Genomic DNA, 72,089 nt, shown 5'->3' with positions numbered 1-72,089 from the left:
GAGTTCCTTGATTGAGTGTATAAGGTGTTGAGTTCTATGGGAGTTACATCTAGGGAAAAGGTAGAGTTAACTTCGTATATAGTACACTCAATGGAAGGAAAATAGGCCGAAGGAATCGGGTCCTATTGAGTTGGAAGAATTGAAAGAAGATTTTCTAGGCATGTAATTCCCCGATAGAGGAGAGAAGTTAAGGTTGATGAGTTTATTAATCTCAAACAAGGCAATATAAATGTTGAGGAGTACTCTTTGAAATTCTCAAGTTTGTATAGGTATGCCCCTTCTCTTGTGTCTAATCCAAGAGATAAAATGAGTTGTTTTGTGACGAATGAAGCCGACTTAGTGATGGAAGAAAGCTGTACTGCTATGCTACATGATGATATGACCCTAGCTAGACTCATGATGTATGCAAAATAAATTTAAGAGTCTAAACTTAGGAGTATGGATAGAAGTTGCTAGTGATCAAGAGCAAACTACGTTTATGAAGAGGGCTCAAACTGAAGAAGAACCTAAGAGTGCCAAGGTGCAATGGGAGAAAGGAGGTAGTTCTCAAAAGGTCAAACCTACTTGTGCCACATTTGGAAAGAAACATTATGGTGAGTCTCTATTGGGTACCTGAAGTTGCTCTTGTATTTGTAAGGAAGGAATCAAGGTGAGAGATTGTCCTATGATTGATTCTAGAGGAAGAGAGGGTAAGCAAACTGCCCTTAGTGATCCAAAACAAAATGCTTCAATAAATAGGCATTTGTATGCACTCCAGTTTAGAGGGGAGAAGGCGGATGAGTGTGATGATGATGTTGGTAAGTTATATTTCTCCTGTTTTAATATGAGTTCCTTCAAAGTGGGGGGTTATGGTTAGAAGATGGGATAGGAAATCCTAGAAGTTGTTGCATGTTCATGATGTTTAGGAGTTTGGTTGAAATTGAATTCCATTAACTTCTTGCATTGTGTGTTATATGAAGCCACTATTATGTTGTAAGATGTCTTTATATGATGATACTTTGCATATCAACATGTTAATATCAGTAATTTCCAAAAGTAGCATTTTTGAATTTTTTTTTGTAAAATCACTATAGCATAGGGTAATTATTCACTATTAAATTTTTGAGAAATTGACTAAGTGATTATTTGGTCTAAAATTTGTAATTAGGTTAGAACTGATCTATATAAGTATGATATTTATTATAAAATGAGTTTTTACTATTTGGAATGTAGCATGTGAGTTTTGTAGCATAATGAATTATACAAATGTTTTCTAGTTTCTTGTTGTGTTGTTAATCTATAGACTATGTGAAATTGATGCTTTCTTCTTGGTTATATGTTGTATAGTATAGTTGTTAGCTGCTATTGAATCTCTACTCTTTGAAGTGTTCAGAGAGTGGCAAGTGTCATCCGAGGACGAATGTTGTCCAAGTGGGGGAGATTGTAAGACCCGGAATATGACTTAGGTTAACTAGAACCTAATATGTTAGTCTTTATGGTCTAAGGTCCTAAATATATCTAATATATGGTGTTGAGGCAGTGTATAGATTATTAGGTCCATTTGATGTCAAACGAAAAAGGGACGACCTAAAGCGCTCCCGCACTATACGGACGGCTTTTGGGCGGTAGGGTTGGGGTGCTTGAGGCAGATTAAAAAAAAAGCGGTTGATTACTCGGATTAGTTCTCGCATCCCTTCCCTAACCTTTCTCTTTTTTAAGAATAATTTTTTTTTGAATCAGGTAAGCTTTGAAGCTGGCTGCTCTGTTCGACGACTAAGTCACCTATGTGCCTAATATGTGATTTTATCCGTTTATGTGTGATTCATGAGGTTTTAAAGTCTATAAATGAGTTATTATATCATGTATAGGCAGTGTGTCAAGTTTCGTGGAGTTCGGAGGTCAAATATCAAAAAATATCCATGAAATTCGAAAGATGTGCCTTAAAATGACCTTTTGTGTCTAAGTATGATTCATCGAGTTTTACGTGTCTGTTTTGGATGAAATTCATGTGATTGGTGATAAAATCATATACGATCATGTTTGGGTTGGAATCGTCAACATTTTAGGTTCCGGTCCTTGAAGGGCTTTTAGAGATGACTTTGAAAAAGACTTGGGATTCTTAATCATCGAAGTTGAGTAGGTCCTCATTTTCCTAGGGCAATGAAACTCTAAATCTTATGATTATTCTTTAGTTTCTAAGACTCTTATGTTCTTTCCTTTTCATTTGAATACTAAACATTGTATGACATATATGTGGTCTTATTTTATTGATGTATGGGCTATGCCCAAATTATTCCATATACATATACACAGACACACACACACAAACACACACACACACACACACACACACACACACACATACACCCTATTAGGAAACTTATCGAGTTCTACTAGTTCAACATATCGAGTTCTACTGGTTCAACATAAGTAACTCTATTAGGAAACTTATAGGACAATTTCTATACACCCTCTTTGCAATAACCAACTCACCCACCGAGGTAGACACGATAAAAAGTTTATTGAAAATGTTGGCTAAGATATCAAATTCATACCTTTAAGGGAGTAACAAAAGATAATTTAGCGCCCGGATCAAGTAAATCATATACATCAATGCAAAAGACTTTTAACATATCGGTCTCCACGTCGGGAGAAGTATCTTGCTCACCCCTAGAGCAGAGAGTATAAACTTGATATGTTTGATTTTGATGTCATATTGGGTATGAATTGGTTGCATTCATGCTTTGCCTCTTTATATTGTAGAACAAGGGTGTGAAGTCTATCATTCCGAATGAGCCCGTTTTAGACTGGAAGTTGGGTGATTCTATTCCTAGAAGTTGTATAATCTCTTGTTTGAAAGCTTCAAAAATGATCTCTAAAGGGTGTTTACACCATGTAGTAGGAGTCCAAGATTTAGACTTCGAAGTTACTTCTGTTGAATATGTCCTTTTAGTGCGGGAATTTTCGTAGGTCCTTTCTTAATGATCTTCCCAGTATTCCCCCCAAATGGGAAATGGATTTTTGTATCGACTTGTTCCATGATACCAATCCCATTTCAGTTCCTAATTATCAGATTTGGAAGAGTTGTAGGCTCAACTCAAAGATTTACTAGAGAAGGGCTTCATTAGACTTAATATTTCTGTATGGATGGCTCTGGTATTATTTGTTAAAAAAGGATGGTTCCCTTAGATTGTTTATCGATTATCATCAACTCAATAAAGTCACTATTAGAAACAAGTGTTATCTCCCTCGGATTGATGACTTGTTTGATAAACTCCAACGGGCAAGCTAATTTTCTAATATTAACTTGAGATCGGGGTATTACCTAGATACAATAAATATGAGTTGTTAGTAGTGTCCTTTGTTCTCACTAACGCCCGATGTCATTTATGGATCTCATGAGTAGGGTGTTTTGAAGTTACCTAGATTTATTTTTCATTGTATTCATCGATGACATCTTTGTATATTAGAAAAATTAGGGTGATCACATGGACCATTTGAGTTTGGTGTTACAAGTGCTTAAGGATAACCAATTATTTGCGAAATCTAATAAATGTAAGTTTTGGTTGAGGTCGATGGTGTTTCGTGGTCATATAATCTCTAGAGAGGGAGTTGAGATTGATCAATGAAAAACCGAAGTGGTGAAGAATTGTCCTAGACCATTGACTCCAACTGACATTAGGAGTTTCTTGGGTCCAGCGGACAAACAAGTCGTTCTAATGATGCTCTGAAAAAGAATTGCTTTTATACTCTCTGCTCTAGGGGTGAGCAAGATACTTCTCCCGACGTGGAGACCGATATGTTAAAAGTCTTTGCATTGATGTATATGATTTACTTGATTTGGGGGCTAAATTTTCTTTTGTTACTCCCTTAAAGGTATGAATTTGATATCTTAGCCGACATTTTCAATAAACCTTTTATCGTGTCTACCTCGGTGGGTGAGTTGGTTATTGCAAAGAGGGTGTATAGAAATTTTCCTATAAGTTGCCTAATAGAGTTACTTATGTTGAACTAGTAGAACTTGATATGTTTGATTTTGATGTCATATTGGGTATGAATTGGTTGCATTCATGCTTTGCCTCTATATATTGTAGAACAAGGGTGTGAAATCTATCTTTCCGAATGAGCCCGTTTTAGACTAGAAGTTGGGTGATTCTATTCCTAGATGTTGTATAATCTCTTGTTTGAAAGCTTGAAAAATGATCTCTAAAGGGTGTTTACACCATGTAGTAGGAGTCCAAGATTTAGAATCTGAAGTTACATCCGTTGAATCTGTCCTTTTAGTGTGGGAACTTTCGGAGGTCCTTTTTCAATGATCTTCCCGTTTAACCCCCCAAACGGGAAATGGATTTTTGTATCGACTTGTTCCATGATACCAATCCCATTTTAGTTCCTACTTATTAGATTTGGAAGAGTTGGAGGCTCAACTCAAAGACTTACTAGACAAGGCCTTCATTAGACTTATTATTTCTCTATGGAGTGCTCTGGTATTATTTGTTAAAAAAGGATGATTTCCTTAGAATGTTTATGGATTATCATCAACTCAATAAAGTTACTATTAGGAACAAGTGTTATCTCCCTCGGATTGATGACTTGTTTGATATACTCCAAGGGGCAAGCTACTTTTCTAATATTGACTTGAGATTGGGGTATTACCTAGATACAATAAATATGAGTTGTTAGTAGTGTCCTTTGGACTCACTAATGCCCGACGTCATTTATGGATCTCATGAGTAGGGTGTTTTGAAGTTACCTAGATTTATTTTTCATTGTATTCATCGAGGACATCTTTGTATATTAGAAAAATTAGGGTGATCACATGGACTATTTGAGTTTGGTGTTACAAGTGCTTAAGGCGAACCAATTATTTCCGAAATCTAATAAATGTGTGTTTTGGTTGCGGTCGGTGGCGTTTCTTGGTCATACAATCTCTAGAGATGGAGTTGAGGTTGATCCAAGGAAAACCTAAATGGTGAAGAATTGGCCTAGACCATTGACTCCAACTGACATTAGGAGTTTCTTGGGTCCAGCGGTTTATTATCAGAGGTTTGTGGATGGTTTTGCGTCCATTGCATCTTCCTTGACAAAACTGACCCAATTGAGTGAAATTTGAGTGGTCAGAGGCATGTGAGAGAAGTTTCAAAATCATGAAAGATAAGTTTACTTCCGCTCTGGAGTTGACTTTATCGAAGGGTACAAAGGGCTTCATTGTATATTGTGATGCATCCTGAGTGGGTTTAGAATGTGTGATTATGCAACATGGGAAAGTAATAACCTATGATTCAAGACAACTTAAGGTGTATGAGAGAAATTATCCAACCCATCATTTTAAGTTAGCGGCTGTGGTAATTTCCTTGAAAATATGGAGACATTACTTGTATGGTGTTCATGTTGATGTGTATACCGACCACAATAGTCTTCTATATGTGTTCACTCAAAAGGAGTTAAATCCTCAACAAAGAAGGTGGTTTGAATTGTTAAAAGATTACGACATGAGTGTCCTTTATAACCCCGAAAAGGCCAATTTTGTTGTGGATTCTGTAAGTCATATGACCATGGGTAGTGTGTCTCATGTATAAGAATCTAAGAAATACCTAGTGAAATATGTTCATAGGTTGGCTAGATTGAGTGTGAGGTTGGAAGATTCTCTAAATGGTGGTTTTACTGTCCATCATAACTACGAATCATCTTTGGTTGTTGAGGTAAGTCCAAGCAACACCTTGATCAACCATTGATGGAGTTGAAGAAATTGGTTCTTGTCAAGCTTAATGAGTCATTCTCCATAGAAGGGATGGTGTCATGATGTATCAACGAAGGTTGTGTGTTCCCAATGTAGATGATTTGAGGAACTAAATCCTTGAGGAAGCTAATGGGTCCCATTACTTTATTCATGTGGGTTTGACAAAAATGTACCATGACCTTAGGGAAATATTTTAGTGGGAAGGTTTGAAAAAGGACATAGCGGAATTTCTTGCTATGTACTAAAATTGTCAACAAGTGAAAGCCAAACACCAAAAGCTTAGTAGTATAGTACAAGAAATCCAAGTTCCCACTTTGAAGGGGGAAGACATCAATATAGCTTTTGTGGTAGCTTTGGCTCGGAATCTATATGGTTGGTTGTGGTTAGGTTGACAAAATCTGCTCATTTCACTCCCATCAAGTCTACTTATTCGGTGGAGGATTATGCAAGGTTTTTTATAGATGAGATTGTGTGTCACCATGGTATTTCATATTCAACATATCAGATCAGGGGTGCACAATTCTCATCTACGTTTTGGAGGTTATTCGAAGAAGGGTTGTGTACCAAGGTGAAATAAAGCATCAATTTTCATCTCCAAAGAGATGGTCTAGCGGAGTGTACTATTCAAACCCTTGAGGATATGCTTACAACTATTATAATTGATTTTAAGGGAAATTGGGATAAGCATTTTGCCTTTGTTAGAGTTTGCTTACAATAATAGCTACCATTTATCTATACATGTGGCTCCTTATGAAGTCTAGAATGGTAGGAGATGTAGATTTCCAATTGGATTTTTTGAAGTGGGTGAGCCTTAGATTCTTGATATTGATTTTATTTATAAGGCTTTGGAGAAATTTCATATCATAATGAATCACTTGCAAATGGCCTATAATCAATAAATGTATTGTGCCGATTTTAGGAGAAGGGCATTAAAGTTTGAAGAAGTTCATAAGGTGTATTTAACAACATTGCCTATGAAAGGGGTGGTTAGATTTTGCAAGAAAAGGAAGTTTATTCTTCATTATGTGGTTCCCTATGAATTCTTGCAAAGGGTTTGTAAGGTTACCTATGATCTAAAGTTGCCTAGTGAATTGGCTTCGATTAATCTGGTTTTCCATGTTTCTATGCGTAAGAAGTGTATCGGTGATCCCAATTCTATTCTTCCTATTGAGGGTCTTTGGTGTAAAGGATAAACTCTCTTATGAGGAAATTTCGGTTCACATCCTTGATAGGCAAGTAACAAAATTAAGGAACAAAGAGGTGGCTTCAGTTAATGTGTTATGGAAGAATCACCTATTTGAGGGTGCAATATAGGATGAAGTTCTGTTAACCTCATATATTTGATAACTAAGTTTCGTTGTTCCTATTAATAATGAAAATAATGACTAAAAAAGAAGTTTCTTGATTTTTTGTGTAGATTTTCAAAATTGTGCATTTTTTATGGTTTTACATTGACTTACCGTGAAGTATGCCTATTAAAATTTCAATTCTTCTTGTTTTGAGTTATTTATGCATTTATATATGGTAAGTTGATCTTAGGAATAATTAACTCATGTAGGGTACGTTGAGCTTTTGTTGTTGTGAGATGGATATTTCTCAAAATGTAATGTTGAGCCTTATATATTGAAGTTTTGAATTGTCTTGTTAAATGATATGCTTGATTTTGTTATGTATTGTTGTTTGTTGGCATGCTAGTCTTGAGTCTATTTCTTCCTTTTTAAGATTTTAGTGTCATTTAGGGACGAATATTCCTCTGGGGTGGGGGAGGGGGGGGGATAATGTAACACTTCAAAAATCAAAGACGTGCTCTAGAGCCTAACAAAAGTGTCAAGAAGTTTAAGAACTTTTTTATGGTCTATATTAATGAATATAAGTCATTTAGGAAGTATAGAAACCAAAATGTGAAAGAAAGTCCATGACGTCCGAAAACTAGTTCAAAGAGATACTAGCGTTCCTTAGCCTATTTGACTAGGTTTTAGGAGTCGAAAAAATAATGAAAATTGGTGGAAGGGTGTTTAATACGCATTAGAGTTAGTTCATCGTCGAAACGTCCGGCATGACACCCCATGTACCAACCAAGGGCCCTTGAGGAAGACCCTTGCATTTTAGGGGTCAAAGGACTACACATGGTATTGTGCACAAACGAGTGACATTGATGGGGCATGTGTCAATCAACGGAGCGTCAATGGCCACCGTTGATGGAATATTAGTCAATTTTTCCAAAGGTCATATTTTTCAACTTGCTGAACTTAGCGATAAATGTGCATCACGGAGGGAACAGTGGCCGTCGATTGACTAACGACTCGTCGATCGTGGTCTCGTCTATGAGACATGTGTCTTGATGCACATTTTCGTTTGGTTAATTGAATATGTTTGCTTAGTTATAATATTAACTAGGGTTTAAAGTAGGTATATTAACCTAGTTATCAACTGATATAAAGCCTAACCTAAAGTCTCATAATTCCCAAACCAAAATTTTTTTCCTTCTCTCTCCTTTCTCCCTAGTGAAGATCTCCATTGAAGAGCAATCTATGGGAGGGTGAGAGGGATCCAAAGGGGAAAGTTTGTCCATCTATATTCATAAATTATTAAGGTATGGGATAACTTTCACATTTGAGACCTCTTTCCTCAAATGGTTCTATCAAATTGATTTCAAAAGTTGGATTTTCAAGTGAGTTTTCATCCAATACGAAATTGATGTTTTGAATTCATTTTTTTATGATTTATTTTTTATATTATGAAACTATTAACATTTATTTTAACTCAATTATTCTATATCTTGATGGATTGGTCTAGTTTGTAGAAGATGACCCATTTCCGTTAACCCTAGGTTATGATCCTGATATGAAGTGTGTAATGTTGGTTCAATTGACGTGGTTATAGATTGAATTACTACTAGGTGATGTTATTGTATCAATCATAACTAAATTAAGGGTAAATTATAGTCCTATCATTCTATATCTAGAGAAGTTGATCTAGGTTATGAAGTATGTAGTGAATTTAACCAGAGTATCATGACTTAAGATATGAACTAGTAATGAATTGCGTTGTATTTATTCAATTATCCTTATGATAATGTTGGCTAATGTTTTATTAAAACTACATCCTAATTAGAATGATTTAAGGGTTTATGGTAACACCTTGATGATGAATTATGAAGGAGATTAGGTATGTTTTGTGATCCCTATTCTATACTTCAGATGTGGTTAATTGTGATTAAGTAATTAACTTGTATTGGAATGTGTACTGTATTAGGATTGATAGTGTTGGTATGATTTTGAATTGAAATGTATTGACTATTGTTTGTGAGGTGTTTGCTAAGATGTAAATATTACAAGGATGGTGACGATTTACCAATGCGACATATTACGAAGTGCTATGTAAATGTTTTAACCTCACGTATATGAATTGTAATGAAAGGATTGTACTCATGCAATTCTTATTAAGCTATGATGATCATAATGGTTATTATACAAGGGATACACCATATCACAGACATTAAGCCCCATAGGAATACTAGCTAGTGGATCCACGTAGTTGCTACGTTCATGTTTTTGTACTACCTTGGCAAGTAGTCCCCCATCTTTCGATGTAGGATTCCATGAAACAAGATTCCACATTAGCTCATGTGGCTGATGTAAGTAAAGTAAAAATGTAGCCAAAAGATAAAATGAATTAAAAGAATGAACTCTAACTAAGATAACCTTAGGGGTTTGAGCTTAGTCTAGGTAGGGGTGTAAGACTCTACCTAAACATTGCATTAGTTAGCCTTTAGAGAAATCTTGGGAGGACGTTTTAATGTATGTATATGTTTATAATGTTACATGACATATATATTATTAACTTGCACATTGTTGATACGATATGTTTATTAGTCTCACTTATGAACTTGAGTTGGTCTACATTGTTAATGTATGGTGATATGTACTCTCAAATGCCATTCTATGTGAAGTGGGATATTGGTCATGATTCTTGTTAGGTTACATGATTCAGTAGGGTTATGGGGTTTTGCTTGGTCATTTCACTTGTTGACTTAATAAGGGTTCATGGTTAATTGTCTTTCTTTGGTTATATTAGAATGAACACTTATCTATGCTTGTTATTATTATTAGTTGATGATAGAGTTGCTTTGACAATGTGTCTATGGGATATGCATGTTGACTTGACTAGACTTAGTAGTGTTGGTCTTGTTGTGTACATGCTTTGGACATAACGAAAGTGTCTAATTGATTGGTATTGTCTTATTGAATGTTCATAAAGCTTTTCAATGTAAATTGCATACTTCTATTAAATGTCCTTTTCTTAGTATGATTTCATGATATGTGTGCATATGGTTTCATAATTAGTACAAGTGGTATACTAAACCCATTTCTTTCTTTTCCCTAACATTTTACGCTCCGATAGTTGAAGGGCTTTTTGATATAACTTTGAAGAAGACTTGGAATTCTTAATCATCCAAGTTTGGTAGGTCCTCACTACTGAGGTCAATGCCACGATTAAGCTTATGATGTTGCTTTAGTTTTGAAGACTTATGTTTTTTCCTTTCAGTTGGATACTAAACATTTTATTACCTATATGTGGTCTGATTTCATTGATGTATGTTCTAAGCCCATATTAATACACTCTTGTTAGATGGTTATGACATGTGACATGATTTTGAGACTATCTTATATTTTATATATATAACTATGTGTAATAAAATTATAAGACTAAGCAATCTTCCTATAAGAAGGGTCTATGTATTCTCAATCTATATCTATGATGAGTATGTAGATGTTTATGTAAACCTTAATGTAGAAGTAATGAAAAGTTTTAATTTTTCCATGTTTTTGATCTATGAATGTAGTGATGTAAGCTAATAAGCTTGTATTAGTTTTCAAAAGATGTGCAATTTTAAAAATCTTCAATAAACCTCCTAAAAAGGACAACATTCCCTAGAAACTTCTCACAAATTTGACAAGATGGGCGGGGAAGGTTTTTTATAACCTCAACTTTGGTCTGGTCAACCTCTATTCCGTTTTCTAAGAATCAACGGACAAAAACTATGCCTTCCTTCACCGTAAAGTGACATTTTTCCCAATTTAGCATCAAATTGCAATCTTCACATCTATTGAGAAACTCAACCAAGTTATTCAAGCACCCATGAAAGGATTCTCTAAAAACTATAAAAATATCCTTGAACACCTCAATAGTGTCCTCTACCATATAAGGGAATATGAACATCCTACAACAATGGAAGGTAGCCAATACATTACATAACCCAAATGACATCCTTTTGAATGAAAAAGTCCCATAAGGACAAGTGAAGGTGGTTTTTTCTTGATCTTCTGATGCGATAGATATCTTATTATATCCCAATAGCATCTACAATGCAATACTAATCCTTTCCTACAAGTATATCGTACATATGATCCATGAAGGTCATGGGAAAATGGTCATTTATAGTCCAAGAATTCAATCTCCGGTAGACCATGCAAATTCTCCATACAGTCACTATCCTCATCGGAGCAAGATTGTTCCTTTCAGTAGGTACAAGATTCATCCCACCCTTTATAGGCCCATATTGAAAAGGATACACCAAACTTTTTTCCGCAATAGGAAAAATGACTTCAACATCCAACCACTGATGATCTCTTTTTTCATTACTTCTTGCCCAGGTGGATTTAAACTTCTTTGGTGCACAATACTTGATTTGTTATCTGGCATAAGTTTAATTTCTTGGGAACCAATACCGAGAGGGATCACAATAATATCTGGAATTATCCAAACAATGTCTTGATTGAACCTCTTATACACCCCCACTAAGGACTTTACTTTTTTCCCATTCAACTTTGCTACAATAATCAGCGTCAATGTGTCATCTTTACGTAAGAGCATATACCTCAGATGAGGTGGTAGAGCCATAACCTCAACTTTTGGGGCCTCCAGAATAGATTGTCTCGAAGGTGGAGACTAGGCATGGTTCATATTTAACTTCAATTTGTTCAGCTTTTGCCGGTATTCATTTCGTTCATGTGTGGCAAAAGCATCATACTCTTCAACACCTTCACTGTCAAAATTCATGATAACTTATGCGAGTTCCTGAACACCACTCTCTCTTCAATTGGCACTCCAGATACACTCTCAACTATATTAGGATATAATAAATATCGTTTAGAGCTCACAACTTTACGTTTTGGACCTACAAATATTGTAAGTTGCTTTTTCATAGTTGAATTTGAATTTCATATGCCTCTTTTCCATATCGACCTGTGTACGCCTGGTGGCAAAAAATGGTCTCCCAAGAAAAATGGGAACCTAGAAGTCAACCTAAAAGTCAAGAATTACAAAATCGACTGGAAAGATAAACGACTCAATTTTCACAAGCACATTATGGCTTATAGCTATGGGCCTCTTCAAAGTTCGACAGACTATCACTAACGCATCGTAGTAGGCTTGGGTCACCCAAGCCTAACTTTCTAAAAATGGACAATGAAATAAAATTGATGCTCGCACCAAGATCACAAAAAGACTTAGCAATGTGTAGAAACCATATAGTACATGGAATAGTGAAGTCACCTGGATCCTTCTTTTTTTTCACAAGAGACCTCGTAGTCATAGCGCTACTATGTTGCATTCTGTTATCATCCTAAAACTCACCAAAATCCTCATTGTTACCTTGTCCTTCATAGACATAGCATAACCAGACATTTTCTCCTGAGCTTCTATCAACGCGACATTGATGGAAACTTGTTTTAACACATTGATAAATCACCAATATTTATCATCTTCTAGTTTCTATACTAATCTATATGGGAATGGTGGTGGATGTCTAGGGATAGGGACCACTTTCTGAGATAAATTTGCTTCCTTTGTTGTCGCAAGACCCAACTCTCCAGTAGCTCCTGCTACATCATCATATTTTCAAATGTTACCTTCTACTATAGATGACATAGGTTGATCAATCGTCTTTTACCTCCTCAAGTAGTGGTTGCCATGCGAAGCCCATCATTTTTAGGTTCTGGATAGTGTTGCTTGAGAGAGTGATAGGTTGGCATCGGTTCAAAGTTGTAGATAACTTATTAATATTTAGCTCAAGATGCTTTATCGAGACCGCATGTGCTTCAACCTTTTATCCAATGCCAGATCAGTCACTTCTCATCACCTAGGCATTTTCATTAGTCGCCTCAAACCTACTCCTCATCTTCTGCATCATATCCTCAACCCGTACCACTATCCCTATGGGTAGCTTCCCAACTTTTGGGTGGAATATATGGCCCACCCTGTTCATTCTTGTCACCATAGTTGTTTCAATTGAAGTTGTTGCTATTGTAGTTCCCATATCGGATATATAGACACTCTTGAATGTAATTACCAAAGTTCCGTCCTTAATTTCCTTGACGTTGGCGCCAATTATCCTAATTGGGACCTTGGGTGTTTGGTAAGAATACCCTCTTCTTATCATTAACTCTATAAGTATCCTGCCTACAGTAATACTCATCTTCATGTGGAGGTGGTATCGCCAAATAGTTCAGCGCATTCACCTTTACGGTGTCTCTACTCACATGCTTCAAGATCGACCCTAATTCAGTTCTAATTTGCGCTTTCTCTTCATCAATCTCATATCCGGTTTAGTTGTTTGTAGCCTGTACCGTGAAGGTGTTTCATCTAGAGTCTTAATTCTACTGCTCCAAGATTTATTGTTGTGAGAAATTTTTTCTAAGTTCTCTGAAATTTCAACATATGTGCATCCCGTAAGAGCACCCACAATTAGTATAAAACACCAGTTTGTTGTTGTCATATTGACCTATATAAAAGTACTCTTTCAATGACTTATCATCAATTCGATAATCATGACACCCCTCATGAGCGTAGAAAATCTGTACCAAGAGCAACCTATTAACTCTACTAGTAATGCCACCAAATAATTCACCTTATCCTTGTAGTTGAGATCTTTGAACATTGGATAATTCTTTGCTAAGAACACAACTCTAAATTGGTCCAAAGTATAGATAGAGTCATAGGGAAACTCAGTGAACCGTACAACAACATCTCTTGTCGTGTCAGTGATAAAGGAAACACTTACAGCCCGATGACATTCATATCCAAGTCTAATCTACCCACACAGGTTTTGAACGCCGACACCAGCTTTACTATATGCACATGTGGGTCTTCCGATGGTAGTCGCAAAAACAATCCCCTCATGGTATGAATATGCATCAAGCTACTCGTCACCAAAAATGTGTTCCCAAGGGGCAAAGCGGGTAGGACAGAGGTCTATCAGAGTTTGGAATGTTCACGCTGTCCCTAAAGTAATGTTGAGGTCATGGGGTTGCTGGAGGTTGACCCTGAAGGCATCGCTTATCTTATTCTCAATTTGTGCCTTGTTGTGTGCCACAATTGTTATGGGAGGCTGGTGACTTGCTCCATCACCTACATTCCATCTATTGGTTTCTCTAGGTCCTCTTAATTGTCCATCCTTTGCAATGTTTAAATTTCAGATCATATGGAGTGAATGGTTCCCCTTGGCCCCGTATAATTGGCATACACAAGATCTAGACTTGAGATTATCAAAAAGAAAAAGAAAAAGTAAAATCAGGAAATAGTTGACTAAATTTCAATAAGGCAAGTAAAATTAACCTAAAAGCCAATTTCCCTAGAAGCGGCGTCAATATTTTATTCGCTCAAATTACACCTCCTTAAAGTATTATAAGCGATCATTATCAAGTATAACCCAATAGGTAGGTTGGCTTAAATCCGACAAGGAAAATGGATTCGAGTTAACTTTAACCCATAATTAAGTTTGTTATGTCAATGTGTTTCAGAAATAAGAATGGGGAAAAAAAGAAGGGGGGGGGGGGTTGCAAACAAATTCTTTCAATTGTGTAATTATGTAATGAACAAAAGTTAACGTTGTTTTTTATCATGATTAAATAGGGACTAGGGTGTATGTGTTCCCCACAGGTTCATAACACAATATTACTAGCAATAACAATCCTTTCCTAGTGTACTACATGCAAAGAAATAAATTAGGTATCCCTAAATTTTTAGTCTGTTATATAGAGAATTTAACCCCGCACCTTGGTCTATCTACTTGTTTATAATTTACTATCCCTTACAATTACATCATATAAGACATCATAATCGTGTATGGCTTAGTTATTACTTTGCACCAATAGATTGTAGCCTAGATTAGGTAGTATCACACTAAATCTATGTTGCTAATTTTTTCTTCCAAACTACCTCCTTGGTCCAGAAAATAGAAACAAGGTGAGTTCTAACGTTTGCCACCATTAAAAAGACTTCTAAACGAAAGAAAAATCAATGCATACAAAACACTATTCAAAAGTTACTTAATTGCTACTTATAATTTGTTAATTACCCATTGTTCCCACAACCCTAGTTGTGGATTTAGTTACCCATGCTAGCAAGATCACAATGCATAGTTTTAGATGTAGAAATCATGAACTTACATAACTAAAAGAATAGACCTAGAACTCCAACTTGAAATTTCAAGAAAAATTTGTTGAAACAAAATGGGGAAATCAATTTATTGCTGAAGTTGCAAAAATCAATCTCCAATCCGAAAAGTAGAACAAAAGTATTATTATATAACCCCAAAAACAAGGTTTTAATACGCTATATATAAAAAATAATGTATTAATGAAAAAGGAATTCAAATAAGGAGAATTTTGTTGAGGTACGCTGCTTCAATCGACTAACCAATTGACGGACCATTGATGAATTGACAGTACGTAGACTGTCTTCTTCTGTAAGGACATAGAAACATTCTTGCTCTCAAGATGACACCCTTTTTGAATCAAACGATGGACCAACAACACTGTCCATCGATCCATCTACGGGCTTTCGTTGCTTCTTCGTAGCTCCATGCTTTAAATATTCTAAAATCAAGCATTGGAACCTTCTCTTAAACCAATGATGACTCACTAGTGCGGTCTGTGGATCAATTGACGGGCTTTCGTTGCCTCTCGTTGTTCCAGACTTCCTTTATTTTTGTCAATGTCTTGAGATACCTATTTATGATCATCACATACGGTCTATCTATTGAACGAGAGACTGTCAATTGTCTCTGTAGTTCTGGTTCTTCACTATTTTCAATTTTTTTCTTTTCTTTTCACCTGAAACTTTCCGCCAAAACAATACAAAAAACTGGTTAAAATCAAAAAAAAAATCTTTAGACACACAAATCTTAAGTAAAATGCATTAGAAATGGCGTGAAATTATGGCACATCACTATACATTCCTTCCATGATATAAGCGTTACTAGAGGCGGATCTCCTAACTCTTGGCTTTATTTATGTGAGGTCATTTAACGATTTTCTGTTTCATTATGATTTTCATTATTTCTTGATTATGGATATGTCTTACGTCTTCTGTTTACTAATGCTTATATTTATGTTTTTTATGCAAGATATCATATTTAATACATTGATGTACTAACACATAATCTTGACTACATTTCTTATAAAAATGTAGGGTCCTTCGCTCTTGATTCAAACATTTGTGGCTAGGTTCTTAGTTGATCAAGGAAATGAAGATTCAGTGAGTCGTCATTGTATTCAAGAATTAGATCTCCTCTTTCTCTTTTATGTCTTACTTTTATATTTGACTATTGTATTGGACGCGTCCCAAGATTTTATCACATATGTTAGAATTTTTGAGACAATATTGATAGACTTGTGCTTTTTCCATATAAGACATTTGAGTGAAATATTTTAAATTCTCGCACCTTTTGTATTGCTTTATGTTATGATATAATAAGTGGCATGTATGAGGCCTCTTGAGGTATTATGTTCTTTGTTATATCTAGGGTTTAAGAATGGGTAATGACAAACATGGTCATCATAGCATAAGGTAAAGAAAGGTTCTAAGATTTGTAAAACCACGTTAAGTAGATTTTTAGTCATAACTGTGAAATGCACCACATTTATGAATGAGAGTATATCACATGTTTAGGAAATCTCACTTATTCCTTTATTTATGTCGGTCGTGTATAAGAGTCTCTCAGAATCCATGCACGTAGGTTTTTAGCATATGATTAATAGACAAGATGTTATAAGGATAGAGGGAGACAATGTTTATCAAAAGGTTCCTCCCTAATCTTCTCCTCAAACTCTGATTGACCCATCGAATGAGACTGTAACAAATGTGTAGTCTGGGTCTTGTTCCAAGTATTTGCTCAAGATGTGACAGCACAAGATGATAAAGAGGTGGTAGTTCTTGTGAACTCATATTTGGGTTTGGAGGCATCAATAGTGAAGAATTTTACAATGATGAACCCATCAGAATTTTATGGATCCAAAATTAAGGAAGACCCTCAAAATTTTATCAACGCAGTCTTTGTTAATTGCTATGATCGGAGTAACTCTCATAAAAATGACGGAATTTTCCGCTTACAAAATCAATGGGGTTGGTAAAGTTTTCTTAATTAGTTGAAAGAGGCAAGGTCGGTTGAAGTCGGTCCCATAGAATGAGAGATCTTTAGAAGCACTTTTCTTAGTAAAATATACCCTCTAGTGATAAAAGAGGACAAGGCACATTAGTTCATCATCCTGGCAATGAAATCTGAGTACAAGTGAGTTTGCCTTGAGGTTCACTAAATTATTCAAATATGCCCCTTTTATTTTGACAGATCATAGGGAAAATATCAGTAAGTTTTTCGGGTGTCTGCATCATGCTACTCAAAAAATACCACACCACTACGTGTGATTCTGTGGTGGATGAGAGTTTTTATTAAAGATGTCCTATTTCCTTATCCAATAGAGTTAGTTTAGTGGATTTGGTAAAACATGACATGATAGATTTCGATGTCATCCTTATTATGGATTGGATAGATTCCTGTTATGCTTTAATAGATCGTAGACCTCATGTAGTCAAATTTCAATTCCAAACGGAACTATCCTTGAGCGGGAGGGGGGAAATTTTATTAGCAGAGGTCGATTTGTTCTTGACTTAAAGCTAGGAAAATGATTTTAAGGGTTGGATTTACAATATACTGAGGGTGAGGGATATAGAGTTTGAAACTCATATTCATGAGTTGATCCTTGTTGTAAAAGAGTATCCAAAAGATTTTCCCGATTATTTACCCGATATTCCTCCCGAAAGAGTAATTGTATCAAGGATTGACTTTCTTATGGACACACAATATATCTCTATTTCTCCTTATAGAATGGCTCAGGTAGAACTTAAGGAGCATAAGGATTAGTTAAAGGACTTCTTGGAGAAGGGTTTCATTCGAGCAAGTATCACTCCATGGGGTGCTTTATTTATTAGGAAGAAAGACGGGTCTATTCATATGTGAATTGATTAAGACAATTGAATAAGGTGATTATTTAGAAAATGTATCATTTTCGAAGGATAGATTATTGGTTTGACCAAATTCAAGGGGAAAATTATTTCTCCAAGAATGATCTTCATTTGGGTTATTACAAGTTGAATGTGAAAGATGAAGATATTTTGATAATGGCTTTTAAAATCCGATACGGTCATCGTGAGTTTTTTATTATGTTCTTTTGTTTGACTAATGCTTCGGAGAAATTTATGGACTTGATGAATATAGTGTATTGAAAGTAACTTTATATTTTCGTGATTGGTGTTCATTGATGATAACAAGGTTTAATAAAGGAGGAAGGATGATCACATTAATCATTTGAGGATTGTGTTGTTAATTCTTAAGAAAAAAACAACCTTTTTCTATGCTTAGAAACTGTTAGTTTTTTATAAGGTCCCCAACATTTCTACAACACATTATTTCAAGTAATGGTATTGAGGTAGATCCTATTAAGACGGATGTTGTCAAGAGTTTGCCTAGACATCTATAACCGACAGACAATATATTCTTCTTAGATTTAACCGGTTAATATAGAAGGTTTGTCGAGGAGTATTCCTTCATAGCTTCTCCTTTGACAATTTTAACTCAAAATAAGCAAAAACTCATATGGTCTAAAGATTTAGAGAAAAGTTTCCAAGAGTTGAAACATAGACTTACTTCTACTCTATTGTTGACCTTATCGCAAGGGATGAATGATTTTGTTGTTTGTTCTGATGCCTCTTGAGTTAGATTGGGATGTATGATCGCTTATGCAAAATGGGAAGATGATTTCATATTCTTCAAGCCAACTATAGTTTCATGCGAAGAACTATCCTTCCACTATCTTAAACCAGTAGAGTTTTTATTTGCCTTAAACATTAATAGGCATTATTTGTATAGTATCTATGTTGTTATTTTCACTGACCATAAGAGTGTGCAACATGTGCTTACCCAAGAAGATCAAAATCTTCACAAAAGAAGGTAGCATAAGTTATTGAAAGATTATGAAATGAATGTACTTTATAATCCAAGTTAAGAAAAAATAGTGGTGGATGCCTTTATTCTATTATACATGGGTCGTGTTTCACATGTGGATGAGAGGAATGACTTTGTTAAAGATGTTCATAGGTGTCATTAGGCAGAGGTACACCCTAGATATAACATGGAAAACTTGACCACGAAGCGCTCTAATAGCCTCCTACTCATAAATGTTGTGTGCTTCACATTTATGAACAAGACTCTACTACCTGGGGTTTGAGACAATCCTAGAATAGGGTAACTTTTGCAATATTATCACGATCCAGGAATACATTCTTGATGTACCATGTCGTACTTTATATTGAAGGGTCTCATACAAGCCTTTGTCAAATAATGAACATAAAAAATACAAAATTATAGAAAATTTATGACTTTATCCATAAAATTGAAATATTTATAAAAGCAATCGGAAGTCTTTCAAAATATTGTCTCAAACCATCTAAACTCAACATGAATTAAAAGCATAGGTACACAACCCATACAATGGTATAAAATATGAAATAAATGATGTCAAAAACCCAGATCACCCCTAGGCCGTGACACAACGTATTTGACTTCTTGAAGATCTTGTATAGGCCTCTTATCATTCACTCATCACAAAGATACGAAAAGTAGTCGTAGTTAAAATTTTTCACAATAATAGTGAAAATCTTTTATGAAATGTAAGAAAGAAACTAACTCATGTTATAAGCCATCTTAGACACAAGTCAATATACTAGGGTCACAGCCCTTTCATCAACATGAAAAGAAACTTGCAGTCTATTCCAAAGTCTTTAGAAAAGGAAAACTAGAAACATAGTCCATGTCCTCAAACATATGAGGACATACCAATCTTGAGAGAAATCTATTTCCTAAGTTTCCACTTCTAAAAAATCCTGACTATCCAGCTACACTTGTAAACATATAAAACACATAGAATTAGCACAATTAATGCACTAAGTATGGTGAACATGCAAAAAAGGGATATTTTCTTTAATATATGCTTCAATGCCATTTAGAAACATTCACCATAAGATTTTAATAGACATGATACAAGTCAACAATCACATGTAAGACATATTAAATATTTAACAAGTAAGCCTTTTCATCATTTTCGATCCTCTAACATACCCTATGAGAAACAAGGCAAAGTTTCACATGCGGGACTACCCCCTGGACGTAACCGGCGTCATCATCCTCTTTGAGGACTAAGACTAGCCTCTTAGCTTACATAATTACATTCATAGGTCAAATATAGCAGAAAATTAAAACTTTTTACTACTTCTACTTTGAGGTTTACATAGACATCTACATACACATAATAGATATATATCGATTATACATAGACCCTTCGTATAAGAGATTAGTTACTCTCTTACTTTTATTGCACATAGATTTATAGAATATAACATAAACTAAAATAGTTGTCTCATCTTATAAACATCTAATAAGAGTGTATCATATTTGATCAAGACCATACATCAACACAATAACACCACATATATGTCATACAACGTTCAGTATCCAAATGAAAATGGAAAGAAACATAAGAGTCTTAATACTAAAAACAACTTCATATCTTGATAGTGGCATTTCCTCATATAGTGAGGAACTACCCAACATGGATGATCAAGAATTTCAAGTCTTCTTCAAATTTTTCTCTAAAAGTACTTCAATGACTGAAACCTAAAATGTTGGGGAAAAGGAAGAAATGTTGTTGGTACTCTACTTCTACTAATTATGAGACCAAATGCATACATATCATGAAAACATTTTAAAAAGGGAAATTTAATGAAATCATGATATTTTACCCTTTGGAAACTTTACACACATTTAAAAAGACCATACCAATAAAAAAACATATTCCTTAATTCATAGACATGTACATCACAAGACCTACAACATCAAAAATAGTTAAGTCAACATGCACATAATTTCATTGAATACATAGTCAAGTAACTCTATTATCAAGTCATGTATTACCAGAAGCATGAATAAGAGTTTATTATAACATAACAAAAGAAAGATAATTACACATGAACCTATATCAAGTCAACAAGTGCAATGACCAAGCAAAGCCCCATAACGTTAATCAATCAAGTAACCCAAAAAAAATCATGAACAATATCCCAATTAACATACCATGAAATTTAAGAGTATATATTATAATACTTTAACAATGTAGACTCACACATATTTATAAGTGAAACTAAACAACATATGATATCAACTTTAAGATCTCCAATGTGAGTTAATGTGTCTAGATCCTCTCTTGCACCTATAAATTTGTTAAAATATTAATACAGTTCTTAAAATTTTACTTGGGTGATTTGAAAGTCAAAAGTCAAGGGACGACCAAGACGTTCGACGACTAGTCACCTAAGGGGCCTTATGTGTTTTTATGTCATTATGTGTATGTTATGATATTATGAGGTTAAAATATGATTAAAGATTTTTTTATTTGTATTTTATTTAGCTTCATGATATTTGGAGGTAAAACATCTAAGAACGTCCAAGACGTTCGAAAGTTAGCCCTTGAGACGTTCATGTGTCTCTTAAGTGTGCCTTGCATGTTTGGATGTGTTTTACGTATTCATTCTGGGTGAAACTTTAATTGAAAGTCTAAACATGTTAAGGTATAAATTCACGTTGGAAACGCCTGGGTACGACTTCCCAAGGGCCCTACAAAAGCGCCCACAAAAAGGACAAAAATTGTCGAGACACTGCATTGGTAGTATCAATTGACTGGACCAAAAGATGCCATGTTTGTTGAAAAATTGACCTTTAATGGGGGATTATTTGATTTTCACTAATAATACATTATTTTCAGTGAAATATCACCTGATGGACCCAATCGATGAAGCAAGAGATGGTCTGTTGATCGACTTACTAGTCGTCGATTATGGTCGTTAGTGAAGGTTGTTGCAAACTGCCTAGCGACTGTTTCATCAAAGGGGTGAATGTTAAATTAAATTCGCGTAATTACATGACCCAAATAGGTTTATTTGGTTATTTTAAGTGTATTTGAGTGATCAAAAACGTGATCAACCCATTCCCAATCCCTCCTTGATATATTAGACTTTCCCTCCAAAACCAAATCTCTCAAGAAACCTCCATTGTAGGTGAAGCTCAAGAAAAGCTTTGAGATTCGATTCCCATGTATTATTAATCAATTTTTAGAGTTTTTATTCTAAATTAAGGATGGTGATCCTTCATCTCTACTTAATATATCATCTAGAGAGTCCTCTTCAATATTTTCAAATAGATTTCATGATCAAATTTTCAATCTTTCAATCTAGCCATGGGTTCTTTCTCAAAACGTTTTCAAAGGATTAATCATGATGAAATGGTGATAATATGTTTGTTTAAATTTGAAATTTAATCCAATTTCAATGTGCACCCATGTCCTTTCCCAAACTAAAATTAGCCCTTGCATGGGCATTATGATCGCTGCGTATTATTGGTTGAATTGTGATTCTATTATGTTTAATTGCTTATGACTACTGTTATTTACGTGTATTTAATGATTAATTGATGATTAAGTATCCATATGAATGAATTTATGAAGATTTGAACATGCGTAGCTTAGATCTCCATATGTTCACTATAACATTAAACTTTTGATATATAAAATTGTAATTCGATTATGATGGGATGGTTGTAGCTACTTCCGTAGGTTAATATCATGTTGGAATTGTGGGTATGAAAATTGAATGATCAGGTTAAATAAGTTTTGGTATGCATTGATCTAGGTTTTTCTAGTCTATTGATTGATAATGTTATGTATGTGATGCAATCTCAATTTAGGGTAGATGAAGCATGATTTGAACTTGATTATTATGTCTTTATATACTGACATAGGTGTGTATTATTAGTATATTGTGAATATTAATCATTGTTATTAAAGTAATGAATATTATTAAGTGATCTATGACTCTCTACTTTCTAGTGTATATGTGATGCAGTTTACTATGTTATAGTACGATCCTGTAGAGACTTGTACATGTTTTATTTAATGATTAATAGTATATATATCTACTTCAATACAATGTATTGATGATGAAAAAGGTGTATTGATCAATGATGGTCAAAGGATGCTGAATTGGTAAGAATGACTCTCCCTCTCTACTTTTCTTATAGTATTATTGATAGTTGATGATACCCTGTATGGCATTGTGTGGTATGGTCCACATGTGGTGGTGGTGTTTAATTTATTGTCATTATATATCTGTTGACCATGTCCTTGAAGTCGAATTGATGAATATATGAGTGTATGGTTATGATGATCATACTATGTGAAACTTATGCCTACTTTCCTATTGTAGTTGTGATCTAGGTTGTATGGCTATTCTATAAGCATGTGTATATCTATGTTAGGATCATTTGTAGTTGCTTCCATTAATTAAATAGTAAGGAATGATTCTCCCTACCGATGTACCCCTATGTGAATGCATGAATAGCAAAAGCTAGGAGTCTTAAGTGTAACATGAAGTTGGCTTGCCTACTATGCTATTATGTGGTGTGTGGTCTATGATTGATGTATTGTGTTCCTAAGAGGGTCCTCAATTTGTTTTTTATAGACATTATGTAATCATATTGACCAATGTACACACACCCTCTCTCTACATTCATGTTTACAAGTAGTATAGGATCATAGTGTCTAATGAAAGGCTGTTCTGATATTCATTTGTGTCTACTACTATGCATGTTAAACTTACGTCTACGAAAGTACGATATATGTTTACTTTACTAGGATGACATTATAAGTGTACTAGTATGGTCAAGGGTATGGGACCTTGTCTATTTATTACACATGTGTACCTTGAAAGGATAGTTCCTAGGTTTTGTTTCTACGTATATGGATATGAATACATTAGTTTGTTATGAACATGTATTATATGCTACAATGTGAAGTATGTGGTGTGATTAAGTATGATTATACCTAGTGTCTAAATGTGTTTATATGAAAGCATGGCTCATATAGTTATACTTATACACTTATGCATCAATGAAGTATAATATGAACATGTGTGGTCTAAAGGTGTTATGTGAAAGGTTTACTAACATATAAGTACACACACACACACACACACATAAGATGATCTAGTCGATAGAGAGGCTCTTGAAAGGTATTCTCAAGAGTATCCTAAACTAGATAGGGGCTGGAATATTCTATGTCCTTGATGAAAGGACTTATCATCTATAACCTATGAGCTAAGCATATGTGGAGTGAATCCCCTAAAGCCTATTTTTTATAAACTAATGTAATAAAGATTTTTTATAAAGGGAACTTAACTTAGCACCAAGTAAACTTGAAGTGAGGGGTATCCCTTCCCATTGGAGGAAGGTAGGTCACCATAATCCTCATAAGGTGGATAACATCATAGCCCAAGGGCATAAATTCGATGTTTCCATGATGCCTCAAAGTTCCATAAATATGTTTCCCCATATGATCTAGCAAATGATATCACCTAATATTCTAGCATGATACTCGTATGTTACCTTGTCACGTAAGGTACCCTCTTTTTGTGTGAGGAAATGATACCAAATTCCATTTTAGGACCCATGGTCTTACTATCAGTTAAGGCTATGGTTTCCATAATAAAAAAATGACAATGTAAGTAAAGTAAGGAATTTAACTAGGATAACCTAAGCGTAGTTGGTTTGTTTAGGTGGGGGTATGGAACTTCACCTATGCAATGCACACATGACTCTTGTGCGAAGTCCGAGAAAGTTATTCAAATGCATGTGTCTATTGATATGTTCCTTTTGCATGACTTTGTATAAATTGTCTATTTGTTGTGATGAAGTGCATGGTATAAGTCCTGGTTAATCTATATGGGTTGGTCTAGTCTTTATATGCACTATGTTTGTCTCAATGAATATATGAGAAAGGTTGTGCTTGACATGAATAAGGTGTCTTCATTTACGATATTGATGTATGAATTGGATGTTAAGGCTTGTGGTTTTATGATAGGTTTACTAAGTATGTTTGAGGTTATGGGGTTTCAAATATACATTACACTAGTAGACTTAGAGTAGAATTATGAGTAAGATTTTATAATGCATTGATGTGAAGTGAAGTTTGTATATGTGCAAGTTGATGTAGCTTATTGTAAAGTCATTAAGTTGCTGTCTTAAATATGTCGATCATGTACTATAATTCTATGATGATATGTTATGACTTTTAAGGAATTTAATTGTGGTTTCTTATGGCCTAAAGGTGATGCAATGCATAAAGTATCACTAGAGGGTTATTTGGAAGGTTAATGAGCTAAAAGAGGGAGTTCACTGTAAAGAAGAAAATGTTCACTGTAAAGTACAACTAGCTCACTGTAAAGTGACCACAAATATGGCTTAAATTCAATGTGTTATATTATATGATATTTGGCCTTTGTATATGTCCATATGAAGTATGTAAATAATATAAATGCAATTATATAAATATATTGTGAATATGTACTCAAAAAGGCATGAAGTACGATTTAAAGAATATATCCCTTTTAAATGCAAGTGTTTGCATGGTTGCCATACATAGTATATTCTTGTACTAACTCCACTCTTCTCTACTTTTTACACAAATTGTAGGTTACGGATGCTTAAAGGATGTCTCTATGAGTGAAAATCTTGTTATGTGTTTCCCAATCTCAAGCAAAAAGGAATCCTTAAGATTCATGGATGTCCTATGTCAACTTATGGTTTATTGTAAAGTTCTTTAATATTTACGTATGTATTATGTCTTAAGGTCCGTTTCCTTAAAGTACTCTTATAATTTTGAGTCTAGGATTTTTCTATCTATCTCTATATATATATATATGTTATATGATGTAATGTTCTAGCATAAATGTGCTATGAACTTTTAAAATTTTCCGCTAAATTTACCTATGAAAATGCGATGAATCATAACTATGGGCTAGTATAAGACCTCCGAGAGGTCTAGAATGCCACGATACTTCTAGGGGTGCTCCCCGGATGTTCCATCACTAATGTGCAGGTTAACAATATACATATCATATACCATCATAAACATATTCATGAAGAAGAACATCCTCCCAAGACTTCCCTCTAGGCTAATTAGTGTAATGTTTAGGTAGAGCCCCATATCCCTACCTACACTAAGCTAAATCCTTAGATTATCCTGGTTAGAGTTCATTCCTTTAATTAATTTTACCTTTTGGAAACATCTTTCCTCAATCCACATGAGCTAATGTGGAATCCAGTGTCATGGAACCCTACACTGAAAGTAGGCGGACTTCTTGCTAACAAAGTACAAAAATATGAACATACCGACTATATGGATCCAGTAGCTAGTATTCATATGAGGACTTCATAGTTCAATAACTAGGAGATATTGTTGGGCCCTCTTTATGCTACATGCATTAAAGTCTCCAATCATAAGAGTACATTAGTGATCCTACCTTCCCTATGTAGGAAGCGACACTCCTCGCTCTAGCTCACTCGGTGCTAAGCTAGAGTCCCTTTTGAAATGTCTTTAATGTCTTTATTAGTCATCATTACTAATGTAGGTCATAGGATCTATCCCTTGTATGATCATCATCAAAAGTCAATAAGAATTGCATGAGTATAATCCTTTCGTTACATTTCATATAAGTAAGGTTAGCAAATTTACATATCTCTTCATAATAAGAAACATTTGTAGATCATCACCATCCTTATAACATTTACATAGTAGAAAACACCTCACAAATAACAAGAAAGATATCATACCAACCCTCTCAATCCTAGTAGAAGGCATACTAAAAAACAACATCATGACTAATTCACGATTAACCATATTTGATGTAAAGAATAGGGATAACAAGACTTACCAAGTCTCCTTCATAATTTATCATCAAGGTCTTACACTTAATCAACCCAATTAGAATGTATTTTAACCATAAAAAAATAGCCAAAATAATAATAATTCTAATGGAATCACTACATCGAAATCCAACACTAGTTCATAGCTTAAGATAAGATCCTCATGTAAATCTCACAACATACTTGATTAACTTGATCAAATTCTCATTAACTAGAATTATAGGACTATAATTAATCCTAATATAGTCATAATTGATACAACAACATCATCTTATAGTAATTAAACCAATAAAAAATTCAATCGAACCAATATAACATAATTCATATGAAGATCACAACCTAGGGTTAAGGGGACTGGGTCATCTTCTAGAAACTAGACAAATCCATCAAGATATAACATTATTGAGTTAAAATAAAAGTTACTGTATCCATAATATCAAAAATAAATCATAAAAAGATCAATTCACAACATCATTTTTTTATTGAATGAAAACCTAGTTGAAAGCACAACTTTTGAAATTAAATTAATGGATCTTTTTGAGGAAAAACGCTCAAAGGTAAAAGAGATACCATACATAATAATTGATGAAGATTGAGGGAGAAACTTGAAATTTTTGATCCCTTAACCTTCACCTAGATTGGTCTTCAATGGAGTTCTTCCCTAGAGAGAGAGAGAAAGAAGAGTGGAGGAGGAGAGTTTTGGGTTTCTGAATTATGAGAGTTTGGGTTAGGCTAATTAGGTTAGGGCTTTATATATGGGGTTAAAGAAGTTTATAGGATCTACCATAACCCCTAATAAACTTCCTTACCAGTCCAACTAATTAATAAACTTATGCGAAAATAAGCAATGAAAATAATTCATCACAGACGACAACACAATCGACGGATCATAGATCAATCAACGACCACTCACCCTTCCGTGCTCCACATCCGTTTGTAAGTTCAGAGACTTTGAAAAAGAGGCCCTTAATGAATATTTCTATGTTTTAATCGACTAAGGCAATCTACGCCCCGTCGATTGGACCACAAGCCGTCTGTGGCATCAGTTGGTGTCATTAAACATTGACAGCTTTTGCCCCTTTTCAAAGTTTCCTCCAAAAGGGCCCTTGGGGAATCGTTCTCATACGTTTTGACTATAAACTAACTCTAATACGTGTTATACATTGTTCCATCAATGTTCATCATTTTCCAACTCCTAAAAGCTAGTCAAATAGGCTAAGATACACTAGAACCTTCTTGAACTAGTTTTCTGACGTCATGGAGGTTTTTGGATGTGTTTGTTTCTATACTTACTAAGTGACTTATATTCATCAAAATTGACCTTAATACAGTATGTAATACTTATGAAAATCATGTTAGGCTCTAGAAAATGCCTTGGACTTTCGAAGTGTTACATTATCCCCCTCTGAGGAATATTCCTCCCCGAATGACTCTAAAAATCTTTTGAAGGAAGAAATAGACTCAAGACTAGCAGCCCAAAGAAAAACAATACATAACAACATCAATCACATGATTTGCACATGGCGATTCAAAGCTTCAATAACCACATATAATGCTCAACATTACATTATAAGGAATTTCCTTCTCACAACAACCACATGATCTCAACATATCATATATGAGTCAATTTTGCCGAAATTTAAATCATTATCACACTATATTTTATAAATACTAACCATATCAAAATACTCAAAATGGCTGAAAACAAGAAGAATTGAAATTCTTGAAGTCCAAATTCACATTTCACTGTAATAATTAATGGAATGACACAAAAGATGCACATTTTTACATAACTTCACCAAAAATTTAGGCAACTTCACTTTTAGTCATTTTTCTCATTATTAGTAAGAAAAACTTACCCTAGTTATCAAATAGATGAGGGTAACAGGATTACATGTTGGCCTCGGCCTCCCATGTTGCACTCTAAACTAGGTGATTATTCCTTAACACTTTTACGAAATCCACCTCTTTGTTCCTCAATTTTTTCACTTGCCTATCAAGGATATGAACCGTAACTTCCACATTTGAGAGTTTATTCTTTACAACAAGACACTCAATAGGAAGAATATACTCGGGATCACCGATACACTTCTTAAGCATAGAAACATAGAAAGCCGTATAAACCAAAGCCAATTCCCCTCAATTAATAGGCAACCTTACCAACAATTTGAAAGATTTCATAGGGACCCACATTACGAGGACTTAACTTCCCTTTCTTGACAAAACTAACTACCCCTTTCATAGACGATATTTTCTAATACACCTTATCACCTTTGTTAAACTCTAAGTCCCTTCTACTATGATCGACATAAGACTTTTTCCGACTATTGGCCGTTTGCAAGCGATTTATTATAATATGAACTTTCTTCAAAATCTTATAAATCAAATCAGGACAAAGAAGAGAAGGCTCACCCACATGAAACCATCCAATTGGAGACCTACACCTCCTACCATACTAGACTTCATAAGGATCCATGGATATGGATGGATGGAAATGTTTATCCCAAGTTCCCTTGAAATAAATATTACAAGCCCTAAGCATATCCTCAAGGGTTTGAATAGTTTGCCCCGCTTGACCATCCCTTTAGGGATGAAAACCAGTGCTTAGCTTCACTTTAGTACCCAAGCGTTCTTGCAATGATTTCCAAAACCTAGATTGGAATTTTGCAGCCCTATCCTATATGCTGGATAACGGAATACCATGGAGAAATTCCATCATATCTATGAAAATCCTTGTATAATCTTTCTCCGAATAGAAAGTCTTGACGGTAATGAAATGAGCAGTTTTGGAACCTATCCACAACCACCCATATTGAGTCATATTGCTTTTGTAACATAGGCAAACCTACCACAAAGACCATATTGATGTCTTCCCACTTCCAAGTAGAAACTTGGATTTCTTGGAGTAAACCTTCCATATTTTTTGTGTTCGACTTTCACTTTTTTGGCAATTTGGACACTTAGCAACAAACTCCACTATGTCCATTTTCAATCCTTCCCACCACAATACTTCGCTAAGGTTATTGTACATTTTTGTCGAACCCGGTTGAATGGAGTAACGGGACCATAAGCTTCTTTAAGGATCCGTTTCGTCAAACTATCTACATTGGGCACACACAACCTTCCTGAATACCTCAAGACACTATCCCCCGTAAGGAGAATGACTCATTAAGCTTACCTAGAAGTGATTCCTTCAACTCCATCAATGTTTGATGAAGGTGTTGTTTAGACTTCACCTTATCTACCAAAGATGACTCAAAGTTATGATGGACCATAAAACCACCATTCGGAAATCATCCAACCTCACCTCCAATCTAGGCAACCTATGAACATCTTCCACTAGGTCTTTCTGTCACGACCCAAACCGGGTTGCGACTGGCACCCACACTTACCCTCCTACGTGAGCGAACCAACCAATCTAACCTTAACATTTCAATATAATATCAACAGAAAGTAATGCGGAAGACTTAAATTAATTAAATAAAGACCAATTCATTAACTTCTAAAATTCAACATCTATTATTCCCCCAAAATCTGGAAGTCATCATCACAAGAACATCTATAATCAAATTACTAAACTAAGTGTATTCTAAGAAGCTAAAAAATACATAAGAAGCTAGTCCATGCCGAAAGTTCAAGGCATCAAGACTTGAAGAAGAAGATCCAGTCCAAGCTAAAAGCATTAGCTCACCCTGAATTTCCGATGTAGTAAGACTGGCTTGAGTTACTGTTGAGTTGAAGATGACGGCACGTTTACTGCACTCCACAAATAAACAAGAAGAAAACAATAAAAGTAGGGGTCAGTACAAAACACGGGTACTGAGTAGATATCATCGGCCAACTCAAAATAGAAAACAGTATGTATCGAGCAATATCATAAAATCAACTAATATACTTAGCATGCAGCATTTACAGTTACCATAACCCTTGGTTACAACACCAAGCACATCAATGAGGACTCATACCTCCTCATCATACTCATTTGGGAATTTAGTTCATTAGATTGGATATATTAACATCTTTCAAGATTCATTATCTTTATTCCCCTCGTGTTGGTACGTGACACTCCGCTCCTCAATATACTATCCTGGTGTCAGAACGTGACACTCCGATCCTCATTCTATCCTAGTGTCGGAACGTGACACCAGATCCATATTCTATCCTGGTACCGGAACGTGGCACCCGATCCATATACTATCCTGGTGTCGGAACATGACACTTCGATCCTCATATACTATCCTGGTACCGGAACGTGGCACCCGATCCATATTCTATCCTGGTATCGGAACGTGACACCCGATCCATATTCTATCCTGGTGTCGTAACGTGACACCCGATCCATATTCTATCCTGGTACCGGAACATGGCACCCTATCCCCTAATCTCACCACTTTCGTTCATCAAGCCTTCTTTTATACCAAGGCATCATCATTAACAAAGTAGATTAGGGTTTCTTTTCAAGATTTGGGATTCAATAGCTTCATCATGCTTATTTATTCACAATTACATAATTGCATCATTCATGCAAGTATACAATTGAACATATAGAAGGTTTTACAATACTACTAACACATATCATTCGCTATGAAGAGTTTACTACGAATAGCATGAAAACTATATCCTACCTCCACCGAAGATTCGTGATCAAGCAAGCAATTTTCCAAGCTTTGTATTTTGCCTCTCGTTCGATCCTCTCTCTCGTTCTCTTGTTCTTTCTATATTCATTATTCAAACCCTCTTTATTTTACCCTAATTAGTATATAATTAAGAATAAAAGATGGCAATAATAACCCACTAATTAAGTTAAGGTTACCTCTTTTAACCCCCAAGTAATTAGACTTAGTAACATTAACCCACTAAGTTTATAATTAAAGCAAGAATAGTAAAAAACGTCCCTTAAAACGTATAAAGAAATCAACCCAGACTGGGATTGCGCAACCTGCGACGGCCCATCGTGCCTGCGACGGTCCGTCCTACAGGTCGTCGCAAGGGTTAGAGACTCAATTTCCACTATATAATCTGTTCCGGTCTGTCACGCTTGTGACGGTCCGTCCTGCTAGTCCGTTACGAAGTTCAGAGAGTCGATTTTCAGTACCCAATTTCAGATTTTCTAAGTGTTTTGAAACGAGACCCTGCGACGGTCCGTCGTGCCCATGACGGTCCGTCGTTGGGTTCGTCGCCTCAGCCTGATTTTCTAGAAATAAAATCTGCTGCTCGAAATGACTAAACAAGTCGTTAGAATAGATACCAATTTACCCATTGTTCATCCCTGAACGATCACAAGAAGGAAAACAAGGGCGAAAAGGAGTACCTGAATCTGTAAACAGATGTGGGTATTTTTCTCGCATATCCGCCTCCTTCTCCCAAGTGGTTTATTCAACCGGTCGATTCTTCCATTGCACCTTGATGGATGCAATCTCTCTTGACCTCAACTTGCAAACTTCTCTATCTAAAATAGCAACAGGCTCCTCCTCATAATACAAGTTCTCATCAAGCAAAACTGAATCCCAATGGATAATGTAGTTTCCATCCCCATGGTATCTTTTCAACATCGACACATGGAATACCGGATGTACTCCGGACAGCCCTGGAGGCAAGGCTAACTCATAAGCCACCTCTCCTACTCGCTTAAGTACTTCAAATGAACCAATGTACCTTGGAATTAGTTTACCCCTTTTTCCGAACCGCATAACCCCTTTCATGGGCGAAACCTTCTACAAGACTTGTTTACCTTCCATGAACTCTAGGTCTCTAACCTTTCTATCTGCATATTCTTTTGGTCTACTTTGCGCCGCTAGAAGCTTTTCTTGAATAGACTTCACTTTCTCTATCGAATCCCTCAAAAGGTAAGTACCCCAAGGTCTAACCTCGAACGCATCAAACCAACCAATGGGAGACTTACATCTCCTACCATACAATGCTTCAAACGGAGCCATATCAATGCTTGAGTGATAGCTATTATTGTATGAAAACTCCACTAAGGGTAGGAAGCTATCCCAATGACCAACAAACTCTATCACACATGCACGAAACATATCCTCCTACACTTGAATCGTTCGCTCAGACTGACCATCGGTCTGAGGATGGAACGCAGTACTAAGGTCCAACCTAGTACCCAATTCCGCATGCAATGTTTTCCAAAACTTAGAAGTAAACTGCGTACCTCTATCTAATATGATGGATAGTGGAACCCCATGCAATCGCACCACTTCCGAGATGTAAAGTTTGGCTAACTTATCTGCATTGTAAGTCACCTTGACCGGAATGAAGTGAGCCGACTTAGTTAACCTATCCACAATTACCCAAATAGAATCAAACTTTCCCAATGTCTTAGGAAGACCAACCACAAAGTCCATTGAAATTCTCTCCCACATCCATTCAGGAATGGACATTCTCTGAAGTGTTCATCCGGGCCTCTAGTGTTCATACTTTACTTGTTGACAGTTTGGACACTTGGCAATAAAGTCAACAATATCACGCTTCATTTTGCTCCACCAAAAGTGTTGCTTTAGGTCACGATACATCTTGGTTGCACCCGGATGTATAGAATACCTTGAACTATGAGCCTCTGTCAAAATAGTGTTGATCAAATCATCGACGCGGGGTACGCATACCCTTCCCTTGATCCTCAAAACACCTTCCTCATCAATTTGTGCTTCCTTAGACTCTCCTCGCAATACCTTATCTTGAATTCTGCGCAGTTTCTCATCATCAGACTGTCTTCCCTTAATGTTGTCAAGAAAGGAAGATCTTGCCTCCACAGAAGCAAACAATCCTCCCTTCTCGTTTACTTCTAATCTCATCAAGTCATTAGCTAGAGTCTGAACCACTCTAGCCAGTGGGCGTCTAGAAGCTTGCAAGTGAGCTAGACTTCCCATGCTTCCCGCCTTTCTACTTAGAGCATCCGCTACAACATTCGCCTTGCCCGGATGATACAAAATAGTGATGTCGTAGTGCTTCAGTAGTTCCATCCATCTCCTCTGCCTCAAGTTCAAATCTTTCTGAGTAAAGACATACTGAAGGCTACGATGATCCGTGTAGACCTCACACTTAACCCCATATAAATAGTGTCTCCATTGCTTTAATGCAAACACCACCGCAGCCAATTCCAAATCGTGGGTCTGATAGTTACGTTCATGCACCTTTAATTGCCTTGAAGCATAAGCAATCACACTCTTCTCTTGCATTAGTACTGCACCCAAACCAGAATAGGATGCATCACAATAAACAATGAAGTTCTTACCCTCTACTGCCAAGGTAAGAATAGGTGCGGTAGTCAACAAAGTCTTGAGCTTCTGAAATCTTTCCTCACACTCATCCGACCATACAAATGGAACATTTTGCTTAGTCAAGTTCGTCAGTTGGGAAGCAATAGAAGAGAATCCCTTGACAAATCGACGGTAGTAGCTAGCTAACCCAACAAAGCTCCTTATTTCTGACACATTAGTAGGTCTTACCCAATTCTTCACTGTCTCAATCTTAGAAGGATCCACCATCACTCCATCCTTAAAAACCACGTGTCCCAAGAAGGACACTGCATCTAGCCAAAACTCACACTTAGAGAACTTGGCATAAAGCTTTTTCTCCCTCAACATTTCCAATACCATTCTCAAATGCTCTTCATGTTCCTTCTTGCTCTTTGAGTATACCAATATATCGTCAATAAATACGATCACGAAGAGATCCAAATATGTCTTAAAAATCCCGTTCATCAAGCTCATGAACGCAGCAGGGCCATTCGTAAGACCAAAGGACATCACTACAAATTCATAATGCCCATACCTCGTTCGAAAAGCATTCTTTGGCACATCCATTGCCCGTATTTTCAATTGATGATAACCGGATCTCAAATCAATCTTAGAGAAGACACAAGCACCTTGTAACTGATCAAACAAGTCATCGATGCGGGGAAGAGGATACTTGTTCTTTATGGTTACTTTGTTTAGTTGTCTGTAGTCTATACACATTCGAAAAACTCCCATCCTTCTTCTTTACACAAAAAACCAGAGCACCCCAAGGAGATGCACTTGGTCTAATAAAGCCTTTGTTTAACAACTCTTGAAGTTGTGCCTTTAACTCTCTTAACTCTGCGGGAGCCATTCTATAAGGGGGTATAGAAATGGGGCGAGTACCCGGTTCAAGATCGATACAGAAGTCAATATCCCTATCTGGTGGCATGCCAGGAAGGTTTGCAGGGAACACATCCAAAAACTCGCGGACTACCGAAACTGACTCAATCGAAGGTACTTGGGTAGTGTCATCCTTGAGATGTGCCAAGAAAGCTAAACACCCTTTACTAACCATTTTCTTTGCACGAATAAAGGAGATGATCGCAAATTGCGGAGAAAGCCAAGTCATACCCAGAATTACATCAAAATCATCCATTTCTAAGATAACCAAATCTACATAAGTGTTGCTCCCCACAAAGTTCACTAAACAAGACCTATATACCTTTTCAACTACCACAGACTCACCCGCAGGAGTAGAAACACGAATAGGAATATCGAGAAATTCACAATGTAAATTTAGACCATTAGCAAGTGAGGAAGATACATAAGAAAACGTGGATCCAGGATCAAACAATACAGAAGCCATGCAATCACAAACCAGAAGATTACCTGTGATGACAGCATCAGATGCCTCCCCTTCAGACCGCCCAGGGAAAGCGTAACAATGGGCCCTATCGTTTGTCTGTCCATTGCCCCTACCATGTTCTGATGTAGTGGCTCAAGTTTTCCCATCACCTCGGCCATTTTGGTGACCACCATTTCCTCGACCACCACGTCCTCTAGAATAACGGCCTCTGCCATGACCAGCTCTACCTCTAACATTAGGAGGTCTGTAACTCTGTTTTGGACAATATCTCTTAATATGTAAAATCTCCCCACATCCATAGCACTCTCTGGGTTCCTGCATAGGTCTCTCAGAGAAGTGTTGACCGGTCGGAGGTGGACCCCCAACTACAGTCTGTAGTGAAGAATGAATTGGTCAGACTGAGTAACTTTCCGAACCCTGTCCTCTAGTGTAAGCACCATTATACTCACCTCCCTTTCGAAACCTTTTTGATGTCGATGTCGGGGTGAAGTCGTCTGGCTTCACTCCTTCCACTTCTATCACAAAATCTACCACCTCGTGGAAGGATTTTGCCATTGCTGCTATCTGTAAGGCCGAAATCCGCAATTCTGACCTCAATCCCTTCACAAATCGGTGAAGTCGCTCTTGTGGACTGAAACACAGTTAGGTGGCATACCGGGATAACGCACGAAATGTAGCCTCATATGCATTGACCTACATCCTACCTTGCTCTAGGCTCAAGAACTCATCCCTTTTCCTATCCCTCAAAGTTCGGGGGATATACTTCTCCATAAACAAGCTAGAGAATGAGGCCCAAGTCATAGGTGGTGCCTCTGTTGGTTGACACTCAATATGTGACCGCCACCACATTTTGGCGTTCGCTTGAAACTGATAAGTCACAAACTCCACACCAAACTGTTCTACTATGCCCATCTTGTGTAGTAGCTCATGACAGTCAACCAGAAAATCATAAGCATCCTCCGATTCAGCACCCTTGAAGACCGGAGGTTTCAATTTCAAGAACTTACTGCAAAGTTCATGCTGATCATTTGTCATTATAGGCCCAATAGTAAGACGTGGAAATGTGCCTATGTCCAATGAGGCATCCATATGAGGAGCCCTAGTGGCTGCATGTTGTACTTCTGAAACCGGAGGTGTTGGCGCAGAAAACACTGGAGGTGCCAGACCTTGATCAGACAACCCACTGAGATAGGCGAGAACCTGATTGATCATCTCCGGGGTAGGTTGGGGTGGCAATCCCTCATTCTGCACTTGTTCAGTTTCCCCATCCTCCCCTTCTCTTATTACCTCCTCAGTCGGTGGAGGAGTCACTGCCCTAGTATCAGATAGGCTAGGCGCTCGTCCTCTTCCCCTAGAGGACGTCCTCCCACGACCTCTACCACGGCCCCTTGCCGATGATCTTCCTCGAGCCACAGCCCCAGTGGCTGGCTCAGTTCTTTCTTGTCTGGCCGGTGTTGGTGTTGGCGTAGTCGTTGCTCTAGTTCTAACCATCTACGAAAGAGAGTGAAGATGGTCAGATACCAATTCGTATCACCTAGATACCAATTGGACTCAAGTAGTAGCACGAAAGAAAGAATGAGAGAGTGAAATTTTCCAAAAGTCATATAGTCTCTCATGGAAAAGTAAAAGTGTCCCCCTACCGTTCCTTAAGACTCTACTAGACCTGTTCTTGTGTGATGAGACCAACGAACCTAATGCTCTGATACCAAGTTTGTCACTACCCAAACCGGGTTGCGACTGGCACCCACAATTACCCTCCTATGTGAGCGAACCAACCAATATAACTTTAACATTTCAATATAATATCAACAGAAAGCAATGCGGAAGACTTAAACTCATTAAATAAAGACCAATTCATTAACTTCTAAAATTCAACATCTATTATTCCCCCAAAATCTGGAAGTCATCATCACAAGAACATCTATAATCAAATTACTAAACTAAGAGTATTCTAAGAAGCTAAAAAATACATAAGAAGCTAGTCCATGCCGGAAGTTCAAGGCATCAAGACTTGAAGAAGAAGATCCAGTCCAAGCTAGAAGCATTAGCTCACCATGAATTTCCGATGTAGTAAAACTGGCTTGAGTTACTATTGAGTCGAAGATGACGGCACGTTTACTGCACTCCGCAAATAAACAAGTAGAAAACAATAAAAGTACGGGTCAGTACAAAACACGGGTACTGAGTAGATATCATCGACCAACTCAAAATAGAAAACAGTATGTATTAAGCAATATCATAAAATCAACTAATATACTTAGCATGCAGCATTTACAGTTACCATAACCCTTGGTTACAACACCAAGAACATCAATGAGGACTCACACCTCCTCATCATACTCATTTGGGAATTTAGTTCATTAGATATATTAACATCTTTCAAGATTCATTATCTTTATTCCCCTCGTGTCGGTACGTGACACTCCGCTCCTCAATATACTTTCTTGGTGTCGGAATGTGAGACTCCGATCCTCATTCCATCCTGGTGTCAGAACGTGACACCCGATCCATATTCTATCCATGTACCGGAACGTGGCACCCGATCCATATACTATCCTGGTGTCGGAACGTGACACTTCGATGCTCATATACTATCCTGGTACCGGAACGTGGCACCCGATCCATATTCTATCCTGGTGTCGGAACGTGACACCCGATTCATATTCTATCCTGGTGTCGGAACGTGACACCCGATCCATATTCTATCCTAGTTCCGGAACGTGGCACCCGATCTCCTAATCTCACCACTTTCGTTCATCAAGTCTTCTTTTATACCAAGGCATCATCATTAACAAAGTAGATTAGGGTTTCTTTTCAAGATTTGGGATTCAATACTTCATCATGCTTACTTATTCACAATTACATAATCGCATCATTCATGCAAGCATACAATTAAAAATATAGAAGGTTTTACAATACTACTAACACATATCATTCGCTATTAAGAGTTTACTACGAATAGCATGAAAACCATAACCTACCTCCACCGAAGATTCGTGATCAAGCAAGCAATTTCCCAATCTTTGTGTTTTTCCTCTCGTTCGATCCTCTCTCTCGTTCTCTTGTTCTTTCTATTTTCTTTATTCAAACCCTCTTTCTTTTACCCTAATTAGTATATAATTAAGAATAAAAGATGGCAATAATAACCCACTAATTAACTTAAGGTTACCTCTTTTAACCCCCAAGTAATTAGACTTAGTAACATTAACCCACTAACTTTATAATTAAGGCAAGAATAGTCAAAAACGTCCCTTAAAACGTATCAAGAAATCCGACCCAGACTGGGATTGCGCAACCTACGACGGCCCGTCGTGCCTGCGATGGTCCGTCCTGCAGGTCGTCCCAAGGGTCAGAGACTCAATTTCCACTGAATAATCTGTGACGGTCCGTCACTCCTGTGACGGTCCATCCTGCCAGTCCATTAGGAAGTTCAGATAGTCGATTTTCAGTACCCAATTTCAGATTTTCTAAGTGTTTTGAAATGAGACCCTGTGACGGTCCGTCGTGCCCATGACGGTCCGTCGTTGGGTTCGTCGCCTAAGCCTGTTTTTCTACAAATAAAATCTGCTGTTCGAAACGACTAAACAGGTCGTTACACTTTCATGGATTCCTCTATATGAGACACACTATCCATGGTCATTCGACTTAGAGTATCCGCAACAACATTGTCCTTTGCGGGATTATAGTGAACACTCATGTCATAATCTTTCAAAGATTCCAACCACTTTCCTTGTAAGAGATTCAACTCCTTTTGGGTGAACACATATTGGAGAGTCTTATGGTCGGTATACACATCAACATGGATGCCATACAAGTAATACCTCCATATTTTAAAGGAATATACCATGACTGTTAACTCAAGATCATGTGTTGGATAATTTCTGCCATGCAACTTAAGTTTCTTAGAAGCATAGGCTACTACCTTCCTATGTTGCATAATCACACGCATTACACCTACTCGGGATGCATCATAATATACAACAAAGGCTTTTGTACCCTCAGGTAAAGTAAACAATGGAGCACAAGTAAGCCTATCTATAATTATTTGGAAGCTTATCTCACATGCATCAGTCCACTCAGATTTATTAATATTTTGTGTCAAAGTAGTCACGGGAGATGCAATGGACGGAAAATAATGCATAAACCTCTGATAATAACTCGCTAAATCAAAGAAAATACTAATGTTTGTTGGAGTCACTGGTCTAGGATATTTTTTCACCACGTCGTTTTTTCTTAGATCAACCTCAAATCCCTTACTAAAGATGATATGACCAAGAAACCCCATGGACCTCAACCAAAACTCACACTTGCTATACTTTGCAAATAAGTGGTTGTCCTAAAGAACATGTAACACCACCCTCAAATGGTCAATGTCTCACCCTCATTTTTCAAATATACAAAGATATCGCCAATGTGGACAATGAAAAATTAATCTTGGTAACTTTTGAATATCCTATTCATAAGATCTGTAAATGCCGCCCGGGAATTAGTGAGACGAATGGACATTACTAAGAACTCATAGTGACCATATCTTGTCCGTAATGTCATCTTTTGTGTATTTCCACCTCTTAAACTATATAATGATACCCTGATCACAAGTCAATCATAGAAAAGTAGCGTGATCCTTGGAGGTTATCGAACAAGTCGGTCGTAAGACCTTGAAAATCCAAGATTAATTTTCAAGCCTAACATAGGTGTCAGAATATCCAAACATTGTGTCTAAGTCCATTTTTAATAAATATAGGACATTTAGGATGTTTAAGAACAAAAATGTACAAAATGTCAAAGAAGTTGGTTCCAAGGGATGTTAGTGTGTCTTAGACTTTTTAACAAAATTTTAGGAGTCAAAAATGAACTAAAATGTGTGGAAAGGTAGCTAATGGATGTTATAGTTGTTCCATGATTAAAACGTCTAGGTACAACCCCCATGGATCAACCAAGGACCTTGAAGAGGACCCCTTTAGCTTGATGCAACACTGCCTGACAGTTTGAATTGACGGTAAAGGAGACGGATCGTGTGTTGATCGATGGGATGTCTATTCCAGCTTCGTCCCACACATTGTCTATTCGAGAAGGTCCCTTGACCTACATAGTCTCTGCACTGATCCACGGTGTACGAAGGTACATGTTATAGTTCGTGTGTGATCGACTAGTTATTGATGCCACTATCATCTTACTGATAGAAAAATGAAGAAAAGCCATGCCTGCACCGGTATCTAACAAAACTTATGGATTTGCAACACGCACGATCGATGGACCTACAGTCCATCTATTGAGGTCTCATCGATGTGGTCTAGGAATTCCTATACGTTTTAAATTAAATTCATTTAATTAATTCAGTGGTTTAGGGTTAATTGGTGATCAAAGGAAGACTAATTAAGTTGATTTTGTCCCACTATAAATACCCTCAACCCTCATTAACCTAAAAGAAACTGTGAAAATAAACTCTCTTCCTTCTCTCTTATTTCTCTCTCTACATGAACTCACCATTGAAGTCGAACAAGAACTAGGGTTTGGGGGATTGAAAGAGATGAATTCACCATAAAATTATTGAAAAATCATTAAGGTATGGGTTCTATTACCTTTGAGATCCTTTCCTCAAAGAGTTCCTTCAAAATAGATTTCAAAAAGTTGAGTTTTCTTATGGGTTTCATCCAATTACGAAATTGCAGTTATGTATTGTGTTGTTAATGAATTATTATTGCTATATTGAGTATATTAACATCTAATTCAACTTTTTATGGTAATTTTTGATGGTTTTGTATAAATTGAAGAATATGATCCTCTATCTCTAACCCTAGGTAGTGATCTTGACCTATATTGTATTGTGATCATTTAATTGAGTTGGTTGTTCCTTTGATTACTGTCCTATGGTTCTATTATTATTAAATTAAGATGATTTATAGGCCTATTAGGCTAGTTTTTGAGATGTGATTTAGGTTATGAATTATAATGTTAAATTAGCATATGTACCTTGTGTAAAGTTGTGATCTAAAGATGAATTGTGTTTTATGATGCAATTGGTATTGTTATTCTATTGGTTATCATTTTGTGATGATGTTACTCACAAAGTTGGCTTGAGTTATGGGTTTATTGTAAGACCTTGATAATAGAGTATGAGGAATACTTGGTAACTCTTAGAATCTCTATCTTTACTTCCAATTGTGATTAGTTGTTGTTAAGTCATGATATTACATTTGAATATCCCTTATACTAGGATTATAGGTTGGTATGATGTTGAATTCAAATTTCTTTACTATGTTGTGAAGTTGATTAAGGTGTATGTGCTACATGGATGGTGAAAATTCTCAATGTGACTTAATATGTTGTGAAATGCTAAAGTGTTAACGTTACTTATATTAATTGTGATGAAAGGACATATACTCATACAATTCTTATTGAGCTATTAATGATGATGATAATACAAGGGGTAAACCCTATGGCCTAAATTAAGTTATGATTGATAATTAAACTATTAAGGACATTTCAAAAAGGACTCCTCTACCTTTGCAACGAGTGAACTACATAGAGAAGTGTCCCTTCCCACATAGGGAAGGTAGGAGCATTACATTACTCTTTAGATTAGAGATCACAATGTATTGCGCATAAAGAGGGTCCCAACTAAATCTCCTAGTTCCTAAATTATGTTGCCCCCATAGGAATACTAGCTAGTGGATCCACGTAATTGCTATTTTTCATATTTTGGTACTACCTTGGCAAGTAGTCCGCCTTCTATCGGTGTAGGGTTTTATGACATCGAATTCAACACTAGATGTTTTTTATGTTGGTTACGGAGAGATGTTCCCAAAAGGTAAAACTAATTGAAGCACTTGAACTCTAACTTTGATAACTTAAGGACTCTAGCTTAGTGTAGGTAGGGGTATGAGACTTTAGTTAGAAATTGCACTAGCTAGCCTTGATGGGAGTCTTAGGAGGAGGTTCTTATATATGTTTATGTTATGTTAATATATATATTTACCATGGCACATTGTTGATACTACATGTTGATTAATCTATTTATGAATATCTCTTTGATTGTGAGGATAATATATGATGAAAGGCAAGTCTAATTGCCATGATATGTAAAGTTGGAAATTAGTCATGTTTTCTTGTTAAGGGTACTTGATTGAGGAAGGTTATGGGGCTTTGCTTGGTCATTGCACTTGTTTACTTGATAAGGACTTGTTAGTAGTTGTCTTGCTTATTATGATATGTTTAACTGCTATTCATTCTTGTGATATTATTACTGATGTTAGGGTTGTAGTAAATCATGGTTGCAAGTATGTTAGGATAATTATTACTTGTATGATATCAAGCATGTCGGTTGGTTAATATGACTTACTTGACTTTGAATTAATTCCCTAAAGGGGTAAAATGGAATGTCTTTATAAAAAGTCCCTTTTAACATATTTGGCTTGTGTATGTCCATAAGATCTCATACTTAGTACATGTGGAGTACTAACCCCATTTTTTTCCCTTTTTCCCAAATATTTTAGGTTCCCATTGTTGAAGTGTTTTGGGAGGCATCATTCTCTCGAGGGCAATGCCATCTTCTAGACTCAGATATTGTTATGAGCTTATTGACTCTATCATATCTTTTTGAATATTGTATTTTTTAACAACCTATACATGGTCTTATTGAATTGATGTAAGGTCTATACCCATATTGGGTTATTTGTTTAGATGGTATGAGTTCAGATAATCATTGAGACTATTTCTATATTCTTATATATGTATGTGCAATAAAAGTAGAAGGCTATGAAACCTTGTTATATTAAGGGTCCATGTATACTAGATATGAATAAATTATGTGTATTTAGAAGTCTATATAAAATTCAAAGTAGTGATAATGAAAGTTTTAAATTTTGCCGCAGTTTCAACCTATGAATTTAATGACACGAAAAAACGGTAATCTTAGTCCTTCGAAAGGATGACGACATCGGTTACGTCTAGGGGGTAAACCTGGATATGACATCAGCAATCCTAGGGAGAGGATACTTGTTCTTAATAATAAATATATTTAATTGGCGATAATGAACACACATTCTAAGGGACCCATCCTTGTTCTTCCCAATCAATACTTGGGAAACCCATGGAGTAATAATTGCTTTAATCAAGACTTTGTCTAGAAAACCTTTGAATTGAGGCTTAAACTCTTTAAATTATGCCGGAACAATTAGATAAGGAGGAATTGAAATGGGATTTGTATCTGGTAACAAATCAATAACAAAATCAATTTCCATTTCTGTAGGAACTCCTGGAAGATAATTTTGAAAGACGTGTGGAAATTCCCTCACTATGGGGACCAACACAATTGGAGGAATTTTGGTGTCTAAATCTTGGACTCATACTATATGGTATCGACACTCTTTAGAAATTATTTTACTATCTTTCAAACAAGAGATGATACGACCTATAAGAATAAAATTTCCCCCTTCCACTCCAAAATGGGCTCGTTTGGAAAGTTAAATTTCATCACCAGTGTTCTACAATCTATATAGGCAAAGCAAGCATGCAACCAATCAGTACCCAATATGACATTAAAATCACAGATATCAAGTTCTACTATTTTAACATAATTAAAACTATTGGGAAACATTATAGTACAATTTCTATACACCCTCTTTGCAACAGCCGACTCATCCACTTGGATAGACACCACAAATGGTTCATTTAAAATGTTAGGTAAGATATCAAATTTCTTAGCTATCAAGGGAGTAACAAAATATAATTTAGTGCTCAGATCAAGTAAAGCATATACATAAACTGAAAATACTTTCAACATATCGGTCACCGCATTAGGAGAAGTTTCCAGCTCACCCCTAGAGTGGAGAAAATTAAATAAAATTTCTTCTTCGGAGCATCATTAAAATTTCTTCTTTGGAGCATCATTAAAACCATTTTGTTGTCGACTCTCCTTTTCTTACCCCTCACATTTAAGAAATCTCGAACCTTATGCCCATGTATATCACAAACAAAGAAATTATTTGTTCCCTTGAGACAATCACCATAGTGCTTCATGGCACGCTTTCAACAAGTTAGCATCTTGGTTGGTGAACTAGTATTCCGTACCTTTTCAGGATTATGGTAGAACACCCTATCATCCCTAGCCTTAGGGAACTTAAAATAAAATGGATTTTAGACCCTCTTTTTGAACCTAGGTTTTTCTTGAATCTAAAGTCTACCTTTGGATGAACCACTATCGAAAGATCTTGCTTGGCATCTCTATCTTTCTATTACACCTTACCTCTTCCAGTTGTTGAGCATGAACCATGAGATTATAAATGTTCATATCGTAAGGTAGTATAACCAAATGACATTCCTCTTCCAAGTCATTCGACATTCCAGTCAAAAAGCGGTTCATTTCATCTCTATGGTCGAAAACTAGAAGGAACATATTTTTACAATTGAGTTAATTTCAAGGAGTATTCAAGCACACTCATACCTCCTTGATGGAGGTCAATGAACTCAACCACTTTATCTTCCCGCTTCTCCCTAGGAAAGAATCTATCAAGTAAAGCCTTCTTGAACATTTCCCAAGTAACCGGTCCACCCCTTAACGACCTATTGTCCCTCGATTAGACATACCTAAATTTAAACTAAACATTTGAGTTGTTAAGTGGCTAACTTGATCTTCTCACTAGTAGTCAACCTAATGACATAGAGGATCTTGCAGATTTCACCAATGAACTCATGCAGGTCTTCTTCAACCTTGGACCTATAGAAATTAGGGGGATTCATCCTAGTGAAATCCCTTAAACAAGAGGTGTCATGGCCCGGATTCTTGAATCTGAATCACAACCGGTGTCATTGTTCTCTCGAATGTCGCAAACAAGCCTCATCTAGCATTCATCACGTTCATATGATTAATTTTAGCGGAAAATTGAAAACATTTAGACATATGAAGTATACATATAATTCATATAGTTATTTCATGACTTCATCATAAACTATGATCAACATAAATGAAACAACCATATATCATAAGAACCAATTTGAAATAGAATATAAATATATCATAAATACGTTTGCCAAAGACGACCTTATTACAAAATCTTCGAAATGAAAGTACAAAAGAAACTCTAGGGACAAGATTTACTAGATTTGCCTAAAACTAAGGCCAGACTAAAACTGTAGCATCCTCGAAATCAAGAGGACCAACCAAATGGTCTGGAGAAACGCTGATATCCAAACCGTTGCAAGAGTCCTCAATCTGTCCCTCTACCTGCATCTATAAAATATTAAATAGTAGGAGTTAGTACACAACTTGTAATAAGTATGGGTGTATTCACACATACAAATAAGGCTATGCATGATCAAATAAAACCCTTCCTAAACAACATGTTATTTCTGGAAAGCCTAGTCACTAGACTTTCCAAAGTCGTTAGTTGTTAATTGTTGTATGAATATGATGTATTTTAATGCATTCCAAGAACACAACACATTTCATATATTATTACAAGACATTGGTATCCTCGATATAATTTTAGAACAACTTAGGCACACATAAACATAAGGCTTTGTAAACATTGATTCAATATTTTTCTTCTACTTGTTATGTAGTTCAATAATTATTTTTGTCCTATGTTTTAATTAAAAGTGCAATGATTCATTGTATTCCCATACCCACAATTAATCGATGTAAGTAATCCAAGGACTAAGAAATTATTTTCCTACCTTATAGTGAGTAATTCTTTACACTATATATTCATTACCTTTCATAAGAAATTCTCTACTTATCATGCAATTGATTTCATTACTTTCATGTTTTATATATTATACATTTCATATACACGAGACTTTGGAATCATTGATGTAGCATACAAAATTTCAAGTGAGGGCTCAACATTTGGGTCCTCAACCCGAGGGCCTTCTTTAGCAAACAGTGAGTCTGCTTCATTCGTTTATTCATACTTCACATTATTCATTTCATTCCTTCATAGGCTGATGTTAACACTAGCTATACCTGTGATGAATTTTAAGAGTGCAATGACCAAGAATGACCTAATATCATTACTTGAATCTAATTTCACATCCTGATTGTCTTGCAAAAACACCTTGGGTATCGTTCATTTCATTATCTTTTAGTCTTTGAGATGGCCTCATTATTTCTTTGGGAACTTTAACCTTAAAAGACATAGATAATGTGATCGTAATGAAATCCAGTGTCTTCCCCACACCGAAAATTGGTGGAATCGCCTGCCGAAGTGACCCATACATGCTAGTGTATATAGGGATTTGAACCATGCTAGATCCCTATATTAGCAGTATAGGTTCATACATAATGGAAGCTGGATTCTGGCATGAGGGAATCATCGCTCATTAGATGATTTTTCATCTCATCATTATTATTAAGTGTGAATTGTCCTTACACTTACATAAAGAGTATGATTGAGATTTTTCTCTTGATATTCAATACTCTCTTAGGTGTGTACTTTTATTGACCTTTACATAGGCTTAGTTGAGACTTGTTTGTGTCACCATATATCTTAGCCTCTTATCATGTTGTTACCATTTTCATTAGCATCATAGATTAACATAATTACTCACCTCATTACGTAAATGCTCATTTCTTATTTATCTTTTAGTGTTGACTCAAGCATTATGGAGGCTTGCTTCTAGATTGAGATTTACTTACTCTATTGATGACTAGTCATCCTTACTTTACATTGATGAAATGTGAATTTTTATTACATATCATCCTTTGGTGTTAATGAGACCATTTAACACATTCTAACACCTTCATACATAAGTATTCTTTTAACATATAGCTTAGGTGTAAGTGAGACTTGTCTCACTTCCTTTGACTTTACATTCTTGTCACTTAATTAGATTAGACCCCTTTAATTATGTTATAACTCACGTTACTTACTTACTTTAGTGTAGTAGATTCATGTCATCGTTTATGGACGATGAGCAATTATTCAATGAGTTTCATGAGTTCATATGTCATTCTTTTAGAGCATGTTGGAACTTGTCGCAATTAGTGGCATGCCCTTAGTTGTGGATTCTTTGAATTACTTTAGATGTGCCTATTTATTTGGCATTCCTATAATATAGACAGATAAGATAGTATAGGGTATGTTTGGACTTGTCCCATTGATTGACATACCCTTAGTATGGATTCATTTTGTTCTATTAGTCATGCTTAATTTAACATTACATTATATTGGGCACATAAGATTTGTGTAAATTTAGTATTGTCCTAGAAAATTTTGAAATGACTTCATAGACAATCAATTGGCACAAGCCAAACATTCATTCAAATATAGTTTCATGAGATTTTCATTAGCCAATTTTTCCATCATTATTTAAAAGGAATAATGTAAACCAATTCCATTCAACTTTTGGGCAAGGCATTGTTCGCCATTTTACTGTCATAACCCAAACATTCATTCAACTTATGATTTCATAGAGATACTTTTAGCAAACCTTATAACATAACTTTAGGCATAACACTTTTAAATATCATGGAAAGAATCATATCAGCATCTGATTAATATATCATCTTTATAACGTCATATTAACCGAAAGTATGCACAAATGACAGTAACATATTCATACATAACATTTTCGGACAAATCTTTATCATAGTATCATTCTTTTAATTCACATAATAACACTTAGGATCAAATGAGTCCAATTAATGGTTCATTCGATCATTATTTAATCAAAAACCATACACATTAAGATCATCCAACGCCACATACCAACAACATTATTTCTAACCTATTCAAAATTGAAATCATAACAATGATACTAGGCAAAAGAAGTTCCACAAGAACGACGGGAAACAACCTTATTTTTCAAGATCTTTGAATCATTCGAAAGAAAGTTCTCTAGGAGAAATAAGTCCAGGATACAAACCCATACCTTATGTAGAACTTAATATACTATGACCACCTTGAAGAAACCTTGAAATCGCTTTACAGAAATCGATAAATTTTCTGACTTTTTCTTCCGTTCGTTGCTTATTGTTTATGCGTCCTTTTTGTCTATTATTTTCAACGTCATTTTTAGGTTGAAGAACTGATGTTGACTCATTCAACTTAGAGTTTAATAAGTTAATTAAATAAATAAATTAACTACTTACTAAAAAGACCCTCCCAGATTGAGTAGAACTAGGAAAACACAATATTTGGTTAAATCTAAAATCTTTATCAATAATTTCCTTTTGTCCCTTTAAATTAATTAATTAAATTTCTAATTTAATTAATTAAGGCACCTATTTTAACTATTAAAGTTACCCTAAATCATTAGAACAAAAATTAACCCTTTTGGATCATCCTAGGTTAAGTACTTTGTTGAGTTATACCAGGTTAATGTAAGAATTTCAGTTTGACCCCTTTTATTTAATCTTATTCAATGGATATTTTAATTAATTAAGTTACCTAGGGTAATTAATAAATTAATCTTAATTCGTTATAACCATAACTAATCCTTTGGACCGTCCTAGGTTAGGTATTAAGTGTTTTTTCTTGTTTTAATCGAAATAAGGATATTGATTGTGATTTTGATAATTCCAAATTAAAATAATTATATAATTTGATAAATTAATTAATTAAGTATCCTGAGGTTATGAATAAAGTACCCTTAAGTCGTTAGGACCATAACAAATCCTTTGAACCATCCTAGGTAAGGTACTAGGTTTTCTTTTTTCTTTTTGTAAGCAAAATATGGAAATTGTTTTGTGATTTCTGTTTTGCCCCTTTAAATTAAATATTATGTTGATAAATTAATTAATTACGTATCATTTGGTAATTACTAAATTATCCGTTTGTTATTAGGACCTCAACTAACTCTTTGAACAATCATAGATTAGCTACTAGGTTGTCTCTTTAACTAGTACTAGGTTAGTGTTAACCTGGTTTCGGTCCTAGGTTGTCCGGTGCACTAATGTGTCTATTTTGGTTAGTTCTTGGTTATTTAGATAGTTAGGACAGTTATTTAGGACCTATAGTTTGTTAGGAAGTTAGGCCCCAGATGGAGTGGTCCCTTGTGCACGTTTTCTCCCCTAACTACACTAACCGAATTCGATTAGGGTGGTCCCCTCTTTTCGAAGCTTCTTCACATTTCTTGCACATGTGTTTGTACATGGGTTGGTTGTTCTTACCTAACTAATATTATTTATGGTTTGTTTGGGAATGTTTACTTCTTGTCCCAAAGGCCTTACTATGTACTTGGTTGCAGCTAAATTTACACGATTATTTTAAATGATCATGTGATACTGTACTAGGCTAGACACTTGGATGCCTAGTACTTTGTGTGGTGGTATTGTTGAATATTAAATTTTAGCTTAGGGTTTTCCTCGCAGGTACATTTATTGAACATAATTCTTGGATTGGGGTATGGAAAACCCAAAAACTATATTTCTTATTTGTATATAGAAAATTGGCTAATATCCCTTAGCCAATTCTTCTATACTATGACCAATATTTCTCAATATTGGGCATTGGGGTGCCTGTGTACCCCTAATACGCTATCCTAAGGACATACTGGCTCTTCATTAGACATATGATTTTATGGAGTGTTACAAGAGTCCATGGTAGCAACTTGTTAGTTTGCACGAGGTACAACCTCCCTATTATCTTGGGTTGTCATGCCTTGATCTTGAGTAGTGGAATCTTGTTCTTCGGTAGTAATGGCTTGGGCCAGTTAAAAAGAGCATCCCTTATGGCACCATCTGTTAAAGGAGGATCAACCATAGCTTGGTCATATTTAACTTCTTCCTCAAGAGGAGGAACTAAATCACCACATAGAGGAATTGGCAATCTCTTCTTTAAGTCTTCGTGCCGTGCTCTTTCGAGTATTCGTTGCCTACTATCGCAATTAGAGGATGACATGCAAAAGCACAAAGATCTAACACTCTATAGGTACGATATTGGATTTTGAAGAAAATCAAAGTATCCTAAACATTATATAGATTCCAACTCATAAGTGTGGCGCGCTTCACAATTATGAATACGAACCTACATAGAGGTGGTTGAGATATATATCGAGTCAAAGATATTCAATCTCATGCTCTGATACCAAGTTTGTCACATCCAAGAATACCCCCTAGATGTAAGCAGCGTCCTCATAGTGTTTGAGGACTAAGACTAGCCTCTTATCTTACATCTAACATTCATAGGTCAAATTTAGCGGAGATTTAAAAAGAAACACATTACTACTTCTAGATTGAGTTTTACATAGACCTCTACATACACATAATAGATGTATATCGAGTATAGATAGACCCTTCGTATAAGAAATATACCAAGTCTCCTACTTTTATTGAACAGAAACACACACACACACACACACACACACACACACACACATATATATATATATATGTAAAACATAGTCTCCAATAGTCGTCTCATCTCATAACCATCTAATAAGAATATATAAAATTGGGCCTATCCCATTCATCAATAAAATAAGACAACATATAGGTCATACAACGTTTAGTATTCAAATGAAAATTGAAAGAAACATAAGAGTCTTATAACTAAAAACAACTTCATAGCTTGATAGTGGCATTGCCCATGGAAATTAATGGACCTATGCAACATGGATGATCACGAATTCCAAGTCTTCTTCAATGTTCTCTCCAAATGTCCTTCAACAACCGCAACCTAAAATGTTGGGGAAAAGGGAGAAATGTAGTTAGTATGCCAGTATGAGAACATATACATACATATCATGAAAACATCCTAAAAAAGGACCTTTCATGAAAACATGCTATTTTACCCTTTAAAAACGTTATGCACATTCAAAAAGACCATACAAATAAAAAAAGACATATTCTTTAAGTCATAGGCTTGTTTCTCACTAGACAAACAACATCAAATCTAGTCAAGCCGACATGCATATCATGTTATTGAATACAAAGTAAAGTAATTGTATTATCAAGTCATAAATAACAAAAAGCATAAATAAGAGGTTATTATAACATAACAAAAGGAAGACAATTACCCATGAATCCCTATAAAGTCAACTGGTGAAGCAAAGACCCATAACATTACTCAATCAAATAATCCAACAAGAATCATGACCAACATCCCACTTCACATTGCATGGCATTTAGGATTACATATCATCATACTTTACAATGTGGGCCAACACATATTCATAAGTGAAACTAATAAACATAATGTATCAAAAATGTGCAAGTTCACATTATACATATCATATACTAACATAAATATATTCATACATAAGAACATGCTTGTAAGTTTTCCCTCAAGGCTAACTAGTGAAATGTTTAGGTAGAGTCCCATACCCGTACCTAGACTAAGCTAAACCTCTTAGATTATCCTAGTTAAAGTTCATTCCTTTAATTCATTTTACCTGTTGGGAACATCTTTCCTTATCATACATAGACCACATGAGCTAATATGGAATCCGGTGTCATGGAACCCTATACCGAAGAAGGGGGACTACATGCCAAGGTAGTACAAAAACATGAACATAGAAACTGCGTAGATCCACTAGCTTGTATTCCTATGAAGTAAACATAGTTCCACAAGTAGGAGATATAGTTGGTACCCTCTTTATGTTATATGCATTATAGTCTCCAATCTCCAAAGTATATTAGTGATCCTACCTTTCCTATGTGGGAATGGACATTCCTTACTCTTGTTCACTAGGTGATAAGCTAGAATCCCTTTTGAAATTCCTTTAATTTCATTATTAATTGTCATAAATTAATATAGGTCATAGGGTCTATCCCATTTATAATCGTCATCATAATCATAGATCAATAATAATTGCATGAGTATAATCCATTCATTACAATTCATATAAGTGAGGTTAGCACATTTACATATCACTTCATAATAAGGCACATTGGTAAAATCATCACCATCCTTAAAACAATTACATTTTAGACAACACCTACAAAATTATAGTCAATACATTTCAATTAAACATCATACCAACCCTACAATCCTATCAAAAGGCATACTCCAATATAACATCGCGACTTAATCACAATTAACCATATTTGAAGTAAAGAATAAGGATCACAAGACTTACCAAGTCTCATTGATAATTCATCATCAAGGTCTTACATAAAACCTTAAATCAAACAAATTACGGTGTAGTTAAATCATAACACTATAAAACAACATAATAACAAGGCTAATTGAATCACTACATCACATTTAAAACTAGTTCATAGCTGAAGATAAGATCTGTAGTCAATCTCACAAAAAACTTCATAACCTAAATTAACTTCTAAAGAACTAGAATGATAGGAATATAATTCATTATAATATAGTAATGATTGATGAAACAACATAATCTAACTTGTAATTCAATCTCTAACAAATCCAATTGAACTAATATAACACAATTCATATGAAGATCACAACCTAGGGTTAAGGGTAATGGGTCATCTTCAACAAACTAGACCAATCGATCAACATATAACATAATCGAGTTAAATACATCTTAATTTATTCATAATATCCAAAATAAATCATAAAAAAATCAATTCACAAAATAAATTTCGTATTGGATTAAAACAAACTTGAAAACCCACTTTTGAAATCAATTTTAGGGAACCCTTTGAGGAAAGAGGCATCAAAAGTGAAGAGATACCATAACTTACTAATTTATGAATATTTATGGAGAAAATTTACCTTTTTCAGTCCTTAAACCCTCTCCTAGATTGGTATTCAATAGAGTTCTTCACTAGAAAGAGAAAGAAGAGAGAAGGAAGAGAGTTTTGGTTAGGCTTATTAGGTTAGGACTTTATATAGGGGGTTCACTGATATAATTAGACCTCCCCTAACCCCTAATAAACATCATATTTAATCCAAAGAATTAATTAACTTAAGTGAAAATGTGCACTGATCATTACTCATTATAGAGTACACCACGATCGATCGATCATGGGTCAATCGACGTCCACTCCCCCTTCAGTGCTGGACATCCATTTGTAAGTTTACTGACTGTGCAAAAGAGGATCTTAAATAATATTTTTAAGTGTCCATCAACTAAGTCAATCGATGACCCATTGATTGGACCATTAGCCGTTTGTGGCATGAGTTGGTGACACTGTCCATTGACAATTTTTGCCACCTTTTGGAAAGGTGCTCCTCAAGGAACCTTGGTTGGTCCTTGGGAAGTCATACTGGGAAGTTTTGAATATGAACTAACTCTAATACGTGTTAGATACCCTTCCACCAATTTTTATTATTTTCCAACTCCTAAAAGCTAGTAAAATTCGCTAAGGCACTCTAGTACCTCCTTGAACTAGTTTTCAGACGTCATGGACATTCATGGATGTTTTGGTTTTTCGAAATCTTAAATGACTTATATTAATTAAAATTGACCATAAATTATTTTCTAAACCTTGTAACACTCATGTTAAGCTCTAGAACACGACATGATTTTTTGAAGTGTTACACAAAGCACAAAGTTTCTATGCTTTTGGTAGAAGCTATACTTGAGAATGAAACAAGAGTACAAAGAATTCCTTGGTATCCACTAAACATGTGCCTACATGGGATATGTCCTACTTCTACCCTTGGCTATAACACCGTCCAAGGTGTGGGAGTCTTATGACATCGATTTCCATACCTAGCTAGGGTGGTCTATGTCGGTTTATGCCTATTCTTATCATATGGGATGTGCATTATTGTATTGGATGGATTGTTTAACAAATAATGATTAAAATGTGATGCTATCTACATATGACACGAGTAGGCTTTGAAGATACTAGAATGAGTTCTCTAGGTTATCCAAGATCATTAGTTGAAATCCCCTTGTTTTTTAGTTTTCTCTTAAATGGATAAATTCAATAATATTGACTTAGTTAAATTATGTGAACAGAAAGATTATTCTTTAAGGTAGCTTTGAAGATCACATAGGTGTACTTGAAGAGGGTTTATGGGCGATTTTTTCATGTCTTACTCAAGTGAGTCTTGGATTAAACATTATGCAGAGGATTTAAAGTAATGAAAAGGCTTAGTTTTTGAATATAAAATATGTTTTATTTGTTATTGTGGGCTTTTATTATGTATATTAAACTCTTATGATAAAGGTTTATGTAAAATACCATGAAAGCATATCCTAAAGTTAATGTTCCTTTTTGCATGTTTTTCTAACATGTTTAACATACTTAGTGCATTGGTTATGCTAATTCCATATGTTTTTCTATGTCTACAAGTGTCAGTGAAAGAAAAGGATTTTCTAGAAGTTGAAATCTTGGGAAACAAATTTCTCCCAAGATTAATATGTACTTATATGTTTGAAGACGTGATCTATATTTCAAGGTTTCATTCATTAAACGACTTTGCAATATACTACAAGTTTTTTTCAAATTAATGAAAGGATTATGACCCTACGATATGGACTTGTGTCTAAGATGACATATGAAGAGACATAGTTTGTTTCTTACATTTTATAAAAGATTTTTACTATTAATGAGTAAAGTTTTAATTCCGCACTATTTTCTATATCCATGTGATGAATGAATCCTAAGAGGCTTTTAAAGGACGTTCGAGAGGTCAAGTACGTCGTGTGATGACTTAGGGGTGCTCTCAGTTCGTTATGAACTTGGTTGAAGAGCATAAGGTTATGAAGTAGCCTTTATGATTCAATGTGTGATAAAACCACATCTAGTGGAGTCTTGTTTATTAGTGGTGAGTCGCGAAACATCTATGAGGGAGAGGCTGTAGGACGATAAAATTTTCACTTTCTTAATTACTCTTGTCTCGTTCCATAGAGTTGAGTTTATAAGTGTCCTTTCCTAATAATTTCTTGTGTTTATAATATATGGTTAAAAGAAGGACGGACGCAAAAAGGGTTGATGAGGAAGTGGTGAGTGAGGGATTTACTTCCCGAGGTGAACAAATTCCCAAAGGTGGTAAAGTTCCTCTAGGAAAACAATTCCCTTTAGCCAATCAAGGGAATGAGTTTAAGTTTTTGCCCCGGACATGACTAATGAGGAAGACACTCTTTCTTCACAAGATCGAAAACACCAGTCAAGAACCTACTCATCTTATCCCCAAGTTTAGACACTAAAGATGGAGCATACTTAGACATTAGTGTAAACTTGGAATACTCTGCCACACTCATGTCACATTCCTAACGCTTATGAACTCCTCAAACTTATCCTTCCTCTTTTCGTGGGGAAAGTACTTTCTAAGAAGGCTTACTTGAACTCTTCACTCGATAGGACACGATTCTATCGGCCTATTGTCTTTCCATTGTGTGTAATACACTTGAGAAATACCTTCCAATTGGTATGAAGCCATATTTTTTCATGTTACTTGTGCATCTTGATATGAAAGTTGTGCGTTAGTCTTTATGAGATAGTGTAAGAAGCATGCTTAATGTCAGTTTTAAGGTATGGTATTTTAGACCACAATGAGAATTTGAGTCACTTTTAAATAAAAAATGATGAATAGCTTATGAGTATTTGACTTTTCTTATTTGACAAGTGTTAATGTAGGCTAATTCTTGAGAAGTTATAATATGTTTAGCTAGTGCTCTTGATGAGTTCCTATAATTTGTATGAATTTTCCTAAATGATGCACGTTTATGAAAAGTAGTGTCATGCGAACATTAAACTATGTGTACTAGTTACTTCCTATTTTTTTGAGTTTTGTGGTGTGAATTACCATGTTGACTTCATTAGGAAGATAGTATGAGCATGCTTTGCTTAAAAGTAGAGAAGTTCTGTCAAAAGTGAATTGACATTTGTGCATTTCTTGTGTATTAACTCATGCTAACATGTAAGTATGTTAAGGAGAAGGACATTCCTTCTTCATCAAAAAAAACATGGTAATGCTTAGTATGGCCTTTATGGTACTATGACAAAATGATAAAGGTCCTTTTTGGTCTGCCTTACTCATGATCTATGTGCATCTAGTGTGCATTACTTGTTTGTTTCTTGAATGATGTTGAATATTCCATTGTGTTACATAAAGATTGGTGCATGATGAGCGCTTAATGAGATAAGATATTAAGACCCTGCTACAATTACGAGAAGGATGTTCCTCCTATGAGAAGGAAAAATAGACTATGTCTTTGATGCATTAAAGAGTGAGTGAATAAGGTTTTGATTGCATGTGTTGCCTTGAGTGCATAATTGTTTGAAGTTGGTTTGTTCCTTGTATGTTTGGTGCATTGATTACTTTGGGATGACGTGTAGAATGTTGTGAGTTTCTCTATTAGTCATTGAGTCCTTGTATGTCTTTGAAATGTTCTAAGTGTCATTCGAGGACGAATGTTCCCAAGTGGAGGATAATGTATGTTTTAATTTTGAAAATTTTTTTTTGTATGTTTTGAATATTTTAGAGTCACCACTTAAATTTTTGAAGAAAAATCAACGAACTTTATTTGTTAAAAAGATTTAAACAGTAAAACCTAGTGAAAACTTTAAAGGAGTTTCGGGGATTAATATTTTCAATTTAGAAATGTATGTAAGGCACCTAAAATATTCGCTAAATCGCGATTATCCAATAACTAACTTTGTTTGTATAAAATGTCTAAATTAATTTTTTAGATAAAAATTTATTTAAAGCTTGTTTGGAAAATGAATTATTACTTTTAATATCTAAGTGAATTTTAATTTGAAAAAAAAAATCATTTTAAGTTATTTAGTTTACTTGATTAAGTCGTTAAAACAATGTGGTACCTTGCGGGAATTTGGTATTTGTTAAACCTTAAAACTAATGACAATCAACAAAATAAGTACGATAATGTAAGAGAGATAGAAAGTTGGGTCCAAATCCGGTTTTTGTCAACCTGGGCCTGTATTTGGACCCCTTTAATTTTGGGGCCATAAGACCATTGTACCTGTCCTAAAATAATAGTAAAATAATAAGTGGTAAAAAACAAGGGATTAGCCCCAGAACAACAAAATATAAAAATTCAAAAATAAATTGGGCCTTTGTGGCCCAATCTCTTTACTTCTTTCATTTTGACTTCATTGATTTCGAGATCAGTTTGTCTATTTTATGGTCGGTTGACTTGAATAAGGTAGATTGAGCCTTTACGGCTCTCCCTTGAAATGCAAGGAAAAAGGGAGTCCATATGGACTCTGATGGATTTTTATATGCGACAAAATAATTGATAAGGATGTAGAAATGGAAAATATAGAGCAAATAAGGCATATGATAAAACTATATGGGATTTAACTCAAATGAAATCCATAAAAATAACTCAAATTTAACAAAATGACGACTCTAAAGAAAGAAAGAAAAACTATGTTTAAAATGAAAATGATATTAAACAAATCACGATAAGAAAATGTTACACAAATATATGCATACGATTCCACTTACAACCATGTTGTATTCTTGATAGGTATACAAATGTTAACAAAAAAGAAATCAAAAAACTGAAGGAAAACATGTTGGATAATTTAGCAAATAGAATCAACATTTATTTTAGTCTTAGCAACCTTATTTAAAGAACTACATTGACACCAGATAATAGACAAACAGAGATAGGCAATTGAGACAGAGCAAACATAAACGTCAGAGCAAATGAAAAAAAATGAAATGCAATTTTCCTGACAGTGAATAATCTATCAAGAATTATTTTCATAACAGATTTGAAGAAAATAATGTTAGTATTATTATAAAATTTAATATGAAATTTGTATGAACGATTGTGCGTATTAATAATAAAAAACATTTGCATGATTTATTCTATAGTGTATCTTATTGTTTAGTTTATGAAAATTTCATGTTAGAAAAAAATTTATAAATGTAAGGGGCATGGACAATATATATATATATATATATATATATATATATATATATATATATATATATATGAAAAATATAGATGTTTTTGATATTATGCTATGGTTGTAAGGCAATGGCAATTTAGTTATTTGAAATAATTTGAAACTAAACTGATGTGTTAACCATAAATGGGAAGGCATGAAACATATGTAAAAAATGAAAAGACTATATAGTAGCTTCGATAGGTGGCAAATCGGCATTCTAAGTCCAAATAACATCAAATTCCAGGTTTACGATAAGAGTAACGGAAGCTCGACCACTTTTAAATAATCAGAACGAAGCAACAAATCTCAAAAGTCGAACAAAAATATACCAAGTAAAAATTCACTAACAACTGAAGAGAACTACACTAAACAGGAAGAATAAGAAAGTATCCAAGATAGGGATTACAACAACCGTTAAAAAACATACTCAAGTGTCTCATTTTGACATACACAAAAAAGGATAAACAATCATGGAAGAGAGGAACTTTACCTTTTTAAATGCAGGAATTGGGCAGATCACAATCACAAAGTAGATGATATGCTGACATAACTTGCTAATGCAATTTCTTTTTACTAATATTCTGATAGAGAGGAGACGAGAAAAAGGAAATACAATCAATGCAAATCATATTTGGGCAGCAAAATAACCGGATCATCAAAAAAAAAGCTAGAGTCAAACTGTTAGAATAGTCATGCGAATTTATCGTATATATTAAGCATATTAATAGATTTGAGGACTTAGTATAGACCAATAGACAGAAGACAGCTAAAGATAACACCTCATACTTAAACATGGTCTAAGAAGAGCTACACAAACCTATTGAAATGACACAATAGAGTCGAAGAAGGAAAGTGAAACAGAAAAAAAAAGGTAGCCAAGATAAAACATGTGATATGGAGATGGTTTATACCTAAACGGTCCGATTGTAGAATCCTATAGCAAGACAGAACGATAAAGATAAGGCTTCATGCTAACATACTGCAGATTTTAAAAGATTTAGCTCAATGCTACGCCCGAAGAGACTAAGAAGCACAAATCATATTAAAGTAACAACCACTTAGTGTTAACTAATGTCCCGTAACCACGAACTAAAAACTCCAAATATAAAAAAACAAGTGTTTAAAAAATGAAAGAATAGATGGATAGAATATTAGGGGAGGGATAGAATATTAGGAGAGGTTTTACCTTTTGTGGTGCAGCACACTGGAACAAACAAGCTTCAAGAAGGGAATTACTCCCAATGATTTTGAAGAAGTTTCCACGATATGAAAAATGAACGAAGGGCTTAAGCAAAATGTTACTATCTCTATCTCCCATTGTGAAGGCTTATTCTCCCCTATTGTGCCTAAAGATTTAGTGTTGGTAGTTTCTATATTTTGTCTTTCAAATTTAAAATTTTGTTCTTCCAACTAAGATAAAAAAAAAACATAATATTCTCTCCCCTTCACAATGAAGAAGGAATGGAGTTTATATAGGGGAAATTAGGGTTGATTTTGGGAAGGGAAAAGCCGATCGAATTTGTTTCCAATGACAATCAAAAATTAAAATTTGAATGCCTTCCAATAATATAGGAAATTGTTTTTTGAAGATTTTGCCCTATTTCATCCTATACAAAGATGTAAAAAGGAGAATCAAAGCCTCAAATCACTCCCCTCGTCCTTGTTTTGCAACGCGGATAAATCCCAAGACACAAGGACGATTTTACGTGACCCGTTGCTACTCAGATTTGTACTGGTTTAGAGAGATTTTTTCCAAAAGCTGATCAAAATGGAAAAATGGAAAAGAGCCGCGAGAGCGTGAAACCACCGCGCTGTGCTCCATTGACCAATTGTTGTTTGACATCTCTTTTTGGAGTTGCGTTTTGTTAACACGGATGGAACGGGGTAGCTGCTATTAATGTTGGCGCGTCGTTCCCGTATATAAAGAAAACGACGCGCACAAAGGTCGCTTATTCGCTACTGCGCGTGTTTTGGAAGAGTAAGGATACTAGTGGGGTCATTTGAGTTGGATTTTGAATTGGAGTTGTACCCTCTGACTTTTCCTTTCTGTGGAGATAAAAAAAGGTTGGCAAATTAAGGGATAGTGCGCCTATTCGAATTAGGGGCAACATTTTATGAAAAAAATAGAAGAAGGGGCCCAAATCTAAAAAAGGCTTGCCGATCTAAAAATTTGGCCAAGTTGATTTGAATCAATAAATTCTACGACTTAGCCAAATTGAGCTCAATTGCTGATTTGGACTAAAATTTAACGAGATGAATTGGTATAATAAGCTAACAGGTTTCTTAATTTTAAGTCAATTAAATTACTTACAAAAATATAAGCTAATAAATAGAGAATATGAGCATTACTTAACCAAGACAAATACACAACTAAATAACTAAAACTAAAAAGTTTGTTAAGATGAATTTTGAACATTCGTAACATATATAAATATATACATAATTGTACAAAACCACTATACTGCTAAATATTATAAAAAGGATAGAATCTTTCAAATTGCTTGAAAAATATTTTGAACTTTATAAAAACTAATTATTTCAAATCAATTTAGGATTAAGAAAATCGTCAATGAATTATAATGAGGAAGGGTCAAAATTAGGTACAAACAACGGCCCATCATTTTACCTCGATTGATGTAAGAAATTCGAGGAAAATTAAATTGACCTAGCCAATTTTGATCGACCATATGATCATCTTTGAGAATTATGGCAGAACCTCGCAAATGGGTTTCCTATATATCTCAGGCTATATGAGACTTCGGGCCACCTGTAATTCGATAAGTTTGATTTAATGCACTATTTTGAATGAGTTTGAAATCACTCCTGTACCGAATTATGAGGGGATCAGAATGCTCGAGAATAAGATTTTAAGAGAGAACATTGGAATATAGTCGAGTTTTCAACATTGAGTCCGCCTACATATACTTAAACTCAATGAATTAGGCTGCGTGTAGTTCAACTCGATCGATTGAAAAGGAAATCTATTATGCTAGATAACCTTTGGTTCTGGATAAGTAAAATAAAGTCGAATGTAAAAAAGAGGCTTGTAGCCTCGTAGTCATGAATGTGAAATGCTTCACACCAATAACTAATATCTTACACGGACATAATTTTCAAAGCTCTTGTTGCATTGCAACTTGGATAGGAACCTTCTTCCCTGTGGATACAAAAATTTCCGGATGCAAAACTAAAACAAACAAATGTAAATAAAAACCCACATACCTTCTGATAGGGGTGTGGTTTGGTTGTGGTGGAAGTCGTTCCTCTGCTCACGTCCTATGATTTTTACACTTCTCTTTAGACTATATCCCAGTTAGCTGCTAAGAAAAAGTTACATGTTGTGTTGCATCATTTTCTATGTCCTCCACACCGTGTTGATACTTAGTTGCTCTCCTTTAACATTTCACTTCAACTTTATCGGTTTGACGCAAAGCAAATCAAGCTTATGTATTATGTTCGCTATATGATCTTTAATGTACTCTTCATTTGATGTCAAAATAAATGAAAGCTAGTACAGTGTAGATATTTTTCTTAATGTTGTCGTCGATTATTATTTTGTTGTTTACGCTGGTCAAAATAAAAGGAAGCAGTAGAAAATGGGCAAATACTTCCCAGGAATGCATGAGTTCCTTCTATTGCAGTGCATGATTTCTCTTCCGCCATGCATGACTTTTCCCGATTCATGAATTTCTCTTGTAATGCGTGACTTCTTCGCCGCAATGCATGATTTCTTCTCTGCAATGCATGACTTTTTGGCGATGCATGAATATTAACTCGCGATGCATGATTTTTCACAATGCATGATTTTTTCTTGTAATGCGTGACTTTTATTCCACAATTCATGACTTGTTCTGCGTAATGCTTGACTTTTCAGTGATGCATGAATATTAACTCACGATGCATAATATTCCGTGATGCATGAATATCTTCTTGAGGAGCATGATATATTCTTTGAGGCATGAATATCTTCCCACGATGAACAATTCTAAGCGATGCATGAATATCAACTCGCGATGCATGATCTTTCGCGATGCATAAATATTAGCTCGCAATTTATGATTTTCTGTAATGCATGAATATCTTCTTGAGGTGCGTTATATTTTCCATGAGGCATGACTATCTTCTCGCGATGCCCAACTCTTTATGATGCATAAATATTAACTCGCAATGCATGATTTTTCCCAATTCATGAATATTAACTCATGCGCACAATTTTTCGCGATACATGAACAGTAACTTGCAATACGATTTTTTGCAATGCATGATTATATTCTTGTGGTGCATGGTATTTTTCTGTGAGGCATAAATACCTACTAGCGGTGCACAATTCTTAGCGATGCATGAATATCAACTCACGATGTATGATTTTCTATGATACATGATTTTTGTGATGCATGAATATCGAATCATGATGCATGATTTTCTTCTTGAATGACATAGTGATGTTCTAGTTAATGTCATCATCTAACTTGATGGTATGGCAAAATGACCCCTTGTAGCAATACTATCCAGTCTGATAATATTATGCAGATGATGTCCTTGATGAAAAGCTGCAACATGTCTTTCTAGAGATTTTATTTTTTCATCTTTTAGCGCAGTTATATCTTTATTATAGACATCATGTTTTTGTGAATTGAATGAAACAATGATGTTCATGTTCCCACGTCTTCGATACAAGCAAAAAAATATATTTTCTGTATCCATCAAAAATTGTGAATTTTGTGAGAGATCTTCGCCCTTTGACTTATCCATATTGCCTATTAGAGAAACATGATTAGTTTTAAAAATGAACTGATCTGTGTTAATTTCCTTCATTTTTTTTCTCCTTATCCTGCTATGTCTGGTTGATTTTCTGGTCTCCCATGTCATGATACATAAGACAAACATTCTATGAAAAAACAAATGAAACATAAACGGAAAATTTTAAGAAAAACAATTTTTTCAAAATGTATTATTTTGAAAAAAGGTTATTGCCAATTATCATGTCGCATAAGGCTTAGCGAACTTCTTTGAGTCTGATGCTTGGAGGTCTGTCTGTTTATTTGTAGGGGAGTATTCATAGTCACTCTATAGTGTTGATAAACCCATGTTGAAATTTTTAGGTCTTCCTTAAGATTACTGTCCTAGTTAACTTTCATGGCTTATCATTAACTGTCAGTGCGTAAATCATAGAATTTTTGAGTTCATTTGAAAATTCTGTCCTAATTGGAGATCCCAAAGTAACTACAATTTTGACTTGTTGAGGAAAAATCTTCTTCTCGAGAATTTTTGAGTCCCTCTCAAAACTTCTTTCCCAGTTTTTATAGTATGAGGAATAGAAATCTGAGAGGAAATATGATTGAACCCTTGTCGCGCCTACGTATACTGTTGAAGCAGGAATGAGGTCAACATAGTTCCTACTCAAAAGTCAACAATAATAAGAAATTTACAAAGAAGACTGATATAGGATAACATAGGCCACCTACGTATCTCATTCTTGAGACTTCAGGTCGAATGTCATGCAATTACAATGAAATATTAAAGGGATGAATGGGGGTGACAAAGGCCGACATAGTCCACCTACGTATCTCATTCTTGGGAATTCTTGTAAGACATAGTTCATCACAAAGGGGATAAGTTATTAAATAAAGAAAATTGATCAAATATAGGAAAACGATAGAAATACAAATTGAAGCTTCACAGATAGTATCTCCTGACTGCATCAGAGTTGATCTATTTTGATCATGTGGTTCCATCCATCTCTGACAAGACCAAACCACCTCTAGGTAGTACTTTGCAAGCCTTGTGAGTCACTTTCCAATTCGGTGAAAACTTCCTTTGTACTCAGCTTTATGGGGGAAAATACACTTCAGTACCAACTTGCAGATTTTTAAAATTCTGGATGTTACTCTTTTGTGAAAAGAGGAAGTCATCATATGTCGATACAGTTGACCGGGTACAAAGAACTATTATTGTTTTTTCGTCAATCAAGTTTAACTGATCAATCTGCTTGCTAACCCCTTAAACATTACTCAACTGAGCTTCTTGGATGATTCTCAAGAATGGTATCTCCACTTCAACAGCTATGACTGCTTCTATTTTATATACTAGCAAATATAGAGTGGCTCCAATCGATGTTATGATAGTCGTTCGGTATCCCAATAAAGCATACAACAACATCTCGTGCCAACCTCAATAATTGTCAATCATTTTCCTCAAAATCTTCTTGATGGTCTTAATGGCATCATCTACATCTTCATTCATTTGGGGACGATAAGCGGTTGAAGTTACGTGAGTGATCTTAAATTGCTCACATGTATGTCTTATCAAATGACTGTTGATATTTGAAACATTATAAGTAATGATGGATTCAGGTTCTTCAAATCTGCATATTAGATTGTTACGAACAAAATTAGCTCCAACTTTCTTTGTTACAAACTTGTATGAAGTTGCTTCCACTAACTTGGTGAAGTAGTCAATGGCAACCAAAATAAATTTGTGCCTTTTAAGGGCGACTATCTCTATTGGACCGATGACATCGATGCCCTTATATACAAATGGCGAAGGTGAACTCATAGCATTAAGTTCGTGAGGCGGCACTCGCATCAAATCATTGTGCACTTGACATTTTTCCATAAACTTGCAATAATCATGCTCCATAGTCATCGAGAAATAACGGACTCGAAGGATCTTCTTTTCCAAAGTGAGTCAATTCATGTGCATACTAAAAATGCTAGCGTGTATCGGTTCGGTAAGCTTTGCAGGTTGAACCGCATCGATACATGTGAGATGAACTAGATCAGGAGTGCTCCTATAAAGGACTTCTCCACTTAGAAAGAAACTAAGGGCCAAACGATGTATCGACTTCTTCTTGTTGATTGTTGCAACCATGGGAGAGCTCCTGGTATCTAAATACTACTTTATATGAAATTACCATGGAAAACCGTCTGGTTTTGCTTCAATATGGGAACAATGAATCGGATGTTCTTTCAGCTCTATATCAAGAGGATCAATATTATAATTATCCGAATGCTTAATCATTAAGGCAATGGTTGCAAGGGCATCAACCAACTCATTTTGTGTTGAGGGAGTATGTCTAAACTTAATCTTACAGAATCTTCTATATATATTGCACATATGGCATGATCTACGAGTTCTTCACAACCTATTCTCCTTGAACCTGGTTAATTGATAAATCTGAATCTCCAATAACCAAAAGCTTGTGGACATGTCAAGGGAAATTTCCAAACCGAGGATACAGCTTCATATTTAGCCATATTATTCGTGCAATTAAACTGGAGCTTAGCTGCAATAGCATAGTGCTGACCTGATTCTGACACTAAGAGCGCTCTGATACCTTTTACTTGATGATTTCCCACTCCCTCAAAGAATAATCTCCAGCCAGGAATATGTCAGAAATATCTTTACCCACAAATGATACTTCATCATCATGAATGTAAATCTTAAGGGGTTCATACACTTCGTCGAGTGGATTTTCTGCGAGATGATCAGTCAAGTCCAGTGTTTTATCAAGTTCTAAGTCACATAAACCATATAGAATTCACCCAAAAGCATCTTTCATTTGGACAATATTCCGATCGCCATCGCTTAGTGGAAAATGTACTTCAATGCGTCCATCTTGGAAATAAAATATGTTGTATAGGAAGATAAATAATGTCTCAGCTTCTGACTGATACAAGTCAGATCACAACACGTTCTCTCCAAAAGAGTATGACGAGACTAATATGGCGTAAACTTCTTTCTTATATAATAAATGACTTGCCCCTTCTTTCCTTTTTCATCATACTACCTAAGAACGCTTCCAAATGCGTTACCTGAGATGGAAAAATACAGCAACAATGGACTTCCTTCTAACTGAGGAACCAAAAAATGTCTGACACTCTTCAGTCATCTTTTTTAAAGAATCTTTCTTCAACATATTGAGGATAGGCTCACACCCCATGTTTTATTGAGCTATGAATTATCCAATGTAGTTTTACCTCCCTAAGAAACCCATTGCCTCCTTCTTAGTTTTTGTACGAGGTAACTCAAAAAATGCTTTAATATTGGATGAGTCGAGCTCAATACCTCTTCTATTGACTATAAATCCTAACAACTTTTAGGATGGCACCCCAAAAGCACATTTAGCGTTATCTAATTTTAGGTTATAATGGCGCAGACGATCAAAGAACTTCTTTAAATGCGTAAAGAGGTATGAACACTTGCGGGACTTGATTATATGTCATCTACAAATACCTCGATCTCCTTATGAATCTTGTCATGAAATATGGTCGTCATAGACCTCATATAAGTAGAGCCTACATTTTTAAGTACAAATGGCACCACTCTATAATGATATACACCGCAAGGCATAGTAAAAATTGTCTTTTTTGCATCTTCTTCATCTATCAGGATCTGATGATACCCTACGTAACAATCCACAAATGAGTAGATTTTATTCTTAACACAGTTATCGATCAAAATATGAATGTTCGGCAATGAAAAATTATCTTTTGGGTTGGATTTTTTGAGATCCCGGTAAGGGATGCATATTCTCATCTTTCCATCTTTTTTGGCGACCAGAACAACATTGGCCAACCATGTTGGGTATTGCTTCACTTCCACCAATCGAGACTCGATCTGTTTGGTTATCTATTTTTTAATCGTTAAAAATAACTCATGCTTGAACTTTCGAGACTTTTATTTCGCTCAACTGAACCCCGGATTTAGTGGCAATATGTGAGACATCACATTGGTACTCAGCCCTAGCATGTCGCTGACCTCCCAAACGAACACATCAATGTATTCGCTAAGTAGATGAATCACATCATTTGTTTGAGCTTCATTCAAGTGGAGGCAGATTTTTACCTGTTGGACACACTTTTGGTCTCCAAGATTCGAAGTTTTAATTTGTTCTAAATATAGCTTATGCTTATTTTTAAATTTTTGGAATTCCTCAACAACATATTTCGGTACCTAATTTTCTTCTGCGTACCCTTCACCCTTGTTGCCACCTGCCTCATTTTGTTCATTTAGCTTGAGACACGACATGACATTCAGATGCAACTGAAACCATAAACAGGCAAAGGTATGAAAATAAGTTTTAGCAAATAATTAAATAGGTATGTCATCAATAAAAGCGGCTTTATTCAAAATGGGAAACAATGCAAATTTTGGTCAAAGAAAAGTTCCATGTTGGATTTTTCAACATCATGAGGAAATTATGGAAATTCCAACAATTTTTTTAAAAAAAGAAAAATTGTATGTCTCGGGCCACTTTCGGACAATCACCAATTTCAAAATATGCATAAACAATGTCCTTCTACCAAGATGATCAGGGAATCATGGTTGTTGTAAAATTCTAAATCCGCTGTTGTTCTCGAGGCTTAACATTGCGGATACCAAGTAACTTGACCTAATCTTCTATGACATCATCGATCTCTTCAAAAAGGCCCCAAATACCTTCCACAAGGCCATAACGATCAGCATACTCACAGTCATTAAATGAATGGTAAAAGTGAGGGATTGTCCTAGCCTATGCTTGATTACCACTCTTCTTCATCCTTACCTCATCATCTGTGTGGACGTACCCCAAACCATATTTTTCTCCTTTGACGGTACCTTTAATAGCCTCGATGACTCCTTTGGAATTCATTCCCAGTCAAAAAACATACTAGAATCCATTCTGCAGCATCACATTGGTGATCATCTTTTAAACAGAAGGCATGGTAGGCTGTGTGGAGAAATCCTCACTAGTGTGTAGAAATTAGTGCATCGCGAGACTTCATCAATAATTGGCTCCTGCGTGCTGGAGTGACCCCCATCTTCATGAATAACTAACTCTTGGTCCTTCAAAATGAGCTTCATCATATGGTGAAGAATAAAAGGCACAGACCCAACCATGTGGATGTAATGCCTTCACAGAAGAAGATTATAACTTCCGTCAATGTCCTAGACCAGAAACTCTGCACTAAACTTTGCCAGACCCATGCTTATCTACCATGGTCTATGTTAGTTATTGCCTATTCTCATCATATGGTATAACTATTGGTGTTTGAGATGTTCAATCAAGTTTAGGTGGTGGTATGGGACATTGTTTAGACATTGCACAATTAGGCTTTAAAGAAGTTAGTGACTAAGTCCCTAGGTCTTCGCCATGACAATTACTTGAATATCCTTATGTGTTTAATGTCTCTTAATGAACTAGTGAAGATAATGACTCGAGTTTGGAAGTATTTTAATAGCTAAGTATTTACCTAGAATAGTTTAAGGGTTGCTTAGTTAAGGTATGAAGGGGACATATGAATTGTCACTTCCTGTCTTACCTAGTGTTGTTTTAAGAATGACTCTAGATAGGAAATCAAATTAATAAAGTAGGCATGATGTAAACTTAGGTAGTCTTAAGGGCTATTTCAGGTAATCTTGGAGAGGGGTTGTGGTTGTTCTTTTCTTGAATTACTTATGTAAGTCTTTTGATCACCTTTGGGAGGTAAATGTCATATTATATGTATACTATTATTTCAAGTTACAATGATCTTATCGAAGGTTGTCAATAGTATCGCTTAGGTGTGTGTGAAAGGATTGTATGGGCAGTCGCTTCATAACTCCCTCAAGTGAGCCTTAGAATTATCTTTGGTATGAGGATCTCATGTTGATGTGTTTTGTAGGTGTTATTGATGCTATATTGTAATGTATGAGTTTTATGGAATGTTAAAGTGAAGTTCACTGTATGCTTGCTGTAAGGTTCATTAAATTGCTATAAATTGCCTTGGACTTGTATTGTGGTCTAAACGTGATTTTTGTTGCTTAAATATGATGCTTATGATTTCAATATGAGGTTTTTAATCTAAAAGATCATGTTTCTCATAAATGTCCGTTTCTCATGTCTTACATTTAGTCATACTTAGTACATGCATTGTATTAATTCCATACGTTTTGTTATATCTAAAGATGTAGGTGGAAGGTGACAAGCGTGTTGAAACAAATCTTGGAAACTAGGATTCTTTCAAGTAAGTTAAAGTATGTCCTCACTTGACCCTAGGGCATAACTATCGTTGCATTTCATTTATTCAAAGTATAGTAATAGACTGAATAATTCTATATTCCTATTGGATGGGCCGCGTCCCAATATTCATGAGTATAACATTGGTATATATTTAAACATAGTATTTTCCTACGATTATTATATGAAAGATGTTTTAAAATATATCATGTGAAATGTTAATTTGAAACTACTTTTCATACATGTACGCAATGAATTATGTTAAATGACTTGTACATGACCTCCAAGAGACCAACTATACCGATGTCGCACTCCAAGAGTGTCGTATCTTCTAGGGTGTGCTCTCGGGGTTTGACATATGAGGATCTAGACACATTAATTCATCTTAAGAGACCTTACAATGTTGAAACCTTATTTTGACCCCCCCCCCCCATAATAATTAATTGACAAGTTTTTTAATTCAAAAATGATTTGAAATAATTAGTTTTTATAAAGTTCAATGTATTTTGCAAGTAATTAAAAACTTTTTATCCTTTTTATAATTTTTAGTATTATATAGGTTTTGTACAATAATGTATATAATTTGATATGTTACGACTGTTCGAAATTCGTCTTAAAAAAGATTTTAGTTTTACTTAATAAGTTTATTATTTGTCTTAGTTAATTAATTCTCATATTCTCTATTTATTAGCTTATATTTTTGTAAGTTATTTTATTCCGTCAAAAATAAGAAACTTTTAGTTAATTATACTAATTCATACCGTTAAATTTTAGTTGATTTCACAAATTGAGCTCGATTTCGCTAAGTCGTAAATTTTATTAATTTAAGTCAATTTGGCAAAATTTTCAGATCGTCTAGATCTTATAAGATTAGGGCCCTTTATTCCAATTTTTTTTTAAAAATGTTGACCCCAATTTCAAATTGGGCCACTACCCCTTAATTGCCCAACCATTTTTAATTTTCAAAAAAAGAATAAATCAGAGTGTACAAGTCCAATTCCCAATAAAACTCAAATTACCTGACTAATAACTTTCCTCTTCCAAAACACATGCAGCAGCAAAAGGCTACTAACATGCGCGTTATTTTCTCTTTATGCGGGAATGATGCGACAACGTTAATAGCAGCTACCAAACAACAAGGTCAAACAATGGCAGGTCGATGGACGTGAGTGCTGTTGTTTCACGCTCTTGCATCTCTCTCCATTCAAACATTTGGATTATATTTTGGGACGAATCTCTCTGGCATCATACGAATCCGGCAAATAGCATCGGTTCACGCAAAAATATCCTTGCGAATTGGGATTAAGACGCGTGGCATAGCAAGAACGAGGAGAGTAATTTGAGGTGTTGATTCTCCTTTTCCCCTCCTGAAATCGGATGAGATAGTACGAAATCTTCAATGAATTTGGTTATCTATTATGGGAAGGAATTTAAATTTTTATTTATGATGGGATTTGGACCAGAATTAAATCGGCGTTTCCCTCCCCAAAATATACCCTAATTTACCCCTATATAAATACCTTTTCTTCTTCACTGAGAAGGTGAGAGACATTTCAATTTTTTTAACTTGGTTAGAAGAACAAAGTTGAAAATTTGGAAGACAAAATACAGAAACTACCAACACCAAATATTTAGGCACAACAGAGGAGAATAAGCCTTCAAAAGGGGAGATAGAGATAGTTACGTTTTGTTTGAGCCCTTCATTCATTTGTCCATTTCGTGGAAATTTCTTGAAAATCATCTGAAGTCGCTGTCTTCTTTGATCTCATTTGTTCTCGTTCGCCGCAACACGAAAGGTAAAATACCCCCTAATATTCTATTCATCTATTTTTCATTTTTAAGATCTTGTTTTTTATGTTTGGAGTTTTAAGTTAATGGTTACTGGCCATTAGTTAACACTAAGTGGGTGTTGCTTTCATATGATTTGTATTTCTTAGTCTCTTCGGGCGTAGCATTGAGAAAATCTTTAAAAATCTGAGGTTTGTTAATATGAAGCTTTAGCTTTATCGTTCTCTTTCTTAGGCTTGTGATGTGATTCTATGATTGGAGTGTGTCGGTTGAAAGCATCGTTACATAGCATGTTGTATCTTTGGTACAATCTTTTTTTCTGTTTCTCTTTCCTTCGTCGACTCTACAGTGTAATGTCAATATTTTTGTGTTGCTCTTCTTAAACCATGTTTAATTATTCGGTGTTAGCATTCTGATTATTCTAGATATTTCTCTATGCTATGTCCTCAAATATATTAAAATGTCTAGTATATACGATAAATTTGCATGCCTATTCTAACAATTTGACTCTAGTTGTTTTTGTAGTTTTCCAGTAATTTTTCTGCCCAAATATAATTTTCCTGGATTTTAGTTCTTTTTTTTCTCATCTCCTCGCTATTCGAATCTTACTAAAATAAATTTTTACAATAGCAAGTTAGGTCGGCATATAATCTATTTATGATTCTAATATGTCCAATTCCTGCATTTGAAAAGGTAAAGTTACTCTCTTCCATTATTGTTTATTCCTCTTTGTGTCACTCAAGATGAGACTCTTGAGTATGTGTTTAATGTTAGTTGTAATCCCTATCAAGGATACTTTCTTATTCTTCCTATTTAGTCTAGTTCTCTTCAATGGTTCCTCTTTAGATAATGAGGTCGAATGCTAGCAGAGTTTTGCTTGGTATATTTTTGGTTGGCTTTTGAGATTTGTTGTTTCTTTCTGATTCTCTCAAATTGGTCGTGCTTCCGTTTTATTTTTCATAAATATTCTGGATGTCAATGTGATTTAGACTTGGAATGAGCCGATTTTCATCATATCGCAATTATTGTATGGTCTTTTCAGTTTTACATATGTTTTATGCCTGCTCATTTACGGGCAACACATCAGTTTAATATTAAATTATTTCAAATAACTAAATTT

Source organism: Solanum lycopersicum, chromosome 8 (genome assembly GCF_036512215.1).
Source record: "Solanum lycopersicum chromosome 8, SLM_r2.1".
Classification (NCBI taxonomy): Eukaryota; Viridiplantae; Streptophyta; class Magnoliopsida; order Solanales; family Solanaceae; genus Solanum; species Solanum lycopersicum.
This window is presented reverse-complemented; position numbering follows the sequence as displayed.